A 72,089-nucleotide genomic window follows, 5' to 3' on the forward strand; every position below is an offset into this window, starting at 1 on the left:
CATATTTTTAGAGAAGGCGCGAACAAGATTGTTAATTTTGGTATAGAACATAGATTAGAATTGACTTGGTGAGACTCTTTACCTCCTTTCATTCGTAGTATTTTTCATCACGATCGATGTGGTTTACTTGCTTTTAGGTGTTGTTAGTTTTCATCCCTGAGTTTTGACTTAGTCCCCCATGTTCTTCTTGTTTCTTTTTATTTTTCATTTAAATAAATGATAGGACGACATTGCTAATGATCTTTAAGAGGAGGGATACGAACATAATCGGGATGTCTCTTTCCTATTTTGAAGCATTGCCTTTATATAAAAAAATTAGTTTCATTTTATGTTCCTAAATTTTGCCTTTGAAAAAAAGTTCCTAAATTTTAACATTCGTTTGAACCCGGCCCATGAGTTATCATATCAGTCCAATACTCCGGTGCACGTGTTTCCAGCTCCGCCGCCGCGCTCCTTTTTATTTTTGAGTTTATGTTGACTGTATTCATTAATCAAAATATATAAAAATTAAATTAATAGAGGGACGTTAGATATTTCAAAGGGTCCTATCTGCAATTGCAACAAGGGGTTAATTAAGTTTCATTGATTAAGAATTATAAGAGGTATTGACTTTGGTGGGGTTCTGTATAACATTCTTTTTTAAAATAATAGCTTTATATTGAAATTAGAAAGATAATTTAGTATTAAAAAAATTAAACCAATTAAATATTTAACCCTGATTTTCCAAGAACAATATTTGACGGCCTTTAATTAATCAATTAAATTAATTAACAATCTTACATTTGCATATGATTTTGGTGGTGAAAGAAAAATAGAAACTTCTAGTAGGAATATTTTATATAATTTCTCATGACATTCGGTTACTAATTAATCTTCAAATATCATTAGGCGACTGCTATCTATAGGTGTGGAAGTGAAAACTGTTACGATCAGAGGACAATGCTACCTATGTTAAACTACACTAATAGTTACCTTCATAATTCTTTCCTCCCTTCTTATTTCATTATTGTCATATTATAAATTTCAACAAAAGATAAGATATGTCATTCCAAAACAGAAAAGGAAATATCCTAATAACAAAATTGCAACAATATCCTAATTGGCTATAACTACTGTGCTGAGCTGTCCAAAGAAAGGAATATCCTAAGGGAAGGAATATCAAGCTTAGTCAAGGAGGTAGGTTGGTGTCGTATTGCTATCATTATCCACCTCTGGAAAACCAACCTTGTCCTTAATGTTGGGCAATAAAAACAAGCAAATACAGGAGGTAGGTGTAGAAAAAATAGGTATGTGAGTGAAATTGCTGGTTTGGGCCCTGCCAATGATAACCTTGAGGGTTTGCAACACATGAAGGTCGAGGGTCGAGAGGGTGGGGTTGTGGCTTGCGCCGCAGAGCAAAGAGACAAACCCAGTAGCCATAACAACAGCTAAATTTCTGCGACACAGAGCAAAAAGGGATGTCAAACCATGAATCACACCACCAGGATCAAAAATGAAAATGTTCTTCTCAGCATAATTAATGGCCTTCTTGTCAAGCCCATAAACAATGGCAGCCGTGGTAGACACGTGAATAGTTCGCATCACGTTGAGCCCATAAATGACACTAACATCCTTGGTGGTTTGACGTTGTGGGTCATTGAAGTAAACAGGCACAGGGACAACCATATTCCTTATGGTGGTTTCTGGATACGCCTCTGCGATCTCCTTCATCTTCATAAGAATGGTTGAGTGCTTAGCGGCTTGGTCCTTCACCGCAACGTTGATCAGTTGTTCTGTGTCGAGGAAAGGCACGTCGGGTGGGGTAGTTCGGTGACCCTGATTGTTGGCCATGCTTTCAACACAATCGTGTTGCCAAACGCCGATGCAAGGGTACGTCGCTCGCACAATGACATTGCTAGGAGGATCATCTTCTTTACTAGGCATTGGCATGTGGGGCTTGCTGTTGGCGGGTAGGTGGATGGTGGAGGAAGTGCTTGTATTTTGGTGTTCCAGCGTTTCCGTTGGCACTGCAAAATCCATGGAAGGCAAAGTCGGCATGGTTTGCACAGTTTGCAAAGTCGTGGTACCGCACAAGGCTAGCAAGCGGATCCGGGTACTCTCAAAATCAATCCCAAGAGATTGAGCTGGATGTACATAAGGAGAAGATGTGTGCTGAAACGGAAGGGATGGATCCGATAGAGGTAGTTGCTGATGGATGGTTGTGTGGAGAGAATGCAATGGGAAGAGGTGGGCTGGTGGGTGGTGTGGTCTAGCATGGTCGGAGGCAGCCATGGACGACATGTCGAACCAAATTGTTACAAACAGAGGACAATGCTAGCTATGCTAAACTACACTAATAGTTACCTTCATAATTCTTTCCTTCCTTCTTATTTCATTAGTGTCATATTTATAATGATTTCAACAAAAGATAAGATATGACATTCCAAATGGCCATAACATAAAAGGAAAATATCCTAATAACAGAATTGCAACAATATCCTAATTGGTTATACCTACTGTGCTGAGCTATCTAAAGAAAGGAATATCCTAAGGGAAGGAATATCAAGCATAGTCACAGAGGTAGGTTGGTGTCGTATTGCTATCAAAAACATAATGAGTATGATCTCTGTGGGCAAATTGACCTAACGGGGTCACTTTTACAAACAATTTACCAAATAGGGTCCCTTCCTAAACTATTTACGCACAGGGTCTGTTTTTACATGCATCCCGTCACTTGCATTGGCAATACAGGTAAGCCGCCACTGGCATTGGGGACGTACTGGCTAACGTGGAGGGTGTTTCACCATTGGCATTGGTGAAACACATGAAAACTAGATTTAGCCAGCAACATTGACAAAACAGCTACTGGTGTTAGAAGAGCGTAGCAGAGCAGGCATGGTCTCGCTACCATGGCTGGCAAAATAGCAGCAGAGGAGGCATGGTCTCGCTAGCATGGCTGGTGAAATAGTTGCCTTGCACTTTTTTTTTAAAATTTTTTTTCTTGTTTTGTGGAACAGTGAATGCAAACACAAAAAAAAAAAACAAACAGGCACTACAAAATGAAAGGGGCTGGTTGGAAGAGTGGTGGCTCCTTAAATTCACTTTGATTCTTTCTGCAAAACCATTCTCTTTCTCTCTTTGATACTGTGTGATGCCAAAATGAAAAGCAAAAAAATTTTAATCAGAAAGAGAAAGAATGGCAAATGAAAGGACACCGAGCTTATTTTCAGGCCCTACTAACAAAAGCACAGTAGAATACAAAAATAGATTTTTTTGTTTTTAAATTTTTTTGTTAATGATTACACGTTTTAATTGTAATTTCATAATTTACGTCGGTGAAATTTCATATGGTTTGGTTTCATTTATTTTGAAAAAAAAAATTATTTGTCTTTCTTACTTATGAAAATTTATTGTGAAAAACAGTATGATGGTTCTCCTTTGCATTTTATTAGTTTGGAACTTTTAAACTAAGATCTTATTTTTTTATTCTAAAGAAAAACTGACTTTGATAAAATAATTAATGTGATACACAATATAGGAGTCTTGTAGAAAGAATAGAATCAAAATTAATAAAATGTTCTTATATAAGAAATTTTCATAAATAAGAAAGACAAATATTCTTTTTTTTTCAAAATAAATGAAACCAAACCATATGAAATTTCACCGACGTAAATTACGAAATTACAATTAAAACATGTAATCATTAGTAAAAAAAATATAAAAACAAAAAAAATCTGTTTTTGTATTTTGCTGTGCTTTTGTTGGTAGGACCTAAAAATAGGTTTCGTGTCCTTTCATTTTTCATTCTTTTTCTCTCTAATTAATAAATTGTTGCTTTTCATTTTGGCATCACATAGTATCAAAGAGAGAAAGGGAGTGGTTTTGCAGAAAGAATCTAAGTGAATTTAAGGAGCCACCACTCTTCCAACCAGCCCCTTTCATTTTGTAGTGCCTTTTTGTTTTTTCGTGTTTGCATTCACGATTCCACAGAACAAGAAAAAAAATTTAAAAAAAGTGCAAGGCAACTATTTCGCCAGCCATGCTAGCGAGACCATGCCTCCTTTGCTGCTATTTCGCCAGCCATGGTAGCGAGATCATGCCTGCTCTGCTGACACCAGCAGCTGTTTCGCCAATGTTGTTGGCTAAATCTAGTTTTCACGTGTTTCGCCAATGTCAATGGCGAAACACCCTCCACATCAACCGGTATGTCGCCAATGCCAGTGACGACTTACCTGTATTGCCAATGCGAGTGGCGGGATGCATATAAAAACAGACCTCGTGCATAAATAGTTTAGGAAGAAACCCTATTTTAATAAATTGTTTGTAAGAGTGGCCCTGTTAGGTCAATTTGCCGATCTCTGTGCCTTGAAAATTTGTTGGGAAATTGTGAAGTTTTGTTATCCAACATATTATTTATTTTATTCCTTTCCAAAGTCAATTTTATCTAAGTTTAGAGCAATGCTAAATTGAAGTATTTTCAACCATATCCACCATGTAGAGATAGCTTACGTCTGCAAGCTAGTTTCTTATGACTGCAATTATTCTATAATATTCCTCAATCTTAAAAACGACTTATATGATTCAACTTGTGACAAATTATTTTTCAAAATCAAGGAAGATCATTCTGGAATTTATTCAATGACTTAATTTACAAGACATCTGCGAATATAATTTAATATCTACGTTGAAATCATTAAGGTTTGCGAATGTTAATTACCTCTCCAAGATAACAAAAGACTACGAGGAGTAAAAAAATACGCAATTAATGTTAGTATTATTTATTAGCTATAAAGAAAATATTCTTAAAAAAAGAGGACACAAGAATAAAATGCCAAAAACATAGAAATCTTTAAAAATAGAGGGACAGAGAAGTCAAAAACAAGAGAAGGCAGACAAATGTATTTAAAACAAAATTGGGTAAGTTATGATCCAACGGACAGAGCTGCCTCAAGGAACTACGTGTATGTTTGCATGGAAACGTCAATAGTAAAAGTTGTACACAATGGAAGACTTTTTTTGGTCATTTCACCAATAAAATTAGAGGACTACCCAAGAAAGCCATTGCTGGTTTTCCATTCCACATAATCTCCTTCTTAACTCAAACTTGTTTTTTCTATAAAAGAAAATATTTTTTCAGCCACGTGGATAAATGAATATAAGATTATTTTGATTTAACCAATAATTTTAAGTTGAAAATTATATATATATATATATATATATATATATATATATATTAAATTAAATATACGAAAGAAATTTTTTGTAAGTAAATTATCCCATTAACAGGGTTGTCTCATAGGATGATACATGAACTTTCATTTAAAAAATTAGGAAGCTAAACAGTTAATTAATTAAGAGTGCATTAATTCTAAACAGCTTTCTCAGAATAATAAAATTGCAACAGTAAAAAAGATGAGAGAGAAAAGGGTGAGATAGCTGGAGATGTAAAAGATCAGAGAGAAAAAGAAGCTTTGTCTTTTGTTTCCAAGCATTCAATTCTATTTTCTCTCTTCAATTACACCACTCTCTCCTCTTCAATTGCTATTTGATCACAACACAAGTTTTAATTATCACCGACTCTCCCATATCCCCTTCTTCTCTCTATATCTCTTTGCGTGGACAAAAGAAATGGTTTTAAGCGGAAAAAACAGAAGGCGGTTTCACCATTAATATGGGGTTCTCCATAGCTGTTGATAAATTAGAAGAAGAAGCACAACAACAACAACAAGAGCAAGAGACAAAGTCTTTAGGTTCCTCTTTGAATATCGTCATGGCTTCTTCAAGTGTTAAGAGCAATACCAACTCAACAACTCAACTTGAACCATTCCTCCCACCTTTACATCTTCATCATCAACAACAACCACCACAACATCATTTTCATCATCATCAAATACCAGACCAACAAATCTCTTTTGGGATGATGCCATCTTCCTCATTAGCTTCTATCCCAGGAAATTTCTTGTGAGTAATAATAATCACTGATAAAAATTAGTGCATGCACTTTCTACAAATTAGCTAAGGGGTATATATCATCCAAATTTACAAGAGAAAATTTTTTATACCAATTATATTATATTGTTTATTTTAATTGATTTTTTTTTCATTTTCTTTATGATTATATTAATACATGTGTTTATGTTATGTGAACAGAAGCAAAGATTCTGGAGCTTATGATTTGGGGGAATTGGATCAAGCCTTTTTTTTGTATCTTGAAGGTCAGGCTGACCCTTCTAGTGTTCAAGACCAAAAACGTGAGCTTGCTCTCTCTCTCTCTCTCTAATACTCACACATAAAGGAATAGAAAAAAAAACTTCTTTTTCCTTTCAACGATCTTCTTCTTCGAAATCAGAAAGAGGGCACTTTCTCTTGCTTTTTTTTTCATCATTTCAGTTTGAAAGATTCTCTAAGGCCAGGTTTGTTTTGATAACAGCAAAAGCATGTTACAGGAGATCCATATCTTATCTACCGTATAGTACTTTGTTTGACCGGATCCTTGGAGAGAAGAAAAAAAAAACAAAAGGGTGGCAAAAAAAACAAAAAAAAAATTGATCCTCTCCCGGCCTCTCACTCACTTAGTTTTCTTGATTTTATTCATGATCTCCACATGTACTGAAAAAGGGTACACATAGGGCATGGGTTCTTTTCACCCTTTTTACTTTTTCCACTCTCCTTCTGGCAGAGCTACAAATGCATGACAATTTCCCACACCTCTCTTGCTTCTTATTTGTTTTGTTTAGTAATCATTTTGTCTCTTGTAAGACATCTCTTATTTTTCATTTCCCACAATTTGTCTTTGATCACATGTGTGATGTATATAAGTTAATTTTTTATTCATATAATTTTACATATAGTTGATGATGCTGAATTTTCTTCATGTATGTGCCTCGGCAGAGAACTCATCATCAGGAATGAGGCCACCACCAACTCTCAACATTTTCCCATCTCAACCTATGCACGCAGTGCCACCATCCAATTCCAAGGTATCATAATTAATAATTAATAACAATAATAATCATAATCATATCCCACTCTCAATTGTATATTGTTAATTAAGGCTATATATATATATATATATATATTATATATATATATATATATATTATATATTATTATCTCATGTGTTAGCAAGCTTCTAATACTTAAGAAACATTTTAATATAATTTTATTTTTTTAATTTGGCAGGTTAACATGGGATTACCCTCCACACAAACCAGCACTGGCTCAAAGAGACAACCAGAGTCATCCATGGCCAAGCCCAATCCACACACTGAAGCCCCTTCTGCACCTGAGCCACCCAAAGCTGTAAAGGTTCACAACCTATATAGTATATTGAAACATTAAGACAAGAATTTAATGCATTAGCAACAAAATTTTTATCACTAATAATAGTTTTTGTGGTTAATATTAACGTCACTAAAATTTCAGTGATGAATTTTTAAAAATTACATATAAATTGTGTCGTCACTATTATTAAATTCTTTTGTCAATTCTATATAGCAATAAAATTTTCATTGCTAATAATAATTTTTGTCATTACTATTGACGTTACTAAAATTTCATTGATGAATTTTTAAAAATTACATGAAAATTGTGTCTATTAATAAATTCTTTTGTCAATTTTATGTATGTACGTAAAAATATTTAACCATTTTTCTTTCACTAATAATCAACTCTTTAATATGCTCTTGCTATTTCAGCGAGAGGGCAATCGCAAGGGAACAACATCAAGCTCTGAGCAGGAAGCACCCAAAACACCAGATCCTAAGGTTGATTACTCTGATAATTAATTTCATTTCTTTAATAATGTTACACTTTTTTGTTTTGGATTTTGGTAATTAAAGTTGAATAATGTGTTGGTTTCAAAATGGTGTGCAAAGACACTAAGAAGACTTGCTCAGAATAGAGAAGCAGCAAGGAAAAGCAGGCTCAGGAAAAAGGTACATTGAATTCCCCTGAAAGACTATTTTATCTCAGTATTTTGTGTTGCTTCTTGGCAAGACTTGTCAACGGGTCTCTCTTTCTATTTAAATTTTGAGCTATAAATTGCTATAACCAATTTATTTCTCTCTCTCTCTCTCTCTCTCTCTCTCTCTCTCTCTCTCTCTCTCTCTCTCTCTCTCTCTCTCTCTCTCTCTCTCTCTCTCTCTCTCTCTCTCTCTCTCTCCATTTCAGGCGTACGTTCAGCAACTAGAGTCAAGTAGGATTAAGCTTAATCAGATAGAACAAGAGTTACAACGTTCTAGAGCTCAAGTAAGGAAGAACCTCTTATCTACGGCAAAGACTTGGTGCATTCTTTGAATACATTATTTTTGGAAAAGTATTTTTTTCTTAAAATATGCTCAAAAAGTTGACGAAGGAACGATTATTTATCTTAAATACATTAGACTAGACAAACACACGCATTTAGTATTAAGTATACATTTACAAAGTTTTGAAAAGAAAACCATTATTATTTTTAAAAGAAATTAAATTATCGTTTCTCATAGAAAATGTTATAAATGCGTATGACATGACGGTGTTGCAATAATGCAACATCAAACACTAACACAGTAATGCGTGTTTCTATTTTAGGGCATATTAATGGGCGGAAATACACTTCTGGGTGGGGAGCAAGGCTTTCCTATGGCCATGAGTGGAATTAGCTCAGGTGATCTTTCTAATGCTTATAGAGTTTAATATTTTTATATATTGTAATTATAAATATTTTAAATTATTAATTAAATTTTTAATGTAGTTATTATGAAAATCAACAAATATTTATTATATTTATAATTAAACGAAAATGTAAATACGAGTACTGCATATACTATTTATTTGTAATTATAAATAAAACATGCATTTCTAATATATATTATCTTCTATATATGAATATGACATTTGTTTGTGCCTATGTTATATATAGTTTTGTGCATTTACCAATTAATTTCAGAGGCTGCAATGTTCGACGTGGAATATGCGAGATGGTTAGAGGAGCACCACCGCATAGTGTGCGAGCTAAGAGCTGCACTCCAAGAACACCTTCATGAGAACGAGCTTCGTTTATATGTGGACAATTGCCTGGCTCACTATGACCAAGTAATGAACCTTAAGAGCATGGTGGCCAAAATCGACGTATTCCACCTTGTTTTTGGCATGTGGAAGACCCCAGCTGAACGTTGCTTCATGTGGATTGGTGGCTTCAGGCCATCTGAACTCATCAAGGTATGTGTAAGTGACTATTTTTAAACTCTCCAATTCAGAAAAAATAAACCATTATTAATATGGAGTTTGACCGGTATATTATGTGAATTTTAATGTGTCCCACTTAATAATTTTTTTATGACTTAAATATATTTTTATTTTCTTAAATTTAGAAGTCTGACTTTTTTAGTCCCAAATAAAAATTTATTTTTTTAGTCTCTTAAATTTATAAAATATTTTTTAGTTATAGTTACCGTTGAAAATGATCATAAATTATATATTTAAATTGCTAAAACTTAGTCCAGACTTAGTAGGGACTAAAAATATATTTTCACGAATTTGAAAGATTAAATAAATAAATATTAATTTGAGAAACTAAAAATAATATACTTTAAATTTGTGAGATTAAAAATATATATAAACCTTATTTTTTAAAATTTTTTTGGATTGAAAATTAAATGTTGGTTTTTAAACGGATAGATTTGGAGGACAATTCAAGGAAAGGACAAAGTTGAACAAACTTTGATTGAACATGCATATTATATAGTAAATTTACGATTATTAAATATTTTGCTATAAATGAAGTAGACTCCACATATAATTTTTTTTATAAAATAAAAAAAGATGGGCTTCCTTGGGTTCATTCCTAATTTTAGATAACTTTCGAAGAAGATGATCATATGAATCCATTGACTTGTCGGTGGGGGCTTCCAAAGAAAATTTAAGGGCGATGAATTTAATGTCATCAATGAATGGATATGGAGTTAAAGGTACCATAATATCATGAAGGGTTTCCGATATTGGGTATAGTAGGCTTCATTCCCGTTATGCCATAGCTTTCACTTCAATTTCTGGTTGGAATCAGAGACTGACTAAGAAAGGAAATTAAGAGCATAGCAAAGTGGCACGGGTCTTTATCTATCATTGTCTTCTTCCTCTCTAGTTGATGGGAATGAAGTTCCTCAATTTCCATAACACCTTTTTCTTTCTAATGTGGCTAATCAGCAAACAATCCTCCATTGACCATCAAATTGTGTGTCACACATGTGAACAAAATGAACCTAACTTTTAGACAATGACATTATCTTATTATATAAATCTTTTATTTTAATTTGGGGGTAATTGATATATGTTTCATTGATTAATTAATTAATGCGTGTTTATTATTTAGATTATTCTGGGTCAAATTGAGCCTCTTACGGAGCAACAAATACTTGGGATATGTGGGTTGCAACAATCTACACAAGAGGCAGAAGAGGCTCTTTCCCAAGGGCTTGATGCTCTTAACCAATCTCTCTCAGAGACTATAACATCGGACTCTTTGTGGTGTCCTCCAAATATGAATAACTACATGGGACAAATGGTTGTGGCAATGAACAAACTCTCCACTCTTGAAAGCTTTGTGAGACAGGTACGTTACATATATGCTTTGACTATATATATATATAGAGAGAGAGAGAGAGGGTGTGTTTAAATTTCCATCGAAATTACGTTAAATGAAGAAACTGCAAACTTTAATTAATACAAAAATTTCAAAATAATTATATTGTAATTTTCATCTGAAAGTCTGTTAGTGTTAGATTCAACTACTTCCGAAACACATATACTATAACCATATTTTATGGTAACTATTTGAATGTGTGCATATATATAAAATCTTCTAGATGAAAAACCAACTAATGTTAATCATTGCATGTTGAATTTGTGGTGGTGGTGATTTGGGTAAGTTTTGTGAGCGTGTGATCTCGGTTAACTAGTTTTTGTGGTCCCCGGTGACATTTTTACTAAGTTTAATTCCGTAACAGATCTCGTGGGTGGTAAGGAACGAGAATTTGTTCCTCTTTGAATGGGTAGGGAGACCTACTCCAACCCCTTTTGATGAACAACGCATTGCATGCATGTCTCACCATCTCATGAGGTGGTTACATGGAATCTATATATAAGTGGTGAAAGGAGGCCAGGGGGTGGCGTTGACAATGTTTTATTTTCTCAAAATTTGTTCGTTTAGTTCATTTTATTTGGTTTGCGTTCTTATATTATAGATATATAATTATAATCATATAGTATTACCAAAATTATGTAATAACTCAATAATAATAATAATAATAATAATAATAATTACATTAATTTTGATATGTATATCAGTAAAGTGTAAATCATTAAATAATGTTAATTAATCTAAAATTTTACATGTATATATACTGTGTAAGTTGATTTTTCCATTCTGTATGTGTTTGTGAGTGTCCATATATATCTATTGTTTATATTTGTAGTTTAGCTTGAAAGTAGTAGGAAAATCAATGCCCTATTTTAGTTCTTCAGAATCAGGATTAAACACTAATTTATACACCAAGTTTGCAAAAACATATATAGGTTAGTACTTCATTGTTTTAAGAAATGTTTTTGCAAAGGCATCATAGTAAGGATTTATATATATATATGGACGGCCTGTACGATATTCACAATTTGTTTTGATAAGTAAAATGTGACGATATTAATTGATTACTGCATTTAAGATTGAATTCCTAAGGTTAGTTCTAATCAGCATGTCTACCACATTGGTCACATACACGTACGTGAGTCTATGGAAAATTGTGGTCCCTCTTTGATATGTTCCTCGTGGAAACATAAGTTTAGAATTCCATACCTTTATGATGTCATGGTCGTAACCGTAACTTGAAGACACAACATATATATAGAGCCCTCACCATAGCTTGCTGTTTGGCTATTTCTAACAACTCACACATATATATTTATGGTCTAGCATAATATTAAGTTAAAAATATATTATATTAATTTGGGATTTGCTTGTTTATTTTGGTAATTAAGTAAATACTCTTCTATTTGAACTTCATTATCTTTACATTGATTACGGAATGGATTACTGTCTGAGCTGTTTTAAAATATATTTAAAATTATTATTTGAAAAATGTTTCATATCATATGGTATAGTTTAATATACCGAAAGTAATCGATAAGTGTGAACATGTTTGATCCAAAACTTTCCACTACAAACACTCACCCAAGGAAAACGAAAAAAAAAAAAAAGAAAAGTGGAAATAGATGACTGCAATGGTAAGATGTCTTAAATTTCTTTATGACGTTCATGGTACTAGGTCGGTTCACCAACTATGCTTAATTTCTATGATTAATAATTAATTTTAAGTACAAGTCTCCGAAGAATACGTTTGAAACTATGATAAGTAAGCAATCAAAATAATATCAACAGAAACTAGAGGAATCCTTAGGTAGCCAACATCATCGCAATGATTATAATATGGATTTTATCACAAGAAACCTTTCCCATTATTAATTAGTCTTAAAACTAGTTGTGTCTCAATTTGACCAAGTTGTAGTTTCTGTTTAGTTATGACTAAAAAATTTGTTGTCTACATATTCTGTTCAATCTTGTCTCAACTATAAAACTGTCAATTAATTAAATAAAAATGATCTCTCATGTCTCAACTTTAAAAATATTAATTAATTAAACAAAAAATTATCTCTCTTTTATTTTCTTATCTTTTTTCTTAGTTGACCGTGGTTTTTTTTTCTTAATTAATAACATTTAATAGGGGATGAGAAGATATAATTGTCCATTTAACACTGGCCACAAAGTTGACTTGAAAATCCTCTTGATGGTCCACGATTTTAGTGTCACTGATTGATTATATATCATTCTTCTTATCATTTAGGATCCAGAAATTAATCCAATGTTTTAATAAGATCCTGTCACAAAGTTGAAAAATAACATTCAGCTTCTTTATGTTTCTACTTGCTACTGGCTGCTTTAAATGAAAGAGGTCCCAATCCAATGTTGTCCATATGCTAAAATTTCTCTATGTATAGTTAGGGCATTAATGAATATTATTAAATGAATCTTAGATGAATCATTTTATTTGGGTAAATTTAATTTAAAATTTAAAATACCATACATATGAGATTAAACTGTTTATGCTTTTTTTTTTTTTACAAAAGAGATTTAAACTGCTCAATTTTTATTTATTAGTTTTGACTCATTCACTGTGTGAATGGATGAAAAAAAAATTAAGTAATCCAATTTCAAGGTTGATTATCTATTACATAAAATAAATTTGTAACTTTTTTTTCTATTTCGAACTTCTTTATTAGTTTTACTAATAAAGAATTTAATGAACAAAATCTGAAGAGTGATGAAATTTTTTATGTAATTACTTACAGGCTGATAACCTCAGGCACCAGACAATTCACCGTCTGCACCAACTTCTAACAACACGCCAAGCTGCAAGGTGTTTGGTGGCCATTTCTGAGTACTTCCATCGTCTCAGAGCCCTAAGTTCTTTGTGGTCGACTCATCCTCGCCAAGATCAGTAGTGAGTGGTGGTGGTGATGGTAGTAACGACATTCCATAACTCAAGTTATGGCTAGATAGCTATATTAAATATTTCCATATATATATATATATATGGCCTTGTAACTTCTTAATTTCTCTTAAATCATAAATTAAATATTTCCTTAATTTCATTTTGGTACCACCCTCTTGATTTCTCTCCCTCATGTCTTTCCCATTTGTGTGTATATAGATAAACATTAACAACTTAAAATAAAAGTAACTGTAATGTTGAAGATTTCACATCACACTACAAAAAAAAATAGTTTTTTGCGATGTGCTTTTGACACAGTTCCCCAATAACCGTCTTAGTATATAGAGCGATGACAATTTTATAAATACGAGTTTTTTCAACAAGATGGTTGTATGAAAACTGTCTTGGAAACTACCACTCTACGACAGTTTCACGAAAATTGTCTTAAAATGATTGTCATTCCAAGATGATTTTCAATCGACTAATTATATGACTAAAATAAAGTATCTAAATGGATATTCACTACTAGAAAATAGACTTTTAACATCGATTATTAAGGACTTTCAATACCGTTTATGAACCGATGTTGAAACTACCAACGTTAAAAGTATCAATGTTAACATCGATTATGAAAACCAATGTTAAACTAAACTATACAATATCGATTTTCCAAAAAACCGATATCGTATCATTAGAAATAAACAAAAAAATATAAAATATGTAAATACATACGTCAATTTTAAGAAAAATCGATCTTGTGCTTCATTGGCAACATCGATTCTTTGTAAAACCGGTGTTATATCATTAGAAATAAACAAAAAAATGTAAACTATGTAAAAACCAACATCGGTTTTAAGAAAAATTGATGTTGTGCTTCATTGACAATATTAGTTTCTCGTAAGATCGATGTTGTAAATGCGCATCAACATCGACTTTTAGAAAAACCGATGTTGCTTTTTTGGTGAACATTGGTTTTTCGAAGAATCGATGTTTTATGAACACATGACAACATCAATTTTTGAAGAATCGATGTTGTTTTTTGCTTTTTTAAAATATCTTGTCTGTTTTTTAATTACCCCAAAACTGCAAATTGAAAAACAGAACCACTCCAGACCAAGCAGTTCAAATTTTGTCCATAATAATTGAATAATTATTATCAATTAAAATAAATATTTAATGTAATGAAAACAATAATGTCAATACATAAAACTATTTGTAACCTAATCTAAATTAACATAACTCTATAATTGTAAAATTATTCAAACACCTAGTGTTTCATTTTTAACTTTTAGATAATATCTTGCCCATTGAATGCGAATTGCCTTCATTGTCTCTAGTTCCAATGCTCTTGGATCAGCAAAATACTGCATGATATAATAAAACATAAGTTAATATGTATAAATAATCGCAATTATAACAAATTGAATTATTTTTGAAGTAAACAATTACCATTTTCCAATTATCCTTGAAACCTCCTAGGACTATCGTTGACATCTAATGCATTACGTAGTACCTGTACTCAATGCTTACTTTTTGCTTATTACACTAAATTGAATAGGATATTTAGATATTCAAAGTTAACCAAAAATTAGTGTATAGGGTAATAAAATTTAATTTTAAAGGCATCAAACATTGTTTAAATGACTTACTTTAACTAGAATCCATCTAGTAATAACCTTGGATTTACTTCCTTGACTATCGCTGAATCCCTTCAAAGCACTGATCAAGAGAGACATGCATGTGTATTATACAATTAAAATATTGATGTCAAATACTAATGATAAAGTAAATGTATTATAAAATATAACTGACCTATTAATAATTCCTTTCAAGCAGTTGTCGGGCCTATTGTGCAAGGAACAAAACCATATGGCAACATTGTCCTTAGGACATAGCGACCATTTGCCAATGTGCACTGCATTGGAGAAAATTTAGTTATTATAGTGCATACATGATTTAAATTGATTTGTTCAGTTTTACTTACCCATTCAAGTAGGCTCCTAGGTAGACATATCTCCGTGAATTCTGCATCCATTTTTTAATATAATCTTCTTATTCAAATTATGATTTCTCAAATCTCTGTATGGATTATGGCTCGAGGAATCCATACATAGAGGCATTCTGTTAAATGCTATTCATGAGTATTAAATGCATTAAAAATAGGAGAAAAAGTAGCAATGTACCTCTAATTTATGGTTTCTTTTGCGAGATTTGTAAATAATTTATTCTTGTGTGAATTTATACAGTGCAAACTCCATTTTTGATGACTAATGTTGAACTTAATTAGATTTTTAGGCTAAAGAAGAGAAGATTTTGAAATGTTGCTAAAGAAGGGATCGCTCAGAGAGAAGGATTGGCTAAGCAAGGCTCAACCGCTTAGCGAGGAAGTCAGCTCGCTAAGCGAGTACAAAACCCTAGAGAATGTTGAGCCAGAGAGCAGCGCACTTAGCACGCAGCCAGCGCGTCGCCAGCCCGCCTAGCGAGGACGTTGTCTCTTCTCACGCTTAGTGCGTCCAAGCTCGCTTAGCGCACAACCACTAACTCTCGCTCAGTGAGACATGCTCGCTGAGCGCGCCTTCGTAAGCTAAGAAGCCCAAAAGTCTTTAAAATATTGAGAAAGGAAGGGAAATGAGGAGAAAAGCAACATGGGAAAGAAGGAAGAAGGCACCAAGGCTAAAGAGAAGATATTTTCTTCACATCTTTACCATTTTCTTTCATTCCTACATCATTTTCACCCTTGTATTAAGCCCTCCTTGCTAATGGAGGGCTAAACACTTCATTGTTGGGGAGTTTTTCTACTGAGCACTCTTGATGTAAAACTTCTAACTATCTATTTAATGTTATTGCTAGTGTTCTCTGCTTCTATCTCTGTTTATTTTAGATATTTGTGGCTTGATCACCCATTTATATGCTTTGTTAGGTTTTGAGTATTGGAAAATGCTTAAAGTCCTTAGAACTTGGTAGAGCAACTAGAAGTTTGTATTTCTAGGAATAATGTGCAGTAATCTAGTAAATATTGCATCTTGTGCATTATGCAGCTTGCTTAGAATGAGTTTGTTAAGGAATCAAGAACGAAACTAGGAAGGTTAGGCTCTTTCATGTGAGGAATTACGGTTAGAGTAATTTAACGGTGCAAGAACATTAGAGTAATATTAAATAGAGAAAAACTTATTTAGTTACATCAAGAGAAAGTTCAGTAGAATACTCCCCAACGTTTTCATCTTGATATTTGTTCGATTATATAGCTCTGTGTTTGTCTTGTTATGCGTTTTAAATTTCAAAAAACTAATTCAAGAAATTGAAACATGAATGAGTTCCTCTAATTTATTTTATTGCAATTGAAATTGTTACAAACTGAATATGCAGCATCTAAGTATAACAAATTCTCTGTGGACACGATACTCGAACTTACCGTTTTAATTACTACTTGTGCAAATTGGTACACTTGACAATTGATTTTGAACAAGTTTTTGGCATCGTTGCCGGTGAATTTCTTTTTACTTGGTGTGTATGTTACAGTTTGGAAATAATTATTCTTTATTCATTAATTATTTTTATACTGTCAACTATTTTCAATTTGATTTAATCTCTTGTCTTGGTTAACTACTCTGTAGTAGCTTGCTTCTTGTATGCGAGGTAAAACTCCAGCAGGGAACTTATCTCCATTGGACTTGGAGATTGAAGCTACTTGTAGAAAAAACAATGCAAAAAAGAAAAGAAGAAAGTTATAGGATAAGACAGTTAACCTCAGTGGCGAGAGAATTCTGTCATCTGAATCTTCTTCATCATTCCCTACTGAGTTGAGAGAAACTAACGTTGGTGCATCTGAAGCAAACATAATGGCAGAAGATCAACCACCAAGGGTCACTCTTGAAGATTATTCTAGTTCTACTATGCCGCAGTTTTTCACTAGTATAGCATGGCCAGAAGTTCAAGTAACAAACATTTTATACCTGCATTCCTTAATTCAGATCATTCAAGGAAACCTCTTTCATGGTTTGCCAAATGAAGACCCCTATGTTCATTTAGCCATATACATTGAGATATGCAACACTATCAAGATAGCAGGAGTTTCGGAAGATGCCATCAGACTGAATTTATTTTCATTTCCTTTAGCTGGTGAAGCCAAGAGATGGCTGCAATCATTTAAAGGAAATAGTTTGAAGACTTGGGAAGAGGTGGTTGAGAAATTCTTGAAGAAGTATTTTCCTGAATTGAAGACAGCTGAAGGAAAGGCAGCGATTTCCTCATTCCATCAGTTCCCTAATGAATCTTTAAGTGAAGCCTTGGAGCGCTTTCGTGGTTTGCTTTGGTTGACTCCAACTCATGGGTTGACTGAGCCTATTCGGCTTAATATATTCATTGATGGTCTGTGCCCCCAATCTAAAAAATTGTTGGATGCTTCAGCTGGAGGAAAGATAAAATTGAAGACCCCTAAGGAAGCAATGGAACTGATTGAGAACATGGAAGCCAGTGACCATGCCATCTTGCGTGATAGAACGCACATTCCCATAAAGAGAAGTTTATTAGAGCTCACATCACAGGATGCTTTGCTGATGCAGAATAAACTGTTAGCTAAACAGCTTTAATCACTCACAGAGACTTTAAGCAAATTGCCAACACAGTTGCAGGAAGCTCAACCTACTCATTCAACAATTATGCAAATTGGAGGTTGCAGTATATGCGGAGAAGCTCATGAGTCTGGTGGCTGTATGACTCAAGATGATACATCCAAAGAAGTTAATTATATGGCAAATCAGAATAGGCAAGGATTTCATCTAGGAGGTTTTGCAGGATATCAGCAGGGAGGAAACTTTTCTCATAATCAAGGTCAAGGTTGGCGGTCACACCCTAGAAATCAGTTTAACAAAGACCAAGGAGGTTCTTCTAATCGGCCTCCCCATCAAGGGCCTAATCTATATTAGCGGACCACCAAATTAGAAGACACACTGACTCAATTCATGCAGGTTTCAATGTCCAATCATAAGAGCACAACGTCAACAATCAAGAATCTGGAAATTCAAGTGGGACAACTGGCTAAACAGTAAGCAAAAAATTCCTTAAGAAATTTTAGAGCAAACACTGAGAAAACCCAAAGGAGGAATGTAAGGCTGTGATCACTAGAAGTCAAGGAAGAGTGCTTGTGGATGATGAGAGTAAAAACAGTGAAGGAGAGCTAGGAGCAGAGGAAAAACAGGAGGGAAAAGGAGAACAAATGAAAGAAAAAGAAATAAGTGAGAATGAGGAAACATAAAATGAAGAAAAAAAAAAGAGAAAGATCGAAGGAGTGGAGAGAAAAGAGACTGGAGAAAGGAGGACCAGAAATGAGTTGGTCAGAGAGTGAAAGAGAAAGGCAATCCCCAACACGGTTAAGGAGGCTCCATACCCTTTGGTGCCATCAAAGAAGGACAAGGAGCGATACTTTGCTCACTTCCTTGATATTTTCAAGAAGCTGGAGATTACATTCCCTTTTGGAGAAGCCTTGTAGCCAATGCCACTTTATACTAAGTTCTTGAAGGATCTCCTGACCAAAAAGAGCAAATATATCAATAATGAAAGTATAGTGGTGGAAGGAAATTATAGTGTTGTTATTCAAAGAATTCTACCACCAAAGTTCAAGGATCTAGGAAGTGTAACTATTCCATGTTCAATAGGGGTTGTGTCAGTGGGAAAAACACTGATTGATTTGGGAGCTAGCATCAATTTGATGCCACTTTCTATGTGTAGAAGAATTGGGAATTTGGAAATTGCACCCACAAGAATGACACTTCAGCTTGCAGACCGCTCAATCACACGACCTTATGGCATTGTGGAGGATGTGTTAGTCAAAGTCCGTCAATTTACATTTCCTGTAGATTTTGTCATAATGGACATTGAAGAGGATGCAGACATTCCATTGATTTTAGGCCGTCCCTTCATGTTGACAGCGAAATGTGTAGTTGATGTGGGCAACGGTAACTTGGAAATGAGTGTTGATGATCAGAAGGTTACCTTTAACCTATTCGACGCAATCAAGCATCCAAATGACCACAGGGCATGTTTAAGGGTGGAAGCAGTTAAGCATGGAGTTGCCATGGTGGTTCAAGGTATGACATCTCAATCTCTATTGGAAAAAGCACTGATAAATGCCGTTGATTGTCTCACAAAAGAGGAAGAGAAAGATTTGAGAAAGTTTCTAGAAGAGTTGGATGGCTTAAAAGTAAGCCCATCAGAGGAATATTCATTTGAAGAGCTAAAGAAAGACCCTCATGCACAGAAGCCAAGGTGGATTTGAAGGTCCTTCTAGAGCATTTGAAGTATGTATTTTTGGAGGACAATGAAGCAAAACCGGTTGTGATCAGCAACTCCTTGTCTCATGAGGAGGAATCTCTATTAGTGGAAATCCTGAAGAAACATAGGGCTACTATTGGATGGCATATATCCGACCTCAAGGGAATCAACCCTTCATATTGTATGCATAAGATCATGATGGAAGCTGAGTACAAGCCAGTAAGACAGCCACAACAAAGGCCCAATCCTTCGATGAAGGAAGAGGTGCGTAAGGAGGTTCTCAAGTTGATGGAGGTACTCATTTATCCGATTTCTAATAGTGCTTGGGTGAGTCCAATGCAAGTAGTTCCTAAGAAGGGTGGAATGACTATGGTGAGAAATAAGAAGAACGATCTTATCCCAACAAGAACAGTCACAGGCTAGCACATGTGCATTGATTATAGAAAGCTAAATGATGCAACAAGAAAAGAGCATTTCCCTCTTCCATTTATGGATTATATGCTTGAGCGATTGGCTAGACAATCATTACACTATTTCTTGGATGGCTATTCAGGGTACAATCAGATTGTTGTTGAGCCCAATGATCAAGAAAAGACTGCATTCACTTGCCCATTTGGCGTATTTGCTTATAGAAGAATGCCCTTTGGGCTGTGCAACGCACCAGCTACATTCCAGAGATGCATGATGGCGATATTTGTTGATATGGTAGAGAAATGTATTGAAGTATTCATGGATGGCTTTTCAGTGTTTGGATCATCATTTGATTGCTGTCTAACTAACTTGGAGCTGGTATTACAACGTTGTGAGGAGACAAATCTATTACTCAACTGGGAGAAATGCCATTTTATGGTCCAAGAAGGGATCATTTTGGGGAACAAGATTTCTTTCAAGGGAATTGAGGTGGACAAGGCCAAGATCGATGTTATTGAGAAATTGCCTCCACCGGTCAATGTAAAAGGAGTAAGGAGTTTTTTAGGACATGTTGGATTCTATGGGCGGTTCATTAAGGACTTTTCAAAGATTACCAAGCCACTGAGTAACCTACTCAACAAGGATGTTTTGTTTTTATTTGATGAAGAGTGCTTAAGGGCATTCAACACTCTAAAAGCCAAACTAGTATCTGCTCCTGTGATTACAGCACCAGGTTGGAGTTAGGAATTTGAGCTAATGTGTGATGCAGGCGATTATGCAGTGTGCGGTGCTGGGATAGAGAAAAGACAGGGTATTTCTTTCCATTTACTATGCAAGCAAGGTCTTGAATGACGCTCAGTTGAATTATGCTACTACTGAGAAAAAAATGCTTGTCATAGTTTATGCACTGGAGAAATTTCGATCATACTTGGTGGGATCAAAAGTCATTGTGTATACAGATCATGCAGTTATCAAGTATATGCTAACAAAGGCGGACTCTAAGCCAAGGCTAATTAGATGGATCTTGTCGCTTCAAGAATTTGATCTAGTCATTAAAGACAATAAGGGATCAGAAAATTTGGTAGCTGACCACCTATCAAGACTAGTTAATGAAGAAGTCACACTGAAGGAACTAGAAATCCGTGATGAGTTCTCGGATGAATTGCTGCTGGTTGTAAATGAGAGACCATGGTTTGCTGACCTTGCTAATTATAAGGCTGCAGGAATCCTTCCCAAGGATCTTAATTGGCAGCAAAAAAAAAAATCATGCATGATGCTTGCTTCTATATTTGGGATGACCCTCATTTGTTCAAAATTGGAGTTGATAATTTACTGAGAAGATGTGTGACCAAGGAGGAGCCTAGAAGCATACTGTGGCATTGCCATAACTCTCCATGTGGGGGTCACTATAGTGGGGACAAAACAACAACAAAGGTTTTGCAATCGGGTTTCTTTTGGCCTTCAATTTTCAAGGATGCACATAAGAATGTAACTCAATGTGACCAATGCCAGAGGACAGGAAGCATATCAAGGTGAAATGAGATGCCTCTGCAAAGTATCATCGGGGTAGAAGTTTTTGATTTCTAGGGTATTGACTTTGTTGGTCCACTTCCCTCATCATATGGGAATGAATACATCTTGGTGGCTGTTGATTATGTTTCTAAATGGGTTGAGGCAATGGCTACTCTGAAGAATGATGCAAAGATTGTTGTCAAGTTTTTAAAGAAGAACATCTTCTCATGCTTTGGGGTATCGAGAGTCCTGATCAGTGATGAGGGCTCCCATTTTTGCAATATCCAACTTCAGAAGGTGTTGGGGGCACTACAGTGTAACACATAAGGTGGCCTCACCTTATCACCCGCGGACGAATGGTCAAGCTAAGGTCTCTAACAGGGAATTGAAGAAGATACTGGAGAAGACTATGGCCTTTACAAGGAAAGACTGGGCTCTCAAGCTAGATGATGCTTTATGGGCTTATCGGACTTCTTTCAAAACTCCCATAGGACTATCCCCATTCCAAATGGTCTATGGGAAAGCTTGTCATCTACCAGTACAAATGGAACATAAGGCATACTGGGCCTTAAAGTTTCTGAATTTTGATGAAGTTTTGTCGGGGGAGAAGAGGAAACTGTAGCTCTTGGGGCTAGAGGAGATGAGGTTGAATGCTTATGAGTCATCCAAGTTGTATAAGCAGAAGGTGAAGGCCTACCATGACAAAAAGTTGTTGAAGAATTTTTAGCCAGGCCAGCAAGTCTTGCTTTTCAATTCAAGACTCAAGCTATTCCCAGGCAAGTAGAAGTCCAAGTGGTTTGGACCCTTCACCATCAAGAAGTAAAGCCTTATGGAGCAGTGGAATTGGTGCATCCTCAATCAAATACTCTAGAGAGAAACTGGGTAGTGAATGGTCAAAGGTTAAAATTTTATCATGGTGGAAGCATTGAGAGGTTAACCACCATCCTACATTTACAAGACCCCTAGAGGTGACATACATCAAGCTAGTGCGTTATAGAAGCGCTTACTGGGAGGCAACCCAACTTTCTTACTCTTTTAACATTTATTTTTATGTTTTAATGTTTAATAGTGTAGATTTAATTATAGCTAATACTGGTAGGATAGAAGAATGGAAGGGAGTGAACTTGAGGAATGGGGTTGGTCACAAGCTTGTTTGAAATCTCAATGGATTAGTTAAGTTTTAGAAGAAATCAGTTCATCCAACTCGCTTAGTGCGACACTCGTGCTAAGCGAGATATATGCTACTCGCTGAGGGGGTAATACTCTCGCTAGCGCACCAACCCCTCATCCACTGGCAGAGGGTTCCTCACTGAGTGAGCCCATGCGCTGAGCCCAAAACCTTCTCGGGTTGTGGATTTAATTGAATTGGGCTAAGCGAGTCATTCTCGCTAAGCGCACCACATGCCTCGCTAAGCGCACCTATATGTTGAGCCCAAAAACCTCTTTGTAATGGCAATTGCGCTAAGCGAGATCACCTTGCTAAGCACCCTAACACCACTGTACTCACTCTAACTTAATCCGCTAAGCGTGCCATGGCTCGCTTAGTGAAAGTTGCAGACCAATCACAACTGCAGATCTCGCTAAGCGCGCACACTTGCGCTAAGCCCAAAAATCTCTCGGGTTGAAAATTTGGATAATTGGGCTGAGCGAGCATGTCTCGCTAAGCGTATGTTTTTAAATTTTGAAAATTCAAACGTCACAAAGTGCTTGCTTAGCGCAACACTCATGCTTAGCGAGCAAATCGTAACTGCAAAAAGAAGACATAATTGCCTTTAGGCAGATACTTTCAACTCTCACTATAACTGTGCCTTTTCTTCTCTGCCCTCATTATTTGCATTCTGCTAGCACTGCATTTTTCATCCATTATCTGTATTCCAAGTAAGTTTTCTTCTTCTCTATTTCCAATTTCTGTTTATGTAAAACCCTAGGGTAGAAGACATGTTTAATTTATTTGCTTCTTTTGGTGTGTATGCTTTGATTATTGTTAGTTTAATGTTTATGTACTGAGTAGTTAGTGTCATTGTATGTTGCATTTTGTTGTTAAGTTGTTTGGGCTTAGCCTCAAGCTTCTAAGCCTGTATAGTGGCTTAAGTAGTTGAGGTTGGCAAGCCTCAATTTCTGAGTTTGCGATGAACTCACTAAGCGAGATTGTTCTGCTAAGCGAGTTCATACATTTCTATAAATTTCTGGGTTTTAGGATGAACTTGCTAAGTGCGCCCTGTGTGCTAAGCGAGTTCATGAAGTTTGTTTGATTTTTTTCATTTTGAGGATAAACTCGCTAAGCCAGAGCCTTAAGGCTTAGCGGTTCTATGATGTTGCTTGAATTTTTCTGGGATTTGATGAACTCGCTAAGCTGATCATCCGCACTTAGTGAGCACACTTAAATTAGTCTGGCTCTTTGAGGCTTTCTGCATTCCAATAGTGGCTTAGCGCGACACTCACACTAAGCCCAATTTCGCCTTTGTAATAAAATTGGGCTAAGCGAGCCTATCTCGCTAAGCCCAAAGCAATTTGAATTTCTGGATGTTTGTTCATGCGCTAAGCGCGCCATGTGCGCTAAGCGCAAATACCTCTCTGTTAGGAATAAGGCTTAGCGAGTCTCCCTCGCTAAGCCCATGTTGTTAGCTGTAGTTAGTCTCACTAAGCTCCCACTGGCGCTAAGCCTATGTCTTTTTCATTCCACTGAGCTAAGCATGCTTTGCGCGCTAAGCACAATTCCTTCTCTGTTTGGAATAAGGCTTAACGAGTCACACTCGCTTAGCCACTAGTGTCTTCTAGCTAAGCGCGTTGCTGGCGCTAAGCCATTGTTGCTGTTATTCTGTTGTCGCGCTTAGCGCGCGCCTTATAGTTATTTCTGTAAGGTGTGCTAAGCGAGCCCATCTCGCTTAGTGCCACACCCTATGTTACTACTTGCTTTGTTGAGTTAATTTTCAATAAAATTCATGACTAACTTCAATCCTTTTCTGTGTTTTGGTACATATGGCTTCTAAAAAGAGGTGTGCATCATCTTTCAGGTCCTAGGATCCTTATGATACTTCTAGATTTGTGTATGAAATCGCTTAGGAGCGATATGAGACCAATATTCATCACAGGAACATCCTTCCCGAGTAGAATGTGGAGCTAGCCTACTCGCATTACGATGAATTCCTTTAGGAATTGGAGCGCCGCCAGTGGCACAAGAACCTCACAAGACAGATGGAGAACCACATTGACCTGTGATGTGTCATTATTTTCTCCTATTTCTTAACCCTTTTGTCACCAATTTAATTACTGATTTACTCTAATTGTTAAATTTATTATTCAGTTTTATCAATTGGGCCCACTTGACTAATTTGATGTTTTTAATTCAATTTTAGGATAATTATAAGCAATTGGGCCGAGCCAGATTGGACTTGAAGAGAGAAGACAATTTTATTAGATTTCGTCTAATTTCATTTTATTGCGTTTAGTTTTTTATTTACTATTTTTATTTCATTTTAGGCCAAAATAATGTAATCAGGCCCAGTGACTTTGAGTGACCCTTATAAATAGCTGCCTTGGGATTCATGGAGGCTATTCGGTTATTCTATTATTCAGGAGTTTTAGGGTTTTACGTTTTGAGCTTGATATTACTGTTCACGTGAATGCAATTTTCCATTCTCTGCTTCTAATTTCAATTTCGTTTTTATTCCTTCTTCCGCCTTTAGCTTCATTTACATTTTATGCCTTTAGCTTCATTTACATTTTATGCCTTTAGCTTCATTTACGTTTCTGCTTCTAGTTTCATTTATGTTTGCTGCTTTTGTTGAACTTATGGAAGGCTAAAATTCTAGTGTTGTTTCCCTCTGAGGATGAAGCACAATTCTCTGAGGTTCTGTTTTTAATGTTGCTCTCTTATCGGTTTTCCCTTCACCAATTAACCCACATGCGTTCTGTTAATCTGTGCATGCTTCGTGTTCGATTAATTGCCTCTGTACTTAAATTACGTTCGTGCTTAATGAACAAGGGGTTAATTGGTGTATGTGTTGCTTAATCACATATTGATATCCCTAAATTGATTTTCGCTTAGTAAATTAAATCAGGGTTGGATTAAGTGGTTAACTACTAGGGGTGAAATCCTCACAACCTAGGATAAGAGAATAGCTTCTGAATAAGAGGAAACAACACGTTTTTAATACTATTAATTTCGTATTCCAATCTGCTTGTTCTTAAATTCACAAAACAAACCCCCCCCAATCGTTACTGTTACTGTTATAACGAAGCATATTATGAACAATTGGTTAGTCATTGCTCGTTGGGAAACAACGTAGGATCACTTCCTAGTTACTGCATTTTAATGTTTATTTAATTCGAGTACGACCTCGATCAACCTGGCTTTGGTTAAGGAGTTCTACTCCAACTTGTATGACCCAGAAGATCGCTCCCCCAGGCAGTGTAAGGTGCAGGGGAAGACGATTAAGTTCGATGCTGCCATATTGAACACCTTTCTAGAGACCCTAGTGGTGCTTGAGCCAGGGGAGAGATACTCGGCATACTCTCGCTACTGCCACACTCACCCTGACCATCAGGGTATTGCATCCAAATTATGTTTACCAGGGTGGGGGTTTGTTCTTAACACTGAGGGGGCTCTGTGGAAGCTTTTGAGGAAGGACCTGACCACCAGGGTATTGCATCAAAATTGTGTGTTAGTAATTGTGGCATGTCAATAAAGGTTGGGAGGTCAAAGAAAAGGTGGTTAATGGGTGAATGCTCTCCTAGAATCTAATTTTTGCATCCTAGAAAAACCATGAATTGTTCTTAGCCCAGCCTCATTACAAGCCGAATAAAGTCCTTCAGATGCACATTGTGTGTACATAGGTGTATGAAATGAGATGAAATGCAAAAGTTGGGAATTGTGTTGGTTGTTTATATGAAAAAAATCACCTTTGTGCGTATGAGAGAAACAATGGTCGTGAGGATAAAGCTTGGTTAACCTTCCTTGATACTTGTCATGCTTGCTAATCTATTTCACTTTTGTTGTTTAATACACATGCTCATGTCTCTAAATGCATTGCACTCTAATTCGAAAGGTTGTTGGTTGATGCATGTTCAGTCATCTCTGTTAATGTGATTGATACTAATCAGACAAGCACCATTTTGATTAACCACTGTTATTTTCTTTTGCTTGAGGACAAGCAAAACTGTAAATTTGGGGGAGTTTGTTAATTTCTATTCATGAGTATTAAATGCATTAAAAATAGGAGAAAAAGTAGCAATATACCTCTAATTTATGGTTTCTTTCGCGAGATTTGTAATTAATTTATTCTTGTGTGAATTTATGCAGTGGAAACTCCATTTTTGATGACTAATGTTGAACTTAATTGGATTTTTAGGCTAAATAAGAGAAGATTTTGAAATGCTATTGAAGAAGGGCTCGCTCAGCGAGGAGGATTGGCTAAGTGAGGCTCATCCACTTAGCGAGGAAGTCAGCTCGCTAAGCGAGTACAAAATCCTAGAGAATGTTGGGCCAAAGAGCAACACACTTAGCGTGCAGCTAGCCCGCCTAGCAAGGACGTTGTCTCTTCTCGTGCTTAGCGCGTCCAAGCCCGCTTAGCGCACAACCACTAACTCTCGCTCAGCGAGATATGCTCGTTGAGCGTGCCTTCATAAGCTGAGAAGCCAAAAAGTCTTTAAAACACTGAGAAAGGAAGGGATATGAGGAGAAAAGCAACATGGGAAAGAAGGAAGAAGGCACCAAGGTTGAAGAGAAGACATTTTCTTCACATCTTTACCATTTTCTTTCATTCCTACATCATTTTCACCCTTGTATTAAGCCCTCTTTGCTAATGGAGGGCTAAACACTTCATTGTTGGGGAGTTTTTCTACTGAGCACTCTTGATGTAAAACTTCTAACTATCTATTTAAAGTTATTGCTATTGTTCTTTGCTTCTATCTGTATTTATTTTACATATTTGTGGCTTGATCACCTATTTATATGCTTTACTAGGTTTTGAGTATTGGAAAATGCTTAAAGTCCTTAGAACTTGGTAGAGCAGCTAGAAGTTTGTATTTCTAGGAATAATGTATAGTATTCTAGTAAATATTGCATCTTGTGTGTAGTGCAGCTCGCTTAGAATGAGGTTGTTGAGGAATCAAGAATGAAACTAGGAGGGTTAGGCTCTTTCATGTGAGGAATTACGGTTAGAGTAATTAAATGGTGCAAGAACATTAGAGTAATATTAAATAGAGAAAAACTTATTTAGTTACGTTAAGAGAAATTTTAGTAGAATAGTCCCCAATGTTTTCATCTTGATATTTGTTCCATTATATAGCTTTGTGTTTGTCTTGTTATGCGTTTTTAAATTTTGAAAAACTAATTCAAGAAATTGAAACATGAATGAGTTCCTCTACTTTATTTTATTGCAATTGAAATTGTTTACAAACTGAATATGTGGCATCTAAGTATAACAAATTCCCTGTGGATATGATACTCAGACTTATCATTTTAATTACTACTTGTGCAAATTGGTACACTTGCCAATAGATTTTGAACTCATTCCCAGCTCGCATACTTGTCTCAGTCATATGCCTATTGTTGTTAAAATAAAGTAGATTATGCATGAATTTAAAACAATTAGTTAGCTAATATACAATAATGTAAAGTGACTTACAGAATCCATATTTTTATAACAGAGATGCTAAGACATTGACTACCGTGTGCTATTTTAGAAAGATCTTCATGCTTTATGTACAAGGGGAAGTTATCATTGTATACCACAAACATGGTAGCATCCTATGAAACCTGCAAAGGCTTGAGGAAAGGCTGCAAGATGGCTAATGTCATCAGGTATAGGGGATCGACATCATGATCTAGCCTATCTACAAGTTTTGATAGTCCCTATTTATCCTACACAATTAATAAACATATGTGAATGACAGTCAACATTTTTTTTTAAGAAATCCTTTTTTAATTAATAGTAACAAATACAATAAAATGAAATACTTGTTTTGAAAAAGGTAGTACAAGATGTATCGGCCAAGCAAGGAATGTGTTAAGATTATGCCCAACAAAATGAACCTCTTGAGTGGGTACAGGAACGCGAGCATTAGCATCTCGAACTTCCTCAACACCGACCTTCACTTGATCATTGCCCAAAGGGATGTCGTGGAAGGTTATAGATCCCTCATAAACTCTTCCAAGGGCAACTAGGCAAGGAGGATTCTCATCAAAATACAACCAACATTTCTTTGAGTCACCCATATCTGGGTTCTGCCCCGAGGGATCAACATAGCTTCCCTTTGTGCTGACATGAGCAGCAGAGGGACCAACCTCAAGCTCAGGAGGCAGTACGAGTTTATGTGATTGCATCTGCGACTGCATCTAGGACTGCATTTGGCTGAAGGACAACATTAGTTGTCGAGTCACTTTTTCAGTGATCGACTCCTTTAGTTGGTCCTTGATTTTTTGTGTCAACTGCTCCAGGGCTTCAAGAGTCATGGACGTAGATGTGCGGAAGCTTCTTGAAGTTGGTCCAAAGTATTGTTAATGTTGAACAAGTGGCCTCAGATATCTTAAGAAGGGGGTGGGGTTGAATTAAGATATCACAAACTATTCCCCAATTAAAAATTCTACTTTGATTTTAACCCAAGTCCCAATATTCCTTTTAAAATGAATTTCCTAAATAATAATTCAAATTAAACTTATTGAATAGAAACAATAAGCAATAATAAATAAAAGAGTTTAAGGGAAGAGAAAGTTCAAACATAGTTTTTATACTGGTTCGGCAAAGTCCGTTGCCTACGTCCAGTCCCCAAGAAATCCGCTTGGGAATTCCACTATCTCACAAATCCTTTACACCTTCTGAAACACACAAAGACAACCCTTTCTTTGTGCTCAGATGCTTTACAACAAGAGACTCACAATGTCTTAGCCCTTTTTCAGAAGTAAGAAGAAGAAGAAGAAATGATCTCTATTGAAAGAGACAGATGTTACAATGAAGCCCTCAATTCCTTATTGAATAACACAAGTGTTTGGCCAAGGAATTTTTGAAGATAAGAAATTTTTGTTTAATAGGATTATGCCTTTTGTGAACAGTGAAAACTCTGAAGAAAATTCGTGCCCAAGTCACCTATTTAAATGTCTTTGATGGCCATTCAAAAATCCAATGAAAAGTTGTGACTGTTGGCAGATTTTCTCAAAAATCCTCTCTAGTAATCGATTACAGCATTGGCGTAATCGATTACACAATTATTTTTGTTCAAAATTCAAATGTCCAACGTTCAAAAGCTCTAGTAATCGATTACACATGACAAAATCATTTTTAACCGTTTTAAAGCATTGGTAATCGATTACATAGTTTTGGTAATCGATTATAGCTTTGAAAACTTTGAAAATAACTTTGATAACATTTCCAGAAAGCTTTGTGGCCACTGGTAATCGATTACAACCTCTGGTAATCGATTACCAGAGAGTAAAATGCTTGGAAAAGTTTTTGTTAAGATAGAAACTCACTTGGCCAATCATTTGTGCTTTTCAAAAACTTTTCTAAGAGTCTATCTTAATTCTTATCTTAAGATCTTTGCTTTGCTTGACATCTTGCTTTCTTCATCCTTGAAATTCATCTTGAATGATCTTTGAAATTCCTTGGCATCATCAAAATAATTCTTAAATTCCTTGGCATCATCAAAATAATTCTTCAAGCTTTGCTTCTACAATCTCCCCCTTTTTTATGATGACAAGTCCTGAAATCAAGATAGTATATACAAATATATATAAATACTCCCCCTTTCTTTTGGAGATTATACTCCCATTTTCTTTAAGCTCTCTTGATTTCTAAATTCTTTAATTTTTCTCCCCTTTTGGTAACATCAAAAAGCCAAAGTGCGGGGAAATTTAAAACATCAAACTTAAGCAATCAGTAAACACGAATGTTTCAATCAACCAATCAATGAATGTTTCCTTAGGGAGAGGTTTTGTAAAGATATCAGCAAGCTGATTCTTTGTATCAACTAATTCTAGAACACAATCTCCCTTCAGAACATGATCTCTTAAGAAATGGTGCCTAATTTCTATATGCTTGGTTCTAAAGTGTTGAGCGACAAAGCTTCCCTGTGAGGCCTGCTCTTCCAAGGAATCTTGCAGTCAACAGATGAAAAAAATTTGGTTTCCGACCTATTATTATTATAACAAATGACCATTGATATAAAAAATGTCACTTACAATCCTATCTACAATTTCTTTTGTTGCCTCATACGTCATTTGACCAGATTTTTTCGTGCGAACCATCTTCCACTTCACATGTCATCTAATGAGAGGTGGCTGATCAACAATTGTGCCAGTGCTCCCAGATTGGGCTACTTCCTCCAATCGTTTCTTTTTCTTATCCTCTATCAACTTTTCTTTTAGAAAATCATAACCCCCACGAGACAACACGTGAAGGGTAGTGTTTTGTTTATGGATGACCTGCGCCTTCTTTTAAACATCCTGTAACAATTACACATTAGGCTAAGTTAATACACTTGACAATAATGCACAAAAATGGAGTTCCAAAAAAAATGAAAATCAACTAACCTCCCATGAAGGGTGTTAGTTGCCTTATACGACTAACTTTTGTACATAAATCATTTTCCAAAACTTGTATAGTTCTCCAATTTATGGTTATTTTGTAGTGATTTTTGTAAATAAATTTTTTTATGGATAAATCTGTCTCTATAATATGTCCATTAGATTTACTGATGCAATATGTGCAATTTCAAGTGAAAAAGAGGCTAAGTCATGAAGTGCCAAAAGTGACAGTTGAGCTTAGCTCATCAGTGGGATAAGCGTGCATCCACCGCTAAGCGCAGATTTAGCACGCTTAGCAAGAAAGAAGAATCTGGCAAGGCATTAGCATCAAGGCCACACGCTAAGTGCGAGATCAGTGCACTAAGTGCAGCAGGTGTCTTCAGCCAGGCTCAACGCACGACTAACGCTAAGCCTGAATCCACTTACTCGCGCTAAGCGCGAGGGTGGCGCTAAGCGCAACGTTGCGAATTCAAAACCTATTTAAAGCCTGTCTTGTGCAGAATTAGGGTACAGAGTTGAAGCAGGTGATTGGCACAGATTCCAGAGCATACCACAGTGCCTATTTCGAGAAAAGAGCTCTGGAGGCAGCAAGAGGAGCAACTTTTGCAGAGATACTTTGTAAGCTTATTATTGTTAGGGTTTATTCTGTAATGGCTGGCTAAACACCCTAGTTGGGGATTTCTAATGAACATCTGATGTAAATACCTAATATCTAATTGATTATGTTTTTTGTGTTCAATACTTCCTTCAATGCTTAATGTTTGTAAGCTTTTGGTCTGATCATCCATTTGTGTGCATAGTTAGGTGACTTTAGCATTGGGAAATGTACTGTTGCCTTAGAACTTGATTGAAGCAGGATCAAAACTTAGTCTTACAAGAGGGATCTACGGATTAAGTTTTGGTTTTAATTATGTTGTTACAATAATTTTGTTTAGTCTAGGCCTAGTCTTAGAAGAGGGATCTGCGGACGAAGCTTGGGCTAAATTAGGCTAAACTTTTGTAAGCTGCTTGAGCTGAGTCTAGTCTTATAAGACGGATCTATGGACGAAACTCAGTTTAAGTTAGTCTATACCTAAGAGGGTTGTCTCAATTGGGCCTAGTCCAACAAGAAGGATTTGAGGACGAAGCTTGGATTGATTCAGTCTGACGAGGGATCGAGGTTTAGTAATTTAGGCTACAACATAGAACACAAGAGCATGAATGATTAGAGAAATATATTTATATGGATCAGCTTGTTTGTTAGAAAGACCCAACATTTCTACCTACTGCTGTCACTTTTACTTACTTTGCATTTTGTAGTTTTTAGCATAAAAACTAGTTTAAATTCTATTTGAAATTATCAATCATACATGTTCTCTCAACAATGCTTCATTTCTAAACTTAATTCAGGCTAACATTAGTTCCCTGTGTTTGATACTCGGATTCATCCATTTTAATTTTTAAATACTTGACAATCTGGTGCGCTTTCTGGCAAACCAAATTTCCCTTGAATATATTTGAACGAAGAAAAAGTGGAACAAAAATCAACAGCAGGGGAAATCCAACAAAGGGTCTTTGCAGCTCTGACAAAACTGGTTCCACTTCTCTTTGCTTATGTCGTACTTTTCGCATACTTTATCATCCTCGCCCTCCTTTCCTTGAGCCAGAGCCCATTTGGAGGTCAAAATTGACTTAAACTGTGTCCATCACTCTCCTACCACTTAAGGATTTTCTTCTTCGTCTTTTGGTTGAACACTTCTGGAATATTAAACTCAGCTTGCGATACAAAAAATATATTTAGTATTTAGTCAATAACATTCAACATTATAGGATTTTTTGTACAACCAATTACAATAACATTCAAGATCTAATTCAAATACCTGAATGTCTTCCCAAATCAAATCCTTTTGAGTTGTAGGAGCTTTTTTCCAGTTAGCAAATGTAATGTCCACCCTGTCTTGAGCGAAGATCCCCAAATATGTCCTTAATTTCTTTCTATGGGGACCATCGGCTTTCCCAGTGGCAGGATCCACATGAACTGTGACACCCTCTACCCCAACATGCATATAAATGGAATAACATATAAAACACAAAATCTAATTAAATAAATTTTATTCAATAAAATCGTAAGTAAATCCACATGGGTAAAAGGTCCACATTCACTTCACTGTTACCAAATAAAACTTCTCAGAAACATTTCCAACTCAAAATAATGTTGTTCAAGTTTATAAAAGAACTCAAGTTTAGCAACAAAATAAAATAAAGTAAAATAACATGTTCAGAACATCATGCAATTAAAACAGAAACTCATACCCTAATGTCACATCCCATCAAAGCATTGTGTCCTGGCGTCCTCCAGCAAGAGGTTCCTTAACGCCATCCACCTAGCCATTTGCTCACACAAACACAAGGTTCAAAATCATCACAGGATCCAAACATAAACAACACACAGGGAATGAGTTATGACATTTCTAAATAAAATACAGATAAACAAAGACATAAGCAAAATACATTATGGAAATATTTATCAGATAGCTCAACTTAATACAATCCACGTCACTTCACCACTTTATCATTTAAAATTCATTTTTCAATCATCAATCACATTACACATGAATCACACGCTCAACTCAAGACGTAACAACACTCACCAATTTCATAATAAACAATTCACATGCGTTATGCAACAATTATACTAAGATTCAAACCTATAAGCAATGTAGTTCCATGTTAGTGAAAAACAATACCAGGGCGCCTAGGAATACATAACAAGACACGCCACACAATTAGTGTGTCAGGTCACTCTTACTAAGTCAAATCATAAGGTGACCAGTTAGGGTCACTCTATTTTGGGAGAATGCTCTAACCATATGAAATCAACATAGGCTTAAAGGGGTACTCAAACCAAATGTATTTACCCCGAAGGCCTAGACTTCGATGAATCTGTTAGGGTTTCACCTTCTTGATTCAAGTCCAACCCCTAAAATAACTTTTGCACGCAGACATTGCTCATGAATTATACAATACCAATGATCTCACACTTGTTTTCAAACACTTTTAACACATTGCGCTACAATTTAACACCTCAGGTTCCTAACTTAGACCCTACACTTTCCTTTTAACACATTGCGCATAAATACTTTTCTTGAGGTAAACACCAGTCGGGTTATTACATAATTCACAATTCACAACACAAGTAATATCACATCAAGGATTGACCAAACACTTATTCATAACCATATCTCATGTCCACAATTTAACATCTCACAACATCACAATCCATTGTCACATTTTCACGTGTATCTTACAAATTAATACATGTTGAATTTGTCACTTATATTCAATCTCAATCACATAATCCCAAAATCACATGTCATTACGCCACAAGAATCATATACACATCACACAGTAGTAATATTTACATGGCACAAAACATATATATATATATATATATATATATATATATATATATATATATATATATATATATATATATCATACAATAGCAATCTTCCAACATTTAAGGCATATAATCATTCATTCAGTTATTCGTTCGATTAATAGCAACCACAACACATGTATAGTAAACAAGTATATCCTTACATTTCCTCCTAGTTACTACGACCTCTGTAGAGTAAAATAAAAGTACAGGGGATGTACTAATCTTATTAAGTTCATACTTATCTTGTTTGAAAGCTAAGACAATCATCCACAACTCTTATGTTTATCACAAAAACCGGTTTGACCATTAACTATGTCTATACCTAAGGTAAATATTGGATCATTGCTTAATCCTGACAACACGACCTTTGCTCAGTAATTTGACTCTCTAAGGGACTATTCAACTCTAAATTGGGTGGAACCAACAGAATATGTTAGCTAACATCAGGGCTACAACTTTCATGAAGACTATAAAACCTAATTCAATTATTTTCTTAGTCATTTTTTGGCTACAAGTTAATTCACGTTGTTAGGAAAATAGCACGAGCTTAAAACAACTAATTTTCACTAAGCATGGGTGTGCTCTCATCAAGCACGGTCGTGCTTTGCTAAAAACCTTCGTTTCATGAAGAAAAAGAGGCATAATTTAGACCTCAAAACACACCCAAATTCAAAACGAATAATATAGAACAGGTGATCACATCATGGGGAACAAAACCGCTTAATCAATTTCAAGAAAACATGCAAGAATCAAGAATTTCCAAATTTCTAAGCTTCTAACATTCAAAGCCAAACACTCAATTAAACCATCCAATTCGCATCAGGGCATCAATTAACTCGTCAAACATGAGCAATTCATATTTATCGTTGTATGGGCAAAATTAAAACCCATAAAACACCCCAAAATTAACCCCAATTTGATCCTCTAAGGATCCCTACACATGTTCACTCTAACCCCAATTGTGGTAAACTCATCCTTTACCTTAAGTGGGCTAACATGTGTAGTCTAGGAGCGATAGCAGCGTCTCTAGTGGTTCCATAAAATTCCTTAAGCTTTTCCTCTGGTTACTCTGCTAGGGTTTCAAAGTGTTAGAGAAAAGGAGAAGGGATTGGAACCTTAATTTTACTGTCTTCGCAAGAAATTGAGTTCTGAAGGTGGTGTCCAAATTTCAGCACAATCCAACGGTTAACGAGTTTGGGATCATAGTTTTACTGGGACAGATTTGGATGTATGCGAGAAAAAGAGAAGGTTTTGGGAGAGGAAGAAAGGAGAATGGATTTGGGATGAAGAAAGAGGGTAGAGACGTATCGTAATTATAAAAACTGACCTAGTATTCTCTATTTATAGCTAGGGTACTCTGAGTTTATTATTTACTCTTTTTCTCTTTATTTTATTATTTTATAAAAATGAACTCTATTTTGCTATTTCATTAAATAAATAACCAATTAAAACATCCATTTATTTTCCAAAACATCATTGTACTCTATTTACTTTCTAATGCTATGAAACCCTTATTTTAACTAACAAAATCCCTTTCCTCTCATTTATTTAATTTCTAAAAACTCTATTAATTTTAATTAAAACTCTTTTTATTTATTTTATGGAAAACAGGGTGTTACATGAAGCACTGGTCTCTCCACCCTAATAGGTCTGGTAGCCAACGATCTGAGTCGTGTTGCTTTTCTTGTCTTCTTCGCGTAGATGGTGAAGGTGTTGATAACTCAGGAGGAGGAGGGGAACTAGGTGGTGTAGCCATGTGCTTGTTAAAAAACAACATTAATTAAAGTCAATTCAAAACTATATTAAGTTATGTAATTGAAATTATGAAAGTAAGTAAATATATAACAAATTACATTATACGATGTTAATTAATTCTCCTTCATCATGATCATTATGATTTGCATTGACGTCATCAACTTTTTCTTTTCCACTAAAGTTAGACGGCATTTGTATGAAGAATGGACTAACACAAGTATCAACAGTTGAATCATCATGTTCAACATTAATACCAATGGTTTTCTCGTGTAGAACCACTGACCATTTTTCATCACAAGGATCTTGAACATAAAACACATGTTTAGCTTGTTTTGCCATGATGAAAGGCTCATTCTAATAAGCAAGCTTCTTCATATCTACCAAAGTAAATTCGAAATCACCGGTTTGCACACCGATATCGCTATCAACCCACTTACACTTGAAAACACATACACTAAATTTGGCATAATTAAGCTCCTAGATTTCTTCAATGACTCCAAAGTAAGGCATGGATGCCTAATGGGGATTGTCATCATGCACAGTAGAAAAGTGTTGAGATTCAACCCTTAGACTAACCCCACTATTTTGCATTGTAACTAGTCGTCATGTAATTTCGTGCAGAATGAATACTTGTTGATATCGTATCCTTTCCAGGTTATAACATTTCTTTTAGGCCCATCTGCTAACTTCCTAAACGTTTCAGAAGCATTATCGTCACCAAAGATTATATCTTTAAAGCAATTTAGGAAAGTCTTGTTGCTCTTTCAACATCCTATTCTTGGTCAGTTTTGGGTTACTTTCCTTGACTAAAGCTTCGTAACAAACTATGTATGACAAAACTTCATTATTGTTATTCAGCATATACAAATGAGCTTGCTGCAATTCTTCTAGACTTGGAGTGATAACATGCAGTCCTCTTGAACTCTTACCTCCCATTCTTTTTTCATGCCGAGACTCGGGAAGCCCAACAAGTTTTTCCTTTTCAATGTACTCTAAACAAAACTCAATAGTTTTTTCTGCAATGTACTTTTCAATAATAGATACTTCAGGACGGTGTAGATTCTTTGAATACCCTTTTAAGACCTTCATGTATCACTCAATTGGGTACATCCACCGCAAATAAATGAGACCAAATAATTTAATTTCCTTCACCAGATGAACAATTAAGTGAACCATGATGTCGAAAAATGAAGGAGGAAAATACATCTCCAACTGACACAAGATAATAGTAGCCTCGTTTCCTAACTCATCTAACTTGATAGGATCTATGACTTTGCTACATATGGTACTAAAGAAAAAGCACAAGCGAGTTATGGCATGCCTCCCTTTGTTAGGCAAAATGTCTCGTATCGTCACGGCTAACCGTTGTTGCATCAAGACGTGACAATCATGAGACTTTAAGCCAACTAACTTAAGATCTTTGAACTGCACAAGGTTCTTAATAATTGAAGAGTATCAACTGGATGGCTAAGCGTTCCATCACAATTTCTCCCATCTGCATGCCATGTAAGGTCTTTTGCATCATCTGCATTAGCAATCAGACTCTTGAACCTTGGAATGATCAGAAGATATCATAACACCTTCATTGGGGATCTTTCTTTGTGCTTTCATCACTTCTACACTCATCATCATCCTTTATTTTGTACCGTGATACCCCACATCTGGGGCATTTATGCATTTCTTCATACTCATGTCTATACATTATGCAATCATTAAGGCATACATGTATTTTCTAATACTTCATACCTATCGGACATACTATCTTCTTCGCTTGATAGTAACTTTTTGGCATCGTGTTTTCCTATGGAAACATATCTTGTACTACCTGAAGTAGTGAAGTGAAGCTTTTTTCACTCCACCCATATTTGGTCTTCACATTAACTAGACTTAACATCCCTGACAACAACATCAATGAATTCTTGCATCCTAGATACAAAGGCTTCTTGGAATCACTTTCCAATGTATCATGCATAGGGGCATATGCTTGTTGAAAAGACTCTTGTAAAAGATCACGAATCATTTCCTCTAAGCGATCTTCCATTTCTACATCAACCGGTTTTGATTGGGACCCCCTCTGCATGTCTGCCAATTCACCATGTCATATCCATGTCGTATAATTCTTCTTAATCCCATCACACAAAAGATATTCCTGTATGTTGTCAAGTACTTGTCGTCTCCCATTCAAACAGTTTATACAAGGACAAAAATATTTTCCATCCTCATTTGGTCGACTTCTTTCGAAAGCAAATTGTTCAACGCTTTCCTCATACGTAGGGCTGTTCAATGCTTTCCTAACATTATTAAAGAACTGTTCAAGCAAATTGCTAAGATCCACTCATTATGAACGTAACTTGTATATAAAGCAATAGTACATCATTAATCACATAATAGAAGTTATGAAAGTGTTCATAATAAAGAAATCATGAAAAGAGTATGACAAACATTCGTATTTGTGATAATGGTCACTAACAATCTCTAACAATGAATGTGGTGATCACGATCGAAACAGAAAAAGAAAAAATACCTACAAATTACAATTACAATTATCATAACAGAAAGAAATAACAAACTCAAAATACCTTAACATCGGTTCTCTTAGAAACCTGCTTGGAACTCAAATCCATATATTAAAAGACCCCTTGAAAGCACTTGAAACCAGAAAACAATAGTTTCTTTTTCTATGCAATTACATGAGTGGCTATTAATGGCTATTAATTGTTAACCAGAAAGTTCAATTTATACTATTTATTGGAAATTATAAATCTAAACGCGTGCCATCTACCGATACAGACAGTTCCATTCATTTTTCAATCCTAAATAAATAAATAAAAAAATAGACCGAAACCCATCTAAGTCTGCACATATAATATTTGTTTACCATCATTTTTTTTCAAAAAGGATCTTCTTGGCCTATTTCTGATGTCACTTACAAATTACGATGTTAAAATTAATTAATGTAAATTATGGTTATTTTATCGTAATAATTGCTTAAAGTCAGAAAGCATTTACTATTTTGCCAATTTTAGAGTCCTAGGCTAAATAATTATATGATTATGTTTTATTAGATTGAATAAATCATAAATTAGTTGAAATACGATAAACTAACTCAAGTATCACTTGATTGTAATTAAAATATTTCAACTCGATTAAAATTTCCTTATGTTTTGAGATTTAAAATTACAAGGATATACAAAAACAAATTAACTTTTAAAACTCCTCCCCTCCTCTTACGGATCAAACAAGAAAATGACTATTTTTCCTCCTCTCAAGCATAAATAATTGTTTACTAACTTTTTTATAAAAAAAAACTCTCTTTCTTTTTCTTCTCATCCTCTGCATTAAAATTTCTCTTTCTTATTTCTTTGAGCCAAAATGATCCCAATTGTTTGGTAGAGAAGAAATTGGAAGGAGAAAGAGAGATGAAAATTATTTGATTGTTTGGTAGGAAAAATCTAGAGTGAAAATGATTTTATTTCTTAAATGTTTTTTTTAGTTAAATTTTCACTTAGCAGTAGTCTAATACGCTCTATATGTATATAACTATCGTTTTTTTTTTACTAGGAAACTGAAAGGTGGCTTCTCCATGTTTGATGGTTTTGGGGACGTGATGCCAATAGAGTGGCTCAAAGGTCATAGCCTAGCTAATATCGGAGGGAGCAACCTCATGCTACCTTGTATGCTTCCCTGCTTGGTGATGGCATAGGGTAGTCTGTTCTCTTTGTTTTAATTTTTCCACCGAAGCAAAAAAATATTACGCGTTTAGTTTTCAGTTTACATTCCCAATGGACAGATCTTGTGTCGTTGAGTTAAATGACCATTTGAAACTTCTGAGCAGGAAATTAAACCCAACATTAACATTAATTAATCACTTCATCGATTTATTAATTGATTTAATTTTAAAGACATCAATGAAGTTACTACGAATACCAAACAGATATGCATAACAACTTCAAACTCTACAAAATCTCAACCACAATATACATGCACATACTTATTCATCTTTGCAAAACATAGAAGGGTGAAGTGCATAACATCAAAGTGCAACTGTCCTAAATTCTTCAACCAGCCCATCTACACAAGTTTATCAAATCCATAATATTCAATCCTATCCATTAACTACTTTGTGGTCTAGGAATCAATATACAAAATCAGTTGTTTCATAAGATATTCTACGATAAGCACTTACACATATGGATTGTCATCCACACATACACATACACAATTCGTCAAGAGACTTCAGTTTGTTTATATTGTGTCCAGTGAGACTGAGACGAACGATGAGGAGAAAGGAAACGATTCAGGTTAATGACTTCAAATAACAGTGTGAGAAGGAGAAGAAAGTAGAGAAAGATGAAGATAGAGGCTAACCTTTCGTGACCGATAGTGATCGAGTTTGCAGCGCCACAAGAGTGACATCAACAGTGAGGTTGCAGTGCTAGTGATGAGGGAGTTTCAGCATCGCGAGAGGTTGCAAATGAGAGTGAGAAAGCGTTTGAGTGAGAGTGGGAGTCAGAAAGGTTTCAAAGTGAGGGAGCTCGAGGGTTTTCAGCCCCAAGCAATCATTATAAAAGATCTCACAACATCGATTTTTAAATAAAATCGGTGTTAACAATAGCTCAACATTGATTTTTGGAAAAATTGATGTTGAGATTTCTCTATGTTTTTCAATGACATCGGTTTTTTGAAAAACCAATGTTAACACGAGTTCGTTAACATTGATGTTAACAAACTCACCTTAACATTAGTTTTTCAAAAACTGATATTAACGAACTCGTGTTAACATTAGTTTGTCAAAAAATCAATGTTAACAAACTCGTGTTATGTACAAGTATATCACTGCATTTTGGTTAACATTAGTTTTATCAAAAACTGATGTTAACATAACGATGTTAAAACCATTATTTATAATAGTGATTACTCTTATCCAGAAATAGTTTTTGGAATTGAGTTTGATCCGAATCCAAAGATCTAATAAAAATCTAAGGAATATTTGGCAGGACATGATAAAGAATGGAAACACAATTTTATTGGAAAATAATAACAAGAGAAGGTTTTGGTTAATTGTGTAGAAGTTAATGTTAGTCAGAATATTACCTTCACTCTTGCCGTCCTTCAGAGGACAAGAAAACAAAGACTTGAAGAGTTGAACTGAACTTTCCGTCAAATTGCCCCCTGTGGGGCACTTTTAAAAACTTTTTCCCCAGATGAGGTTATTTGCAAACATTTTCCGCCAGGGGGCTATTTTGTACGTAAATTGCATGCAAGCCCCAAGCAAACCGCCAGTCAAACTGGCGAGTTCGCTGGCAGTGAAGAAGCCGCCATCCCCATTGGCGATTTCGCCATGCATGGGGGAACCACCAGTCAAACTGGCGAGTTCGTGGCAGGAGAGGGCAGAGAAGGCCAGGCTAGTTGCAGGGCTACGTCGCGGGGGTGCAGGTGAACGTTGCAAGGATGCAGCAGGGACACAGGAATCGCCATTGGTGCTGGCGAGTTGCAGGAAGAACTCGCCAGTTTGACTGGCGAGTTGAAGTTCAAATTTTTTTTTATAAAACGCAACGCGAGGGGCTCCCGTATGCATGCATTCCTTTCTTCTGTTTGTATCCCCTTCACTGCATTCGTTTCTTCTCTTGATTCCTGCTTCCATTGCATTCTTTCTTCTCTTGGTACTACGTGTTCTTGTAAGTATTTTGTTAACTGAAAATTTTAAATTTTTTTGTGTTATATATATGTTAAGTTAAGTTTAATTGATATATCAATTTTAATTGAGAAATTTTTTATGTGTCCTAGGTGAAGTTTTGAATCCTATTTGCGCTGTCCTACACTACACTGTGTGGTTGCTATTCTTCATACGTGCTTTGGGTTGCTATTCTTAATACGCGCTTTGGGTAAGTTAATTTTTTTTAATCCTGTTTGCCCTATACTTTTGTGTTATATATACATGTGTTAAATTAATTTCAGTTGACATATTAATATTATTTAGGTTAGGTTAGGTTTATGTTAGGTTAGTTTTAGTTGATTTATAAATATTATTTTAAGAATATTAGTTAGGTTAGTATACATATGTTAAGTTAGTATTAATTGTGCTTTCGGTTAGTTTTTGATAATATTATTTTGTTTAGATTTTGTAAATTAGTATGGTATTATTTGTTTTATATATGTGTAGATGTTGATTAGTATACATATGTTACATTTGTTTAGCTTAGGTGGTAATTTCAAATTTTAAGTAGTACCTTAAAATAAGAAAATGATTTGTGTTATATGTGTATGTTATAATTTTAGTTGGTATCTAATTATTTGTGTTATACGGTACATTAGTTGTAGTTAATTTGTTAATATGAATTTGTTGAAGTTTTTTTAAATTGGTATGTTATTATTATTTGGTTTAGATTTTATTAATCGAAAAAATTTGTAATTTATTTAATTTTTGTATGTATTTAATTTTTAATTTTGTTATTTGTATAGTATTTTAGTTAGTATTTTATGTTTTTTATGTAATATAATTTATATTTAGTTAGAATGTTAATATTATTTAGTTTACTTATTTTTTTTATTGGAATATATGATACGTTGTTAATTTTATATATATATATATATTATATATATATATATATTGTTTAAATTTTGTTTCCATAGTATTTTTTGTATTTATTTTAATTTATTTGTGTAATATATGTAATTTAATTTAAATTTATTAATCGGAAAAAATTTGGTAATTTATTTAAATTTCTGTATGTATTTAATTTTAATTTTGTTACTTTTATAGAATTTTAGTTATTATTTTATGTTTTCTATGTAATATAATTTATAATTTTGTTAGAATGTTAATATTATTTAGTTTACTTATTTTTAATTTTTATTCGAATATATGATACGCTGTTAATTATATATATATATATATATATTGTTTAAATTTTTGTTTCCATAGTATTTTTTGGATTTATTTTAATTTATTTGTGTAATATATGTAATTTAATTAAAATTTTATTAATCGGAAAAAAATTGGTAATTTATTTAAATTTATGTATGTATTTAAATTTTTAAATTTGTTATTTGTACAGTATTTTAGTTAGTATTTTATGTTTTTTTATGTAATTTAATTTATAATTTTGTTATTTGTATAGTATTTTGTTGTTCAAATTTATGTATTTTGTTATTTATTGAGATTTTAATTAATTTGTTGTAAGTGAAATTAATTTTTTTTATGTTAAATTTTTGTCAAGGTCAAGAAGAAATACCTGAGGAACATGCTTGGAATGGGGAACCAGACAGAAAATTGTACATCCGACAAAATTGCACTTATTTTAATAATAAAAGTACTTATGGTAATTTTTAACGTATTTGGATAAAGTTTTTTTTAAAAAGCATGTTAAAAATAAACTATAATCTGCTTATTTTGATAAGCTAGTCAGAGTTACTGATCAAAATAAGCAGACGCAAAAGTGAAATCAGTGAAAACACTTAGCTTGATTTAATGAAATTTTGAACATAAATACCCTTGTTTTTAAGGACGAGTTTACACATAGCAACCGCTTCCACCTTTCTTTCGTCTCCATCATTTCTCATCATGAACTATCTCTAGGCATCCCTTTGTAGAAGTGTTACACTTCAAATGGAGTGTAGGATCTTCGTGAAAGACTCCAAATGTTTGTGCAAATCTTCTTGCACCTCATGGAGGTGCTCCACCATGCCATTCTCCATTGCACAAGCTTTGGATCTGGCATGTAGAGGTAGAGGTAGATTTGTACCGGCTGTAACATCCTGGAAATTTCTACCCGGAATTTTTGGAAACGATGTATTTTGAATGATTTTATATATATAAGTATTATTCAGTGTATATGCATATATGTTCTTGGTAAGGGTAGGAATAGTAGGGGCAAGATACGCGGGTTAGACTAATTAAGGAAGAGAAATCCATAACTGGGAGGTTATGGGTTAATTCCTAATTAATTAGTTTAAAAATCATCATTTTGCGTGCGCCTTAGAATTTAACGAAACCAACCTCTGAACCACGCTCGGGGTTTTATTTTGAGCGTTTTGATATATATATTGCTTGCTTTCGAAAACTGGCCCCGGCGGACGCAGAGAAACGCGAGAAACTGGAATCAGAGAAATGGCAGGCAAACCGAGGTAGGATTTTAGCGTTTCAAAGGTCAGATTTTTCTCACTTTTGTGACTGAGTATGGGTCACAGTCAAAAAGAGAAAGTGGGCCCTTTTTGCTCCAATCAAATAGGGACATGTGGCAGAGCTTGAATAAAATAAGGGAAAAAGGGAAAACCCTTTTTATATAAGACCAAAAAGCTTTTCTCTCTCCTCACTCAGCCAAAGCAGAAATTCAGAAGCTCTCCCTCTTCCTCACGTTACTTTTTCCTTCTCCTCCATTCTCCATTGAAACCCCAACAAAGCTCCAACCTTTGGTGCTCATTTTCGCTCCAAATCGCAAAAGGAGGGCATTTTCGGGGTCGTGAAGTGCGTGGCTACGAGTGGGACTTCGAAAATCCAGGTTTGGGTGGACTTCTTTCTCTCTTAAATTTCGTGGGTATGGGGTTTTGGGGGATATGATGGGTGGTTTTGTTAGTTTTCTGCTGTGTAATGATTATTTGTGAAGGAACTTGTTGAAAGCTTGTTGAAATTGCCATGTTTGGATGAGTTAGACATACCCATTCTGTTTTAGGGTTTTGTGATGATGTTTATATGCTGAAATTGCCTATGGAAACTGTTAGAGATGAAGGGTAGTTAACCTATGGTTAGGAAGTGAGAATGTGGTGTTATGAGTGGAAAAAGAGTGAGACTTTGAGGGTTGGAAGGCTAAGTCTGAATTCTGTGGTAAATGGAGGTTAAAATGAGTTAATCCTAGCTTGAAATGTCATTTAGAACATGTGAGAAAGGTTAGGCTGTGCTAGAGGGAAAAACAAATGACCAAAGTGAACCAAGAGCCATTTCTAGGGCAAAATTGGGTGTTGAAGAGTCAAATCTTGATTTGGGGGAATTTTAGGTGTAAATCCAGTTTGGGCAAGTTTAGATTGACGTTATGGACTGGTGTGAGGTGAGAGTTTGCCTCAAGTTTACCTCATTCTAAATTTCACCTTTCAAACCTAGAAAAGCCATTGAATGGAGGGGTGTTGGACACCTAGATTCTGTGTTGCTGTGCTTTAAAGCTTGAATTTGGTTTAGACATGATTGATACATGATTTGGGACTTGTAGGAATTGATTTGGGCAAGATTGGATGAGAGGAAGTATGATTTTCGAAATCTGCACTTATGCAGAATTTTTGCTGTGAAATTGTGCAGCAGAATTTTGCACAAGTGCAGAAAAATGCTTGTGTGTGGTTGGCTGTGGAAAGTCTAGTGCAGAATGAGTTATGGATGTTTGCTAGTAGATCCCAACGGTCACAATGTAGGCTTATGTACTAGAGACTTCCAGTAAAATTTTGGAGTCGATCCAACGGTTAACGAATTGGATCGAAGGAATTGTTACTGGGGTCTTTAAGTGAGAAAAGCTGTGATTTTGGTTGATGTGTTGAGCAGAGTTTTCTGCCTTTGCTCTGTTTTGCTTGGCTGTGATAGCTTGTGCTGTTTGAATGTTGTTTTGCTTGGATGTTGTGGAAGCTTGGGAGGATTGATGGGGACCCGGTATTGAGAGAAACGAGGATATGGGCTACGTGGGAGTACGTGAGCTCAGTTGGAGGTGGGCAACAGGGGATGGTGGGTTTATGCGCGCATTGTGGATGTGGAAAACTTGTTGTGCACCATCGCCCGACCGCCACCTAGTACCACATGTGATGGGTACCCCATAATCCTACAAGCTTGAGATGAGGAAGTGTTGAAGGGTGAAACTTCCTGCTTTTATTGTTGACCACAGAGTGGTACCTGGAGATATGTCGCGGGGGTCAGGAGACCTTGGGGACGTCAGGTGGGGTGCTATTGCCCAAAACCAAGCTTGACCAATCCCGACCCAACCCGGGCATAGTCGGTCAGTGAGAACCTGTGATGTACCTAAGCAGGCGAGCTCCTGGCAGTCAACAGATAAAAGGAAAACAAGACCACAAAGCAAGGAGGCTTGTGGTGGCTGGCCAGCTGTGAATTTTGTGTAATACGTGGATTGTGGCCTCTGGTAATCGATTACCAAGGGTGGGTAATCGATTACAAGGCTTAAAATTGAAGACAGGAGGCTAAGATGGTCTCTGGTAATCGATTACCAAGGGGTGTAATCGATTACCAGGCTTGAAAACGAAGTCAGGAAGCTAAGGGAGCCTCTGGTAATCGATTACCAGCCTGTGTAATCGATTACACAGAGGGATGGGTCACTGGTAATTGATTACCAGGCATGTGTAATCGATTACACAGTGTATTATTGCATATTTCATGTCCTGAGGCTGTGTAATTCAAGTTTAGCCTCTGGTAATCGATTACCACGGTTGTGTAATCGATTACCAGAGATGGAAAGCCTTAAAATACCCCTTTTACTTGCATGTAGTGGTTATGAGACAAATTGTGTGTAGCGCAGTTAGATTCTTGTGAAAGAGTCTACCCCTTTCTCTTCTTTCTTGTAGATCGTGATGGCGGCGCAGCTAATCCGTGATCGAGTAGAAATGGAGTGCCTAGAGGGAGCTTGGGAGACCCTCGAAGGCAACACGAGGTGCCGATTTTGGGGCACCATTCGATTCACGGCTACTTCTTTGGTGCATCCAAATGAACCTGCACGGACGCTTCAGCGCACTATGGAGTGGATACTACCCACGCCTACACCATATCGTCTAGTGGAGCCCGTTCAAGTGATCGAGGTAACGTCATCCGAGGAAGACCCTGAGGAGGACCTGGAGGAGCTACCTCTTGAGCCTGTTGTGGATGCCCTTGACTTTCTAGAGGGTGATGAGGATCCACTTCTTGAGGTGGATTCTCCCGAGGAAGTCATGTCGGCATCTGAGGCAGACTCTACGGAGGATAGTGGCCCGAGGGAGATGGCGATCAGCGGAGGCTCTTCATCCTAGTGGACAGCTTTTTGGATTAGTTTTGTATACTTTTTGAGGGTGGGTGTATCTAGGACTGACTGTTAGGTTTACTCTTTTGCTTTTGTATGGGTAGACCTGATGTATAGGAATTTGATGATTGTATACATGTGGCTGAAGCCACCTCTATGGACACCTTTGCTCTGGATGACACTATATATTTTGTAAAACTCCCATATTTTGGACAGCTTTAAATGAGGAATGCATTTATGATCGATCTTGTTATTTGAGAAGAAAGCGTTAGCAACTTTATTTGTAAAAGAGTTTATCAACCGTATTTTATCCTTTTATTTTCACGTGACGACCTAAAGTAATGGCTGGTATATTCTTCCTTTTGAAACAGCAAAATAATTTAGAGAATTGTGAGCGGTAAGAAAGAAATGACTCCGAATAGAGTTGTGAACTGGCCATTCAGGACTTTATAGTGAGGATTTTCCTTCTAGACCTAGTTATGGTGAAAAGAGAAAGAAATGAAAAAGAAAAAGAAAAAAAAAAATTTTACCATGGTTTTTGTTATTTAAATTATTTCTATTAAACCAGTCATTAATTTAGGGACGCCACACCGGCGATCATGTTAGTGAGTGGCTTTGGAAAAAATGATGACAACAGGCAGCGCTGGGAAGAAAATAAAATTTGGTTTCAAATTCAATCACATTTTCCCCCAAATCTCAGAGATCGAAAATCATTCTCGCCGTTGCAAAGCCTCGAACGCCTTCACTCATTGCAAAACCAAGTGTCGGTGCAGATTTCGTCTATGAAAAGGAATCCTTGATTTGTTGGATACCATTTTACTATATCTTTTCATTGTATGCATCAAACTTGGGACTTGTTAACTCATTGACAAGTGCACTAATTTGTCTTAGTATTTTAAAACAGTAAAATCGAGTATCGTTTCTATAGGGATTTTGTTTGTACTCGAGATGATGTATATCCAATATTTGTGCAATTAATGAATGGATTTAAGAAGTGCAATTTGAATCATTTTGTTTGTAAATCAGATAATTATATGATTCTACACTATGATTGAGCAAGGAAAACAAACACTGGGAATGACGAAGAATTGTGAACGCAGGAGTTGAATATGTTGGGGGCTTCCTACAGAAACTTCTCTTGACGTAATATAGTTAATTTATCTATATTTAATAGTACTCTAGTTATCACCTACATCTATTAAAGTACTCTAACTGTGATTCCTCACACGAGAAAGCCTAATTCCCCTAATTCCTTTCTTAATCCCTTAAGAACTAAATTAGTTGAACCACATGACTAATAAAGATGTATAAATAGGCTAAACCACCTCACACCATGCCTAGCAATGAAGCATTTAGATGTTCTTTCCAATTCTAAGGATTAAACACAATTTCCAATGCCTAAACCCCAACATATAATATAAATGGATGATCAAACCAAATACATGTGAGTAAGCACAGAAAGAGACAATAAAACTAGTAATAATATTAAATAGATAGTGAGAGTCATTACATCAAGAGAGTTTGGTGGAAAGCTCCCCAACAATGGGTTGTTTAGCCTCTCTTTGTCATGAGAGGCTTAACTATACAAAAAGGGTGGAGATATAAAGGGAAATGGAAGGAAGATGAATATGTGGATAAGGAGTGGCTCCCAATGGTTTTCTTCTTCTTCTTCCTCGAGCTCTAGGGTTTTGTATTATCTCCATTCAACTTCCCTTCTTTTTCTTCTCTTTTCCACTTAAAACCATCCCGAGCTGAGGTTTTCACAAATCCGCGCTAAGTGTGTCTGCGCGCTAACTGCGAGAAAATGATTGGGCGCTAAGCATGCAACATGCACTAAGCACCCATTCGCATGACTTCAGGCTCTCTAAGCAGCTATTTCACACTAAGTGGGGATCTTCTCGCTAAGCGACTATAGCTCGCTAAGCGAGCCTGGCGCGCTAAGCACGAATCCTCAGACTTTAACAATTTAGGCATCTACTGCACAAAAACTCAGAGGATGCCGAAATTCCAATGATTCACACAAAAAGAAACAATAAAATAGAAGAATATTGATAATCCTCATATTTTTTAATTACAGAGTCTACTTATGCACATCGATGATCAGGACCATGTATTTATGGTTAAATCATTGTCTTATTGGGATCTTTGTGGCATCAATTGCAGGATTTACCTTTGGCTTTGTGGGGCCTTTGTTATAGGATCCTCGGTTTGGTGGATAGCAAGGTTGGATCCTCGCAGGTTTGTTATATGATACAATATTTCTCTGGTGCTGGTTTATTTGAGAGGAGGGACTTTGGATGGTGTAGGCATGCATTATATGATATGTGATCATATATTTAATATGTTCATTTATACATAGTGGTGGAAATTTTGGAGGATATATTAATTACTTTTTACTTGTATTCTTTGTGAGGGAGAGGATATTCCATTTATGCTTCACCTTGTATCCTTTCTTTAATGAATTTATTTGCTTATCAAGAGTGAGAATTAATCATGAAAAGAAACAGACGGGAAGGTATGAACAAAGTGTAACAAGTCTTTGGTGTTGTTGATGAACTACAATGAGTATGTTTCAGCTACCTAATTATTAGCTTAGCTTGTGTTGAGAAATACTATGAATGAAAGGGAATGTTATAGGGCGTTTGTAGTTCCTATCAAACTTCAAAGTTGAATATGAAGATTGAACATTTCTAGCTGTAGAGACATGACTTGGGTTTAGCCTTTGACATGTGGTGATGTTGGCCTTGAATTGGGTCTTGAACATATGAGATATTTTATTTAATTTTTTAATAATAAAAAAGTAATTATGTAATTGGCATACCTAAACAATCTCAAAATCATTTTTAATTAAAAAAGTGTTTTTTTATAATTGTAACCAAACACAAAACTATTTACTTTTATAAGAATCACTTATAAATCATTTTTATTATAATCACTTATTTTAAGCCTAAACCACTACAAAAATTATTGTGTTTTCATTCTCTTCTCTTAATTATATGTTATTTGACTAATCATCATGTGTGTGAAATATCTTGTTTTCACAAAGGTATTTATATGTGTGTGTGAGTGTGAAAGAGGAAATTACTTCTTTTGAGAGTAACTTGATCCTTTCATACACACAATAAAATAAATGGAGGACAAAGAATAATTCTCTTAAATTTAATAAGAGTTACTCCTAGAGTCATTTGATCTCTCAATACACACAAACACAATTAATAAAATAAATAGTGATAAAAAATAACTCTAAAAAAATATACTTTTTTTGTAAGGAAAGAATAGTAAAATTAATTATAATTCATCATATATATTGTTAATCAATTTAAATTAACTATTTTTTTATCTCCTACTATAGCTACTTTTTTACCCCTTGGCTTCAATATATGAAGTACGTCACTCATAATTAATGAAGCACCTTCGATGGCAGCAACGTTGGAATTTGCAGGACCATCAACAATGTGGGGCATTGCAAGAACAGCAATGGAATGCTGCCCAATTTCTTGGGGTATAAATGACGTGTGCCGAAACAATAATGAGGAAAATTAAGCGATGAATTTCTATTTCAAGTGAAATTCCCATTGTTGGTGAGCACTGAGCAATGCGTTGCTGCTAGCAATTTTGTGTTTATATAATATGCTAGATCTAAAAAATTATTCAACTTTTCCGATTGAGCTTTCATAAAAACAGGTTTTCAACTCGTAATACACAGAAGTGCTTAACTTGAAGAAAAAATATCAACGTAAACCTCGTTTATGTGGTGTATGGATGGAAATAAGAAAAATGAGAGGAAATGGAAGAATATATAATAATATTTCAAAAAAACTACATGAAAGCAAGGACAGATTCGGGGTAAGTAGGGGCCTTGACCCCCTTCATGCATATATGAGAGAGAAAATAAAAAATACTAATAAAAAAATAAAATTTTGAATTAATATTTGCTTAATTTTTTTAGTAGTAGATCATTTTTCTAGTTTTACACATAAAATTAATAATAAATATTTTTGTTAAGCATATTATTTATTAGAAGTTAAATATTTAAAAAATTGTGTAAAAGAAAAAAATTAGTCCTCAATTTGATACACTCCCTAATCCGTTCATGCATGAGAGTACAATGTTTTGTTATAATCTAACCACAACAACTAAGGGTTTAGTTACCCATCTTCGTGAGTAACATCATAAAAGGATGGAAGGAAGAAAATTGAAGAAAAGAACAAGAACACAATGTTGGACCAACCAAATGTTTTTACAAGCTAAAAAGGTGATATCCCAAAAATGGACGTGCATCCTATTTATACAATCCCTAAAAATCTGAACTTTTGTGAAGATATGCTTAAACAAAAAAATTTGGACGTGAAGCACTGCAGTTCTGTTTTGTTTCGGCTTAAGCCAAAAGTGGTATGGCTTAAGTTGATTTCTCCTTTGCAGCTTCTCCAAGAACGTACTTCACTTTAAGCCCACCTTTCCTAGCTTAAGCACACTTTACTACAATTTTTCACTTCAAGCTTTCACAAATTTTGCTCCAAGTTGTCATTCAATCTACTTCAAATTCCTACAAAATAATTCATCCATGAATATGTGCAACCTGAAAACCATAAACTAAAGAGAGAACTATATATTCACAAATTTAACATATTCACAAATTTAACATAACAAAAGGCATAATGTTTCTAACAAAACTAACATTTGCCTAAAAAAATAGCAATTATCAACTCCCCCAAACTTGAAACTTTGTTTGTCCTCAAGAAAAAGTAAACAAACTAAAACATTGATATGAGTTGAGATCAATCTCGTCCTAACATATCCAAAACATGCATTTTTCAATATCAAGATCATAAAAAAAGAATGTGACAAAGTTTTAATTATTCACAGTGATGTCCTCCTTAAGAGACCATAGTAAGGATACACAAGCTCAAAATTCAAGGAGAATACCAAGCATGACAATTCACCATTGATGCAAGAAGGATTTCCTTCAGTGTCTCCACGCTCTTTAAATTTCTTTTTCTTCCTCCTTATTGAGAGTTTTAAATGCATCTATAAGGGTTTTCTCAAGAGGTGAAGCACTAGATAATTGCTTCTTGGAGTTGACAAAAAAGCTTCATCAAGAACATTTAATCCAAAAACTAGATTTCTCATCATTTGGGTGATTCATAGATTCAAACACATTGAATGTGATTTCTTCATCATGCACCTAAGCTTGGTTTGGCCATCATGCACATTAACCAAAATATTAGTCATTTTCATGAAGGGTTTTCCTAAAATAAGTGGAACTTCAGAGTCCTCTTCCATGTCCATCACTACAAAGTCAGTGAGAAAAATAAATTTATCCACCTTGACAAGTACATCCTCAAGAACATCATGTGGACGCTTAATAGAATGATCCACTAATTAGAGAGTCATCTAAGTAGGCTTAACATCAAGATCACCAATCTTTGCCAAGAAAGAGAGATGGATAAGATTGATGCTAGCTAAAAGGTCAAGTAAAGCTCTCCCTACCTTGAGATTTCCAAAAGTTATTGGAATGGTGAAGCTACCCAGATCTTGGAGTTTTTGTGGAAAATCATTTTGGAAAATGGCACTACATCGAGCCGCCAACTGAATTGTATCTTGCTTAATAAATATCTTCTTAGTGAGAATTTCTTTCATAAGTTTGGCATAGGTGGGAATTTGCTCTAGTGTTTTTGAAAAAGGAATATTGATTTGCAATCTTTTGAAAATCTTTAGAAACCTTGCATATTGCCTTTCCTTGTCCTTCCTAGTAGGAGGATGTTGATATGGAAGATCCTTGGTAGGAGGATCTACTACCACATTCTTCTTTTCCTTAACTAATTGGTTTTCTATTTTCAACTCCCCACATTCTTCACTACCTCATTCTCACCTTTTTTTTCTAGCTCTCATTTTTTTCACTATCCTCACTCTTTTGCCACTTGTTTTTCACTCTTATTTTAATCATGCTCACTTTCCTCATCCTCATTGACTTCTTCAACTACAACCTCTTGCTCACTTTTCTCTCTACTCAAGTCACCTACCAATGTACCTCTCCTTGTGGTGATGGACTTGCATTGCTCCTTGCAATTAGTTTGAGTATTGGTGGAAAGTGTTCCACTTTTAAGTTTTGTCACTTCCTTGGCAATTTGTACCATTTGCAGCTCAAGGTTCTTGATAGAAGCATCCGTATTCTTTTGGTTGGTGATAGGTATTTGCATGAATTGATTGAGTGTCCTTCAACTTAGAAGTATGGTCTTGATGAAAAGGTGGATATTGTTGGCCTTGATGAGCTTTATTACCATGAGATGGATATTGTTGGCCTTGATGAGCTTTATTACCATCAGGTGGTGGCTTGTTAGAGGGATTGACATCTTGCTTCCAACCATACTTGTTATTCTTCCACCCTTGATTAAAAGCATTTGTTGTAAGGAGGATTGACATAGTTTCATTGCTAGTTTTAATTTCTTATGTAATTCAATTCTTCTTAGGAACCACCTAACATGACACATTGATTACTTGGGTGGCCACCTCCACATAGCTCTCAACTTAGAATTTGTTGAGCTCTGGATTGAGTATCTGGCACACTTTTGAGTCGTGGAACTTTGGAAATTTGCTTGGTGAGTACATTAAGTTGTTAAGTGAGCAACTTATTTTGAGTTAAAACTGCATCATGGCAATTTAACTCAGGAACTGCTCTCCTTTGTGCATGAACAAGGGTTCTATCTTGATGAACCTTATAGTCATTGGAGGCCATATTCTCAATGATTTTCTTAGCTTCACTTGGTGTCTTGCACATGATTTTTCTTTTAGCCGAAGCATCAAACATAAGCTTAGTTTGAGGTCTCAACTCCCTCCCCCCCCCCCCCCAAGAAAGTGTTAATTTAACCCCCATCATCAAGGCCATGAGTTGGACATTGTCTTAATAGATTGTTAACTAGCTCCCAAGCTTCACATAGTGGCATTTCAACTCCTTTAGTGAAAGTATAAATAGTTGTCTTTCTTTGATTGATGGAAGAATATATTCAATAATTTGTCACAAAGCTCATCCTATGTCAAAGGAATGTTTGGAGGAATAGCTTGGTACCAATGTTTAGCCTTGTCAAGAAGTGAAAATGGAAAAAAACTAATACGAAAGAAATCATCATCCACTTGATGAATCTTTACAGTTTTTCAAATACACACAAAGGTAGTCAAGTGAGAGTAAGGATCTTCATAATCAAAGCCATGAAATTTGTTCTATTGGATCCATTGAAAGGGAGATGCTCTCATTTCCACATTGTGAGCCATCATATCTAGTCTAGCAATGATGTTGAGATATCATGGCCCAGTGTTGGCCAAGTAGTCATGTTGTGTCCATCTTGGTGGTGAATTTCCTTGCTCTTCTTCCACCATGATGAGTACTTCTTCCTCTTGAATAGATGGTAGAGGAAGATTTGGCGAAATTGGTGAATTGGGCCCTTGGCTAGCTAGCCTCTCGAGTGCTTTCTTCTTCCTTGTCAAATTTTTTTTTCTCTTAGCTATCCTCTCAACTTCCAGGTCAAAATACAAAGGATCAACTGAGCTTCTAGTTTGCAGAAATAAGGAGAACAAAACACTAAAGGAGAAAAGTTAGCTCAAGACAATAAAATTAGGAAAATAAATCTAAAGAATAAAAGAATGAAGCCTACATAAGTAGAAAATTGTGAAATTGCCTAGTACTGAGACATAAGTCCTAGACAATAGCGCCAAAAAACTTGTTGACTCATTGACAAGCGTACCAAGTCGTCAAGTAATACTCGATAATTAAGAGATATCATTCCCACGATGACTTGCGTAATACTTGGAAAACTCACAAATTTTTACTATCTAAGCTTATGAATGAAACAATAAAAACACAAAAATAACATTCAATGATACGGATGATATAAACAAAGACAAAAGTGGAAATATTTTTGGGGTTTTAGATAAACACACAATAAAACAATATGAAATTCAAATGGTGAAGGTTGTCGGGATTAGATTTTACCAAACCAAACTCTATTTACACTAAATCATGATACCCACCTTGCAATTCAATACTAATATCGACCATTGTTCAAAAATAGTATTTTAATCCCTTAGGTGAAAAGAGCTTAAGTTCCTCTATTAAATGTCAATGCACATTTAATAAAGGAGCTTGCTTTAAGATTAATGATTCAAAGATAACTGGTAACCCTTATCTTATTCCTAGCTATGAGGTTTAATATGCATTTTACCATAGTTCAAGATAAAGAAAGCATTTTCCAATCACAATCTTATCTAAAACCAAGCTACGGGTGGCCAATCCATAACAAGCATGAAGCATGGAAGTAAAAAGCTAACATTGAAGAACAAGATGAATATATAACAATATTTCAAAAGAAATACATGAGAGTATAAGGTTCAGTTATAATCTAACCCCAACAACAGAGGATTTAGCTACCCATCTCTATGACTAGCAGCATCCAAAAGTAAGATGGAAGGAAGAAAATGGAAGAAAAGAACTAGAAGAACACAATATTAGACCAAGGAATTATTTTTACAAGCTAAAAACATGATGTACCAAAAATGGGTGTGCATCTTATTTATACAATTCCTAAAAATCTGAACTTTAGTGAAGATCTACTTAAGCAAAAAAATTTGGGCTTAAGCAAATTTTGAAGCACTACAGGTCTACATTTTTGTTTTGTTTCTAATTAAGCCAAAAGTTGCATGGCTTAAGTTGATTTCTCTTTTGCAACTTCTCCAAAAAAGGTACTTTTAAGCCCACCTTTCCTAGATTGCACACATTTTTCTACAATTTTCCACTTCAAGATTTCACTACAAATTTTGCTCCAAGTTTCTATTCAATCCACTTCAAATTCTTACAAAATAATCCATCCATGAATATGTGCAACCTACCAAAATGATAAACTAAAGAGAAAAAGTACAAATTTACAAATTTAACATAAAAAGGGCATAAACAAAGTCCTAAATAAGAAAAGAGATGAAATAGTTGTCTAAATTCATATATCTCAATTAAGTATTTTTTTTTTATTTGTAAATATCACCTATCTAAGGTTTGGAATAAAGGATTCGATGCCCAAAATCTAAACTTCTAAAACTTGACCCTTTTTTTATTTTCTTTCATAAGGAACACATTCACATATGGGCAAAGGATAAAGGATTTGATGCCCAAGATCTAAACTTCTAAAGTTCTAAGATTTTGTGTTTTTTTTTTTTTTTTGCAAAGCAAAGTGATATTATAACTACACGTAACCAACAATGAGAACCCAACTAACATAAAACACAAACAACTGAATTCTTAGCTTAGATGGTTCAAACAGTTAATTGGATCCATACTCCACACGTGTAGAGAGTAATCAAATCCTCTGATGTATGATCTTCACCAATTCCAGTCCATGTATTTAATCTCATCCACTGCCCCTTCCAAATTATAGCCATTGTTGAATATTATAGAATTTTTTTGCTTCCATAAGACCCACACCATAGATGCCCATACAATCCCCAAAGCCAGCTTTTCTATATTTTGAGAACAACTTCCCAAGTGTTGCCATAAATGTGAATTAAACTGAGCTTGTAGCACCTTCATATCCCCACCCTACACGTAACATCGGGTCCATACTTCATAAGAAAATTGACATTAAAAAAATAAGTGTGAAGTTGATTCTACATGTGAGTTACAAAGCATACACTGAGCAAATCCAAGTGGGACAATTTTCCTTTTCTATAAGTTTTCTTTGGTTTGAGCTTTATTGTGTGCTATTCTCCACATGAGGCCTTTTACCTCTAATGGTACCGATAATTTACAAAGCAACATGTTAACATTTTAATTACATTAGTATACGAGTTTATGAGTTAACTCACTAACTCTTACGAGTTTACGAGTCCACTTACCCTATGTGAGTTGACTCATGTGTAAACTCTCTTTTTAGTAGACTCTGGGTAAACCAAATAAACTCTAAGTAAACTTGGTAGAATCTCGAGTTTACCACCGAGTCAGCAAGTCATCAAGTAAAAAAAATTACACCAAAATATAAGTCATTTTGGGGTTTTTTCTGTTTGTTTAGAATTCAACATACCTTCATTTAGTGTGTTGTTCCTGAATCAAAACAATTTCACCTTTAATAACATCAAACCCTTGTTCTCAGATAACATCAAATCCTCGATGGGAATGATCTACTACTACTATAACATCTGCAAGTTATTATCTAGTAGTGATGCATTACTAGACTTGGTTATTTAAGTATTGTAAAATTTATGACTTACTATTTTGCTTTATTATATTGTTGAAATGTTTAATTAGTATGTTATTTATAGATATTTTGCTATTATTTTTATATGAAATGGACTCTTATGAGTCTACGAGTTAAGTCCATGAGTTGAGTCTATGAAACTCTCATGAGTCTATGTAAACTCTTGAGTTTGATAACCTTGTCTCAAGTCGTCTCCCAAGGGAATAGTGTAAGGATGAATATTCAAATTAAAACCTTTTGGATAAAGATATTTTTAAGTTTTATATTTTAAAAACTAAAAATAATCAAAATAGAAAATAAAAGATATATTTTTCTAGAGAGATTAATGTGTTGAGAATTTAATAATAGAAATTAAAAGAAAAGGTAAGAAGTTACTTGTTGACGCGATAATAATTGTAGACGGAAAAAATAATGTTGTGATGCTAAGACTATACTTAAAATCCCCCTATTTGCTACAATTCCTCACTCATTTATGTCGTTATATCGTTCATCCCTAATTCATTAATGTATTTTATCCCTCATCCCTTAGGTGACAAACCCTAAATCATTTGTCTTGATTCCCAATCCCTTGGCCAACCAACACAAGCAATCAACATTATCTTTTGGGAATTAGTGAGGCTTAACCAAGATTATTCTATCCCCAGAGATAACCCTAATTAAGTATCCGATTTAGTTCGGATTTCAATGAGACTTGCCAAAATGCACGTCAATTCCTGAAATCATCTATAAGGTGTGCATGCTCACAAAGCAATAAGTATAGAAGGCAAATAATGAACTCAAACAATATATTAATGTGAGAAAATTAGATCAAATAGGGTTAATCCTTTCCTTTCCTAGCTAAGAAAGAAACTAGTCACTCATGAAATACAAGAAGAGAAAAGAGAAGAGGATTTTTCACTGAAGGGTGGTGCGTAGAGGTATTTTTTTGCTGTTGTTTATGCCTCTCTATTTATAGAATCATAGATGTGTTTAATAAACACAAATAATCTCCTTAATTTACCAAATAAGATAATCTATACAAGGAAATTATCTCGTTAGCTAATATAATCTGTTTTCATTATTGCAATTCTCTTTCAAGTGATTTTCTTCATTTATCTTTGAGTTATATCTCCATAATTATCTCTGTTTTGAATTAATTTAGTTTTTGAACACAATGTTTGGCACACTCCTCGCTTAAGCGAGATATCTTCTGTAAAATTTCTTCTTCTCCTCTGTTTGAGTTGGCTTGAGCGGTCTATACCTTGCTCAAGCGAGGCTACCTTATAAATTTGTCCTATTTCTCTGTAAACACTCACAAAATCATATTAAAAACTTCTAAATCGTAATTCCTATCTAAAATATATTAAAAACTAAAAACATAAAGAATTTGATTCAAAACAAGGCCTAAAGTATACTAAAGTATCAAATGAATGTCTCAAATTGCATATGAAAATATAGTAAGTTGATGTTTATGAACACTCCAAACTTAGAACCTTGCTTATCCTCAAGCAAGACTAAATTAAAAAAAAAAACTCACCAGTAAGAATTTTAAATAAAACTAGACTAAAAAAAGAGCAAGGATTCACAATGATAGTTACAAACATGCTTTTCTTGCATTCCCACTTTTTATTCAATGGTTTATTTTCATTAGTAGATTATGCACAAGTTATTGCTTGAGAGTATACCTCCTTGACCACATAAGTCTTCCCTGTACCAAATAACCATTCCTAGCTATCTTTTTTCTACAATTTCGGTCCTTTATCCTCTATAACCATCCACAATTGTTCTTCCCAAATGAACTAGGGACGTCTCCAAGTTAGAACCCACCTCCAAACACAATTTCAACATTCACAAACATTCACTATCTTATAGTGCTTTTGTTGTGAATTTAAGTAGAGCTTGTTAAAACTCCTTCATAATGAAACCTCACTTGTCCACTTACTCTACCAAAAGCTTATATTCTTACCATCACCAAGAACTTGTTGGATCAAGTGGCCTCAGAATAATTAAGAAGGGGGGGTTGAATTAATTATTCCTAAACCTTTACTTATTAAAAAATTACTCTTCTAAGGCTTTTACTATGTTGTTAAGTGAATAAAGAGTAGAAGAGAAACTTAACCAAAAGTAAAAGCAGAAATTGAAATGCACAGTGGAAATTAAAAGAGTAGGGAAGAAGGAGACAAACACACAAGAGTTTTATACTGGTTTGGCAACAACCCGTGCCTACATCCAGTCCCCAAGCGACTTGCGGTCCTTGAGATTTCTTTTCAAACCTTGTAAAAATCCTTTTACAAGTAAAGATCCACATGGGATGTACCCTCCCTTGTTCTCTTTGAACAACCTAGTGGATGTACCCTCCACTAGAACTGATCCACAAGAGATGTACCCTCTCTTGTTCTCAGTCAAACCCAAGTAGATGTACCCTCTACTTGTACCACAAAGGATGTACCCTCCAATGTGTTAAGACAAAGATCTCAGGCGGTTAAACCTTTGAAACTTTGTGAATGGGGATACAAAAGAATTCTCAGGCGGTTAGTCCCTTGAAATCTTTTGTATATGGGAAAGGAAAGAATCAAAAGAATTCTCAGACTGTGTCGTTTTGAATTCTTTGACAAGGGAGAAGGGAGACACAAAAGAATTCAAGTGGTTAGTCCTTTGCTCTTTTGGAAAAGGGAGAAGAGAGACACAAAAAGAATTCAGGCGGTTAGTCCTTGGCGAATTCTTTTTGGCAAAGGGAGAAGAGATGAAAAGAATGAATAGCACAAGTTTTCAAGGTTTAGAAAACCAGAAAACTTTGGAAAGCTTTTCGGAACAAGGAAGAAGAAGTTCAAAGAGACTCAGAAATCAATGTGGAAAAATTGCTTGTGTAAAGAATGAATTGGAAAAGATAGATGTGTAGATTAATAGATTGGATTGATGTGAAAATGCAAAACAAAGCCTTGCTTTTATAGACTCTTCATGTTTGGTCAAGAGAACCATTTAGAAGAGTTATGACTTTTAGAAAAACTTAAAACCAATTTGAAAAAGTCAAAAACTATTTGAAGAGTTACATCTTTTGATTTGTTCAGAAGCTATCACTGGTAATCGATTACACAAAGCTTTTTTGTGAAAGAATGTGACTCTTCACATTTGAATTTGAATTTCAACGTTCAAGCACACTGGTAATCGATTACCAAAACATTGTAATCGATTGCAACATTTTGAAATCAATTGGAACGTTGTAAATTCAGTTGAAAGCTTTTTGAAAACCATATTGCTTACTGGTAATCGATTACAACAATCTGGTAATCGATTACTAGAGAGTAAAAACTCTTTGGTAAACATGTTTTGAGAAAAATCCATGTGCTACTCAGTTTTTGAAAAAACCTTTTCATACTTATCTTGATTAAGTCTTCTCTTGATTCTTGAATCTTGAGTCTTGAATCTTGATCTTGATTCTTGGAAGCTTGAACCTTGAATCTTGAAGTGTTCTTAATTCAATCTTGAACATCTTAAACATCTTGAACTCATTCTTTGATTATCATGAATTGACCTTTGAGCTTTTTGTCATCACCTTTGTTTTCATCAAAACATCTTTGAATCAATCTTGATTCAACATGAAGCTTTGCTTCTACAGAACTCTCCCCACATTGTTGTGAAACCAACCCCCTCTAATCCTCTCTATCTCGCATGTTTGTAAGAGATCTAATAACTACGAAATATGAGTTAATTTGATAGTCAATTTTGGCTAATAATGATTGTAATTTCTTCACTTTACTATTGTTTTTAATGAAATAATGAATAAATTAACATCTTTGCAATTTTTTATTAGCAGAAGTCAAAATAAGAAGATTTCAATTGCTTTAGAAGAAAATTGATGCAAAAACTGAAGAAAAAGCCTTGAAGAAAAGTTGGAAGAAATGGACAACCCGCTTAGCGCACACTCCAAGCTTAGCGCGAAGAAAGCCCACAGTGAAGCCCAAAGGTGCACTTAGCATGAAAGTCCGTGCTAAGCGTGAAGTCGGTGTGAAAAGTAAGCTACCTAGAGCTTATATAAGAATAAGGAAGTAGAAAGGATAAACACACCGAGTCTCAAAGCTATCCAAAGCCTGAGCCTATCCCTAAGGGGAAACCCTCCTTCTTTAGTCATTCCTCCTTCTCTTTCTATTATTCATCCAGCCCCTTCTTCCATCCACATTAGCCCTTGAAGTGTAAAGCCTCTCATGGCCATGAAAGGCTAAACCTCCATTGTTGGGAGCTTGGCAGGCCAACACCCTTGTAATGTAACTGTTCTTATTATCTATTGAATGCAAATTCTATTTCTATTTCTTTTTTTCTACTTTTCATCTTTATTGTATGGTCTGATCATCTGTGCATTAGTTTTAGGGATTATACATTGGGAAATGGTAATTTCTAAAGAACTGGGAAATGACATCTAAACAATTCATTGCTAGGGATAAAGTGACTTTGTTTTGCCTCTGCATACATCTTCATGCTTAATGTGATTTAATATTCAATCTTTGCAAAGGGATTTGGGAGAGTGAATAGATAAATTAGATTCTTCATCATGAGGGATCAGGGTTGAGTGTCTTAATAGATGTGGGTGGAAATTAGGAAAGCATTTTATAGAGAAAAATATTAATATTGTATCAAGGGTAGTTAAGCATCCTAGGCCCCAACATATTTAAATTCTGAAATTATCTTTTGCATTAATCTTGTTTATTTTTGTTACTCTTGTCTTTTTAATTTCAAATTCTTTCTTTCTTCTTATCTATATTGCAATTCCTTATCTCTTGCTTGCAAATTGGGTATACATCAATTCAAGTACAAACAAAGTTCCTGTGGACTCGACACTCGAACTTCCGTTTTAAACTTTACTACTTGTGACAAATTGGTACACTTGCCAACAAGTTAACAAGTTTTTGGCGCCGTTGTCGGGGACGTTGTCCTTCATACTTGGTTGTTTGCATATTCCAATTTTAAAGCAATTACTTTTTATCTTTTAACTTTCTGTTTTTATTTTTAATTTAAAATTTTCTAAAAAAATTTCTTTATTTGTCCTTATATTATTTAGTTTTTTTAAAAAAATTAATTATATTAAAAAAATTAGTTTTATTCTGTGATAACCTGCACGGTAGTTGTTTCATTTGTGTATGCAAGGAAACAACGTTGTTTCTTTGGATCTAGAAATTGAAGCAACTGTAGATGGAACAACTTTGCAAGAAGAAGGAGAGAGCAACAAGAGGTGCAAAGTAATCAAGGAGAGAGAAGACCTTCATCATCTGAATTATCCTTTCCCTTTCCTTTGAATAGTCCACATCCTTTCTCTTAATAACGCATCATGGCACAAGACCGTCCAGAGAGGATGACACTAGAGGACTACTCTAGCTCTACAACATCTTAATACTTCACCAGCATAGCCAGACCGAACGTGCAAGCGGCCAACATGACATATCTATATTCCCTCATCCAGCGGATCCAGGGGAATCTATTCCATGGCCTACCGAGAGAAGATTCGTACGCACACCTTGCCACATACATTGAGATCTACAACACGGTGAAAATAGCAGCAGTGCCAGAAGATGCCATCCGCCTCAACCTATTCTCTTTCTCCTTGGCCGGTGAAGCAAAGAGATGGCTTCACCCGTTCAAGGGGAACAACTTGCGGACATGAGAAGAGGTGGTGAAGAAGTTCCTGAAGAAGTACTTTCCAGAGTCCAAGACCGTTGAGGGAAAGGTGAAAATCTCATCCTTCCACCAACACCCTGACGAATCGCTGAGTGAAGCATTTGATCACTTCCATGGGTTACTCTGGAAGACTCCTACACATGGGTTCAGCGAGCCAATCCAGCTCAACATCTTCATTGATGGCTTGTGACCCCATTCCAAGCAGCTCCTCGATGCCTCCGCCAGTGGGAAGATTAAATTTAAGACTCCAGAAAAAGCCATGGAGCTAATAGAAAATATGGCAGCCAATGATCACGCCATCCTCCATGATCGAGCCTACACACCCACAAAGAAAAGCCTTCTTGAGCTCACTTCTCAAGATGCTATGTTGGCTCGAAACAAGATCCTGGCCAAGACCTTAGAGACCCTCACTGTGAATGTATGTATACATGATTTTGATGATGCCAAAGAAGAATCAAACAAACTTGCTTCAAAGGATAAGCATGGCTTCAAGATTAATACAAGGTTGCTTCAACAAATAAAGCTTTGCTTCAAGATTAACTCAAGATCAAGTCTTGCCTTAAAACAAACTGCTTTCAAGACATTCAAGGCTCTAGTAATCGATTACCAGACAGTGTAATCGATTACCAGAAGACAGGGTTGAGAAATAGCTGTTGAAAACGGTTTTGAATTTGAATTTTTAGCATGTAATCGATTACCATATGTCTGTAATCGATTACCAGCAATGAAACTCCTGAAATTCAAATTCAAAAGTCATGACCCTTCAAATTATAACTGTGTAATTGATTACACAAATATTGTAATTGATTACCAGTGGAGAGTTTTTAGAAAATCTGCCAACAGTCACATCTTTTGATTGGATTTGTGAATGGCCATCAAAGGCCTATAAATAGGTGACTTGGGCACAAATTTTGAAGAGAGAGTTTTGCTGGTCTAGAATGTCTTATCCTCTCAAAAGAAAATGAGAGAGATTCCAAGAGAACTTCATTGCCAAATGCTCTCTCAAGAACTCTTGGGCAAACACTTGCAAATCCATTAAGAGTTCATCCATGGATCTTCATTGTAATATTCTTCTCTTCAAGAGAGAATTCTTCTTTCTTTCTTCTCTATCAATGAGATTGAGTAAGGGACCGAGGGTCTCTTGAGTTGTAAGGATTCCTGAACACAAGGGATAGGTTATCCCTGTATGGTTTAGAAGTTGTAAAGGATTTTACAAAGATAGTGAAAATCTCAAGTGGGTTGCTTGAGTACTGGACGTAGGCACAGAATTTGCCGAACCAGTATAAAACTGTGTTTTCATTCTCTCTTCCCTTATCTCGTTTATTTATTACAATCAATTGTGTCTTGTATATTTAAAGAATATTATTAAATTGATTGCTACTTCTTCTGCATTCTAAGGCTATCCCTCTTAGGTTATTGAGGCCACAAGGTCTAACACTCACAACAACTCTAAGTAATCTCCCTCAGTAGTTGCATACAATGCAACCTCCTCCATCTTCAATCATGCACATTGGAAGATGCAACATCTGTGGTAGCACTCATGAGTCAGGATCACGCATGGTCCAAGATGACACATCTAATGAAGTTAACTACATGGGCAGTCAGAATCATCAAGGATTCCATCAAGGAGAACCACCAGGATTTCATCAGAGAGGAAATTTCTCTTAGGGCCAAGGTTGGAGATCTTATCTAGGGAATAACTTCAACCAAGGAGATCCATCCCATCGGCCTCCTAACCAAAAGCCCAACCTATATGAGAAAACCACCAAGCCGAAAGAAACGATGGCACAGTTCATGCAAGTTACCTTCTCACATCAAAAGAGCATTGAGTTAGCAATCAAGAATCTGGAGATGCAAATAGGCCAATTAGCTAAGCAAATGGCTGAAAGACCCACTGGAACCTTTGTGACCAATATTGAGAAGAATCCCAAGGAGGAGTACAAGGTAATTTTCACTAGGGGGGAAAGTGCTGAGAAGGAAAAGAGAATTGAAGAAGATGTGAGTGATAAGAAAGGAGAAAAGAAAAAGAGAGAAGAAGGAGAATAAGAAAAAAATAAGAGTGGTGATGAGGTCTCAACCACTAAGACTAAGACCAAGAGTCAGTTAGCTCAAGAGGCTAGAAAGGAGATACCCTCAGTCCCAGTGAAGAATGTTCCATATCCCTTGGTGCAATCCAAGAATGACAAGGATCGATACTTTGCCCATTTTCTTGACATCTTCAATAAGCTGGAGATCACCATTCCCTTTAGAGAGGCTTTACAGCAGATGCCTTCATATACCAAATTCTTAAATAACCTCCTCATAAAGAAAGGGAAATATATCAACAATGAGAGCATAGTGGTAAAGGCAATTGCAATGCAGTGATCCAGAGGAATCTACCACATAAGCTCAAAGATCTAGGAAATGTGATCATCCCATGCTTTATTGGGTATGTGTCCATAGGGAAGACTCTCATTGACCTAGGAGCAAGCATCAACTTGATGCCCATATCCATGTGCCAACGAATCATAAATTTGAAGACAGCTTCTATGAGGATGACACTCCAGCTAGCAGACCGTTCCATCACAAGACCATTCGGGGTAGTTGAAGACGTCCTGGTCAAAGTCCACCAACTCATTTTTCTGGTGGACTTTGTAATCATGGACATTGAAGAAGATGCTGAGATCCCCATGATTCTGGGTTGGCCATTCATGCTGACTGCAAATTGTGTTGTGGACATGGGGAATGGCAACTTGAAGATGAGGTGGAGGACTAGAAAGCCACCTTCAACTTGTTTGAGGCGATTGAGCATCCCAGTGATAGCAAGACCTGGTTTAAGGTGGAGGAAATTGAGCAAAAAGCTAACCTTGCTGGGGGGCACCTGAATTTTGTGTTTCTAGAAGAAGATGAAGCCAAGCCAATTGTGAATCCTACAAACTCTTCTAGTGTCTTCCTGGGGCCAAAACAGGTTAGGGCTCGAGCCACTCTAGATATTCCACCAACGGTCCCTCCTCCAGATGTCTCTCCTCCACCTACCGACCAGACTTTTTTGCCTTTTTCTCAGCCGGAACAGCTCCTCCCTATGTTGCATAGCCTCCACCATGGCCAGTACCTACTATTGTAGAGCCTCCACCATCTATCCCTCCAGCAGCCAGTGATGACACCAGAGGTATTCCTAGCCTAGGTTGCTTAGCCAGGAGTCCAACCTCATTCTGTTAGGAGGGATGATGCCTTTGGCATTTCCGATGATGATGTCGTTGATGATGATTATGTTGCGGACATCAAGGATGCTCATAAAGCTTGGGATCCAAGGCCCACACAAGATTGAGGCCTGTCACAACATACCTCACGACGGGATGGCGAAGGAAAATAAACATAATATAAAAGCATGTTCGTCTCCTAGGGAGAAAATAAGTGGAGTCGCCACCAACGTTTATTTAAGGAAAACGTCAGGGAAAACCAAAAAGAGGTTTGTGAATTTTGAAAATAAGGGTTCGGGAGTTGTTTACGCATAGGGTAGGTATTAGTACCTCACGTGCCCGTCACAAGGGACGAAAGCCTTTAATCGAGTGTGCACAACATGACTTCAAAATTATTTATTTTTCCCTTTTTCCCTTTTTATTTTTTTGGGGTCGACAAGGGGGTTGCCCTTGCTCCTACGTATCCTCAGGTGCGATGAGGAATTCAGACCTATGTAGTTCTTTAAGTCTGAATATTTGTGTGTTTAATTGATTTTATGTTTTTTGAAAGAATTATTTTTTTCAATCTTTTTAAAGACAATTTTACGGCACTAGTGATCGGTTAGGATTAAACTTTACAAATAAAAACAAGATCACCGATGCTAAATGGGGAAGATGAATATACAAATAATAAAAGAGGGGACCCCTAAGGGTACATAGATTACATTCAACTCTTGGAAACAAAACTAATCGACTGTTGCACGAGGGACACAGAACAAGAAAACGATGTAGGGAATGATCACGGTCGTGATTCGGTAGTGCCTTAGCTTCACTTTTCTTCCTTCTTCCACTTCTTTCTCTCTTCTTCTTTCTGTTTCCAACTTCTAAACCCTTAACCTCCCCCCCCCAGCATGGTTATTTATAGGAAAAAGCCATTTTGGGACAGGGGAAGCTCACCCAGGCGAGCTAGTTACTTAGCCCTGAAGGAATAAGCCCGCCCAGGCGAGCTGGTTGCTTAGGCATGAAGCTATTTCATGGCCTAGGCGAGCCAAATGTTAGCCTGGGTGAGCTAGGGTCTAGAAAAATCCAAAAAAGACCCTTTTGCCCCCTTCCTTAGTATCTTTTTGTTCTCTTGATCAAAACATTGAGTGATTCCCTACTTCGCACTGTAACTAGCACCAAATATCATAATTCGATTAGCAAGAATCAAAATATCATATCAAACGATATTTCCCAGACGAAATTAGGGTCTGACAAGTCCATTTTGACTAGGATTCTTTGTTTTTTCTTCTTTATTTTCTTTTTTCTCTTTAATTTTTCTTTTTCTTTATTTTTATTTATATTTTAATTTCAGAAGTTAATTCCAGTAGTTTAATTTCTGTCATTGAATAAAAAATTGCATGATAGACACGTAGGAAATCAGTAATTGGTCACGACTTGTTCTAGATAAATTGATGAATGAGATATACTATGTACTGATTGAGAAAATTTTGATTCTTGTGTGAGCAAGCATTATTTTCAGTGATGATGTATGAATTGAAAGCACAAGAGTGAAGATGCTAGCATGTCTAAACGGAAATGATGGTATGGTAAGCTAAGTACTTCATAAATGTCCGACGAGTTATGTGAACCTTTGATTGTGAGAGAACGATTGTCTTTAAACTTCCTGATTTTGCATGATTCTTAGACTATTTGAGTATATACAGAATGTGGAAATGATCAAGGACTTATTTGTATTAAATTATTTCAGCCACTCAATCAAATAGCCACCCTGTCATGAGTCAATACATCTCTTGCACCCTTTTGAGCCTAAAGTGAATAAATTGTCATTGAAACCCCAAGTCGAATGAAAGTGATACTGAATAACTACCCTATCTTAGGTTGTAAGAGAGCACTTATGGGTTAAGGCAAATTTGCCCCTAATTTGGGGGAGGATTTTTAGGTGATTTTTTTTTTGTAGGGACATTAATAACAGGACACAACCAAAGGTAAATTACAGCATGTGATCAGTTGCTATAGTGCCATTGTTAGTTCAAAAAAAGGAAAAAATGTATTTCAAATAAAGAGTTGAAAGCAACTAAGGGCCAAATAAATTTTGTGTGTTGTTAAGAATAGAAAACATAGAAGTTGGGGCTTAGAAATATGAGCCATGGGCTATCAGGAAAATTTGGGTGTGTGCTCTCTTAGAACCTAACTTTGAATCCAAAGAAAAACCACGAGTTCCTTGTTAGCCCGGCCACATTACAGGCCTAAAAAGTCCTTAGTGATCCACAATATGTGTGTATGATTACATTAACTAAGATGAAGTGCAAAGTTGGGAATATTATTTTTCAGTTGTTGGATTAAAAACACTCTTAGTCAAGACACTTGTGCATTGAGGGAAACACTAACCTTGTTCGTGTTTAGCACGAAAGTCCGTGTTAAGCGCAAAGTCAGCATGAAAAGTAAGCTACCTAGAGCTTATAAAAGGAGGGGGAAGCATAAGGGAAAGACACACCAAGTCTCAATGCTATCCAAAGCCTGAGCCTATCCCTTATGGGAAACTCTCCTTCTTTAGCCATTCATCCCTCTCTTTCTATGTAAAGCCTCTCATTGTCATGAAAGGCTAAACCTCCATTGTTGGGAGCCTGGCAGGCCAACACCCTTGTAATGTAACTATTCCTATTATCTATTGAATGCAAATTCTATTTCCATTGATTCTCTTCTGCTCTTCATCTTTATTGTATGGTCTGATCATTCATGCATTAGTTTTAGGGATTATACATTGGGAAATGATAATTTATAAAGAACTGGGAAATGGAATCTAAACAATTCATTGCTAGGGATACAGTGACTTTGTTTTGCCTCTGCATACATCTCCATGCTTAATGTAATTTACTATTCAATCTTTGCAAAGAGATTTGGGAGAGAGAATAAATAAATTAGACTATTCATCATGAGGGATCAGGGTTAAGTGTCTTAGTAGATGTGGGTGGAAATTAGGAAAGTATTTAATAGAGAAAAACATTAATATTGTATCACAGGTAGTTAGGCATGCTAGGCCCCAACATATTTAAATTCTGAAATGATATTTTGCATTAATCTTGTTTATTTTTGTTACTCATGTCTTTTAATTTCAAATTCTTTCTTTCTTCTTATCTATATTGCAATTCCTTATCTCTTGCTTGTAAATTGGGTATACATCAATTCAAGTACAAACAAAGTCCCTGTGAACTCAACACTCAGACTTCCATTTTAAACTTTACTTCTTGTGACAAATTGGTACACTTGCCAACAAGTTAACAAGATCATTCTACCATTGGGTCCCTATTTTTAACAAGCACCCTAACATCCTAATTCCTAATCCCAAATTTCTCTACTAGAATCTCCTTCCAAAAACTCTCATTTTCACTCAATGCCCTCCATAGCCATTTTCCCAAGAGAGCTCTATTAAAGACTTCTAGATTCTTTATACCCAACCCACCCCTCTCTTTTGGTGAACAAACCACATTCCATTTTACCCATGGTATTTTCTTTTCCTCACCCTTAGCCCCCCACAAAAAAAATCATTTGAATACTATTAAGTGTGGACAAAAGTACAAGGAAAGGGAAGATAATACTGATTTCACCAAGCAAATCCTTCCACCAAAGGATAAATGATGCCTTTTCCAAGAACACAATTTCTTCCTTATCTTGTCAATCATCGATTGCTAAGTACTCAATTTCCTTACATCCGCTCCAAAAGGAATCCCCAAATAGACTAAAGGGATATACATCATTGTACAATTCAAGATCCTTGCATATCTACCAATCCTCCCTTGCTCCACGTGGATTCCCAAAGGTTACTCTTAAAGAAGTTTACCTTCAACCCTAATGCTAGCTCAAAACATCTGTGTATTGATTTCAAGGTAATACAATCTGTAAAAGAATCCTTCACAAAGAAAATTGCGTTGTATATTAATTGAAGAAGTGAAACCTTCAAATTGCCATTTCAAACATCAACCCTAGATAAAAGTTCTTTTCCTTCTGCTTCCCTTATTATACTGCTCAAACCCTTCGCTAGCAAAAAAAAAAAAAATGGGTGCCAAAGGATCACCTTGCCTAAGGCCCCTTTGGGCTTCAAATTCTTCTGTAGGGCTTCCATTAACAAGAATGGAAATGGAGGAGGATCTCAAGAAACACCAAATCCAATCAATCTATTTCTTACAAAACCCCAACCTTTGTAGCATATACACCAACAATTCCCACCTCACTATATCATAAGCCTTTTCAAAATCAACTATAAATATAAGACATGGTTTCTTCTTATCCATAGCTTCATGCACTACTTCATCTGCAATCAAAGCCCCATCTAAGATGTTCCTTTCCCCTAAGAAATTTGTTTTCCTACAATCCACTATTATGTCCATCACCCTGTTAATCCTCCTTGCCAACAATTTAGCGATAATTTTGTACAAGCACCCAATGAGAGAGATAGGTCTATACTCCCCTAAATCTTGTGGATCAAGCCTTTTAGGAATGAGAGCAAGAAAAGAGGAATTTGTACCTTTAGGCAACCTTCTGTTTGCATGAAATTCATTTAATTCCCTAAGGATGTCAACTTTTACTACCTCCCGACAAGACTTGATGAAGTTAAAGTTAAAACCATATGATCCAGGGTTTTGTTTCCCTCACAACCCTACATTGCCTCCTTGATCACTTTTTTGGAGAAGGAATTAGTAAGCATGCAATTATCCTCCTCATTGATAGATTTGAATCCAACCTTTTCTTTCAAATTTGCATAGCCCCTTTGACAACAACTGTCGAATCGTTTCAAAACAAATAAAACTAGGAAATTTCATAGTACAGGATTAACCTAGGTCAATTTAGAGATACAATTCATTTTGGTTCCTACTCTAATACACTTATAAATAGCAGGGGGAATTTCAACGAAAAGTTTGTAGGCAATGTAAAGGATTGCGAAAACTCAAAAACAAAATTGCAAAAACTGAACACAATTTTTGGAATAGAATAACAGAATATGAAATAGATCAATCCAGTTCATCAAACCAATGCAAATTGAATCATCACAATTTTGCAGAGAATGATCATGTTATGAAAGTTCAATCAATGTCGTTAGAGTTAGTTCACTCGAATTAATCCTTAAATTCATTGAGATCGCAAATTAAGGTGGAGTATCATCCAAACAATCTATGATTAAATTTTGAAATTAGGAAATGAACCCATAACCTAATTCATTTTCAATCCTAATAGGATTGAAGTAAAAGATGAACATTCACACAGAATAGAAATACAAAACCAGAACTCAAATTTAGTCTTGCTTGGAGTGGATCCTTGGATTGATTGAGTGTTTAGCCTTCCATGATCATCACAAATAGAATAGCAAAGAAATTTGTCCAAGAAGAAGGAAGAACAAAAGTGAAAAGAGGAAAAAAAAAAGAAAAATAGATGAGAGAAAAAGAAAGAAAAGATTTTGATCCTAAAGCTTGCACAACAAGCAACCAAATTTGTTTTTGTACAAAATGAAGTAACTAACTAACTTCCACTAATATATTCAGTGACTACTCAGAAGGAAGGGATGGACCTTGATTAGGCCCATCTAATCTACCTAATTAAACTAATTACACAAAGCAAAGCCCAAATTCGTAGCCCAATTATTCAAGTGCAGAGGTTTTGACTTCCAAGCCCAATTTGACCCTCG

The 72,089-nt window shown here is 35.6% G+C and overlaps 3 protein-coding genes across 5 annotated transcripts; all 3 read left to right on the top strand.

Moving 5' to 3' along the window:
* Positions 1-5,343: 5,343 nt before the first annotated feature.
* On the top strand, positions 5,344-13,685 carry LOC114369985 (bZIP transcription factor TGA10-like). 3 transcript variants are annotated; one of them, XM_028327267.1, is made up of 11 exons: positions 5,344-5,940; positions 6,130-6,230; positions 6,871-6,959; positions 7,162-7,281; positions 7,677-7,745; positions 7,857-7,916; positions 8,152-8,229; positions 8,551-8,626; positions 8,909-9,186; positions 10,331-10,570; positions 13,357-13,685. In XM_028327267.1, the coding sequence occupies exons 1-11, from the start codon at positions 5,651-5,653 to the stop codon at positions 13,507-13,509; spliced, it is 1,554 nt and encodes a 517-aa protein (XP_028183068.1). In that variant the 5' UTR covers positions 5,344-5,650; the 3' UTR covers positions 13,510-13,685. The 3 variants fall into 3 exon arrangements, with proteins under 3 accessions (XP_028183068.1, XP_028183066.1, XP_028183067.1); XM_028327265.1 differs by having other exon boundaries at positions 5,346-5,940; positions 7,162-7,287; XM_028327266.1 differs by having other exon boundaries at positions 5,348-5,940; positions 7,162-7,287; positions 8,909-9,180.
* Positions 13,686-18,990: 5,305 nt separating this feature from the next.
* LOC114371421 lies at positions 18,991-19,773 on the top strand. Its single transcript, XM_028328873.1, has one exon. The coding sequence runs from the start codon at positions 18,991-18,993 to the stop codon at positions 19,771-19,773; it is 783 nt and encodes a 260-aa protein (XP_028184674.1).
* Positions 19,774-21,951: 2,178 nt separating this feature from the next.
* LOC114371422 lies at positions 21,952-22,314 on the top strand. The gene has a single exon (XM_028328874.1). It carries the CDS (start codon positions 21,952-21,954, stop codon positions 22,312-22,314), a length of 363 nt encoding a protein of 120 aa, XP_028184675.1.
* The last annotated feature ends 49,775 nt before the right edge of the window (positions 22,315-72,089 follow it).

The sequence above is a fragment of the Glycine soja genome, chromosome 10 (assembly GCF_004193775.1).
Source record: "Glycine soja cultivar W05 chromosome 10, ASM419377v2, whole genome shotgun sequence".
In the NCBI taxonomy this organism is placed as follows: Eukaryota; Viridiplantae; Streptophyta; class Magnoliopsida; order Fabales; family Fabaceae; genus Glycine; species Glycine soja.

Coding starts and splice junctions, on each gene's coding strand:
- LOC114369985 (XM_028327265.1), top strand. CDS start 5,651: ATGGGGTTCTCCATAGCTGTTGATAAATTAGAAGAAGAAGCACAACAA. Junction 7,917..8,151: donor AAAGCAGGCTCAGGAAAAAG/GTACATTGAATT, acceptor TCTCCATTTCAG/GCGTACGTTCAGCAACTAGA. Junction 10,571..13,356: donor TTGAAAGCTTTGTGAGACAG/GTACGTTACATA, acceptor AATTACTTACAG/GCTGATAACCTCAGGCACCA.
- LOC114371421 (XM_028328873.1), top strand. CDS start 18,991: ATGCCACTTTATACTAAGTTCTTGAAGGATCTCCTGACCAAAAAGAGC.
- LOC114371422 (XM_028328874.1), top strand. CDS start 21,952: ATGAGGGCTCCCATTTTTGCAATATCCAACTTCAGAAGGTGTTGGGGG.